This window comes from Mya arenaria, chromosome 11, assembly GCF_026914265.1.
Source record: "Mya arenaria isolate MELC-2E11 chromosome 11, ASM2691426v1".
Classification (NCBI taxonomy): domain Eukaryota; kingdom Metazoa; phylum Mollusca; class Bivalvia; order Myida; family Myidae; genus Mya; species Mya arenaria.
This window is the reverse complement of record NC_069132.1, coordinates 18,016,201-18,088,289: the sequence shown is the minus strand read 5'-3', so window position 1 is coordinate 18,088,289 and position 72,089 is coordinate 18,016,201. Positions and strand designations below refer to the sequence as shown.

At 39.6% G+C, this 72,089-nt stretch overlaps 1 protein-coding gene across 2 annotated transcripts; it reads right to left on the bottom strand.

Moving 5' to 3' along the window:
• Positions 1–19,020: 19,020 nt before the first annotated feature.
• LOC128207637 (uncharacterized) lies at positions 19,021–58,573 on the bottom strand. Of its 2 annotated transcripts, none has more exons than XM_052910680.1 (2): positions 58,419–58,573; positions 19,021–23,308 (listed from the first exon to the last, which is right to left on the bottom strand). In XM_052910680.1, the coding sequence occupies exon 2, from the start codon at positions 22,301–22,303 to the stop codon at positions 21,245–21,247; it is 1,059 nt and encodes a 352-aa protein (XP_052766640.1). In that variant the 5' UTR covers positions 22,304–23,308; positions 58,419–58,573; the 3' UTR covers positions 19,021–21,244. The 2 variants fall into 2 exon arrangements, with proteins under 2 accessions (XP_052766640.1, XP_052766639.1); XM_052910679.1 differs by lacking the exon at positions 58,419–58,573 and adding an exon at positions 25,182–25,339.
• Between the last annotated feature and the right edge of the window lie 13,516 nt (positions 58,574–72,089).

Below are 72,089 nucleotides of genomic sequence, written 5' to 3'. Positions count from 1 at the left end.
ACAAGGTCCCGACACAAGGCCTTCTCCATCTGACAGGGCATCGACACAAGGCCTTCTCTATCGGACAGGGCACCGATACAAGGCCTTATCTATCTGGCAGGGCACCGACACAACACCTTCTCTATCTGACAGGGTACCGACACAAGGTCTTCTGCATCTGACCGGGCACCAACACAAGGTCTTCTGCATCTGACAGAACACCGACACAAGGTATTCTCTTTCTGACAGGGCATCGACACAAGGCCTTCTCTATCTGACAGGGCACCGACACAAGGCCTTCTCTATCTCACAGGGCACCGACACAAGGCCTTCGCCATCTGACAGGGAACTTACACAAGGCCTTCTCCATCTGACAGGGAACTTTCACAAGTCCCTCTAAATCTGACAGGGAACTTACACAAGGCCTTCTCCATCTGACAGGGAACTTACACAAGGCCCTCTAAATCTGACAGGGAACTTACACAAGGCCTTCCCCATCTGACAGAGAACTTACACAATACCTTTTCCATCTGACAGAGCACCGACACAAGGCCTTCTCCATATGACAGGGCATCAACTCAAGGTTTTTTTATCTGGCACCGACTCCAATTTCATGTACTTCATTTTATTTATTTTGTGCAATATATATGATATGTATATGTGTACTGACAGGGAAATTACACAAGGTCTTATTTATCTAGCAGGGCACCGACGCAAGGCCTTCTCCATCTGACAGGGAACTTACACAAGGCCTCCTCCATCTGAGAGGGAATTTACTCGAGGCCTTCTCCAACTGACAGGAAACTTACACAAGGCCTTCTCTATCTGACAGGGAACTTACACATGGCCTTCTCTATCTGACAGGGCACCGAGACAAGGCCTTCTTTATCTGACAGGGAACTTACACAAGGCCTTCTCCATCTGACAGGGAACTTACACAAGGCCCTCTCCATCTGACAGGGCACCCACACATGGCCTTTTCCATCTGACAGGGAACTTACACAAGGCCTTCTATATATGACAGGGCACCGAGACAAGGCCTTCTTTATCTGACAGGGAACTTACACAAGGCCTTCTCTATCGGACAGGGAACTTACACAAGGCCTTCTCCATCTGACAGGGCACCGACACAAGGCCCTCTCCATCTGACAGGGAACTTACACAAGGCCTTCTCTATCTGACAGGGAACTTACACAAGGCCTTCTCCATCTGACAGGGAACTTACACAAGGCCCTCTCTATCTGATAGGGAGCTTACACAAGGCCTTCTCCATCTGACAGGGAACTTACACAAGGCCTTCTCCATCTGACAGGGAACTTACACAAGGCCCTCTCCATCTGAGAGGGAACTTACACAAGGCCTTCTCTATCTGACAGAGAACTTACACAAGGCCCTCTCCATCTGAGAGGGAACTTACACAAGGCCTTCTCTATCTCACAGGGTACCAACACAAGGCCTACACTACCAGACAGGGAACATACACAAGGCCTTCTATATCTGACAGGGCACCGACACATGATCTTCTCTATCTGACATGGAACTGACACTAGGCCTTCTCCATCTGATAGGGAACTTACACATGACCTTCTCCATCTGACAGAAAACTTACACAAGGCCTTCTCTATCTGATAGGGCACCGACACAAGGCCTTCTCTATCTGATAGGGCACCGACACAAGGCCTTCTCTATCTGACAGGGCACCGACACAAGGCCATCTTCATCTGACAGGGCACCGACACAAGGCCTTCTTCATCTGATTGGGAACTTACACAAGGCCTTCTCCATCTGACAGGGAACTTACACGAGGCCTTTTCCATCTGTCAGGGAACTTACACAAGACCTTCTCTATCTGACAGGGAACTTACACAAGACCTTCTCTATCTGACAGGGAACTTTCACAAGGCCTTCTCTATCTGACAGGGAACTTACACAAGACCTTCTCTATCTGACAGGGAACTTACACAAGACCTTTTCTATCTGACAGGGAGCTTACACAAGACCTCTATCTGACAGGGAACTTACACAAGGCCTTCTCTATCTGACAGGGAACTTTCACAAGACCTTCTCTATCTGACAGGGAACTTACACAAGATCTTCTCTATCTAAAAGGGAACTTACACAAGACCTTCTCTATCTGACAGGGAACTTACACAAGACCTTCACTATCTGACAGGGAACTTACACAAGGCCTTCAATATATGGGAATGAACTTACACAAGGAGTTCTCCAGCTGACAGGGCATCCGACTCAATGTGTTTTATATCTGACAGGGCACCGACATCAATTTCATTTCATGTATGTCATTTTATTTGAGTTGTGCAATATATATGAAATGTACATGTGTACTGACAGGGAACTTACACATGGTCTTATATATCTGACAGGACAAAGACACAAGGTCTTCCCCATCTGACAGGGAACCGAGACAAGGTCTTATCTATCTGACAGGATACCGACACAAGGTCCTCCTCATCTGACAGGTAACCGACCCAAGGTCCTATCTATCTGACAGGGTACCGACACTATACGTATCTATCACGTGTTTCCGGTACGGATAGAAAAATCCGACCCGAGGGCACGCGCGTAAGCCGGTAACGAGGCTTGCCGAGTTACCGGCCACGCAGCGTGCCCGAGGGTTGGATTTTTCGATCCGGACCAGAAAAACATGATTGATATGTTTTCTTGCATATCAAAATTCATCAATTAGTAGTAAAAAAACGTTGAAAACGAACTTTTGTACAATTACACCAAAAAGCGCGTGCGACGTTGTTTACTGACGTCATTTTGCGCAGTAATTTTGAATAAATAAAAATAGCGTTTTTTACGATTAATTATTTTCAATATTAATTAAAAGTCTTGCAAACATATATATTTGATTGCTCTATATTGAAATGGCATAATACATTTTCATAAACCATACAATAAATGAAATAAGAAGTGGCACGTTGTTGCGCGTGACTCATCTTACATTGGGTAAGTAAGATGGGGTTTTCCAGCACTGGGCACATGACCGAATACACACGTCCGGTATGCAAGAAAAAACTTTTCTGGCAGGGGCGACTGAGTATATAAATGATAATATCATTTCTTTACAAATAAACCATTAATCCTGTACAGAGCTGGCAGTAAACATACCAAACCAATCACACTGTTAAAGCTTAAGAATAAAGTCATCTTTTAGTTTACTGTAACTTTTTAATGATCTTAATGCTACAATTGTATGTTTATTAAATGTCTTTTTAGACGTAATCGTACAAAATATGGGTAGATGGTCACTTAGACCCACTGGCAATGTACAACATTATAACTCCTTTCATATAATATGCTATAACAAATATAAGGTTTAGTTATCTATAGTAGGCTAATGGCAATGATTTGCTTTAGATTAAAAATGTCTAAAATCTGATGAAAGGCTTTGACTATATCTGATTTCTTTTCATGAAGACAAATATTTAAATCACCAAGAATGTTTCATTCTAGGTCTGTTCTAAGATTGGATAAAACAGACTCAAATATTTCTTTAAAGTCATGTCATTTTGCTTAGGTGATCTATACCACGAACAGAAATAAGTGTAGTCTTTGGTAGGAGTATTTCTGTCCAGATAGCTCCATTGTCCATGAAAGCTAACTGTTCATTTGAGTAGAGACTCACACCGTGTGTCTATTCTGATGTTGGTGTATCCATCAATGCTGATTTCTGTATTTGTAACGGATTCATCGACCCAGGTTTCTGAGAATGCTATGGCTGCAATTATATATAACTATGCAAAATGTTGGACCTCATATATATTTTTATAATGATGACCTGACATTAAAATGAATAAAGTGGACATTTTTGGTTACAACAGTTAAAACATGAACACACATCTCTAAGATACTTGTTGAAGCATTGTTTCACAACGCTCACTATGAGCTGGGACCAATAACAAATATAATCCCAGCTATGATGATAACATTGTTCATTATAATATTGTTGAAATTGCATTTCAATAAATGTACACTTTTGACAAGTAAAACATAATTGGTCACTGCTGTTGACAATATTCAAATATTGATCATCAACGATCTATCTGGAAGATCAGTCAAAACATATATCACAGCTTATGGCCACTCCTTTTGAGCAGATAACACATGAATGTTTCGATTGTCTCCCTTTTACTTGATTACAAGGTCTATTTCAACATTTATCGATGTATTTGAAGTGGGAACTGGTTGAGGATGAACGTTGCCACTCTGTATATGAAGCAGAAGAAACAAATAATTGGTGTTAATTCGAGCATAATGTTTCTTGACCTTTGACCTTGTTGATGCGCAAACACTATTACTGAAGAAAACATGCATCCCGAACATTTATCAGAAACTGAATGCTATAATGCTCTTAAAGATATGAAACTTGATAAAAGCCCAGGGTCTGACGGTTTGACTGCAGAATTTTACAAAATGTTTTGGAATGAAATAAAAACTTATCTAAAAGCCTCACTCAATTTTTCGTTAGACAACGACAATCTTACTCAGCTACAAAAACAAAGCGTCATAACACTTCTTCCAAAAAAAAGACAAGGACACAAGTAACATCAATAACTGGAGACCTATTTCCTTATTAAACATTGACTATAAAATAGCTTCAAAAGCAATTGCTAATAGGATAAAACCCCTGCTAAATAAAATAATCGGTACTGAACAAACAGGATTTTAAAAGGAAGATATATTGGGGAAAATGTTCGTTTTTTACAAGAAGCTATTAATTTTGTAAATGAAAATGATATAAATGGCCTCATATTTTTTCAGACTTTAACAAAGCATTCGACAGCTTAGATCACAAATTTATGTTTGAATGTCTTAGAAAATTTAATTTCAGTGAAAATATAATTAAATGGGTTCGATTATTTTATAAAAATGCAATGGCTTGTGTTACCAACAACGGTTATCTTTCTGACTTTTTCAACATTAAAAAAGGTGTACGCCAAGGATGCCCTTTATCTCCGTACTTATTCCTTATCTGTATAGAAGCGCTTGCTGTTGAAATCAATACAAACAAAAATATTAAAGGTATAAATGTACATAATACAGAACTGAAACAAACCTTATTTGCTGATGATGCCAGTTTCCTTATGGATGGAACACAAAAATCTTTCGAAGAGCTTATGATTAGTCTAAACGATTTTGGAAAAGTTTCAGGGTTAACATTAAATAAAGCTAAATGTGCAGTTTTACGATTAGGTCCACTTAAATACGCTGACATACCGTTTTGTAAAAAATATAATGGGCAAATCACCCAAACATCTGCGCTATGCATTACATTTACCAACGGCACAGTTGAGATGGAAAAAGTGAACTTCACTAATAAGATTTTAGAATTTGAGGCATGTCTTGAAACATGGAAAAAATGGAATATTTCGTTACTTAGCAAAATCACTGTTATCAAAACGTTTGCGTTTCCAAAACTTCTATTCCCACTAACTCTCTTGGAAACACCATCTGAGACATGTTTAAAAATGATACAAAACAAAATGTACAAACTCTTATGGAATGGAAAACCCGATAAAATATCAAGAAATCAAATAATTCAAGAATATGAAAATGGTGGTTTAAAAATGCTCAATATATCTATTTTTGTAAAAGCAATTAAAGCAAGCTGTGTAAAAAGAATTGTTTTAAACAAACAATCTATATGGGTTAAATTATATATGCAAATGACCAAACAGTTTGGAGAAGATCTAATTTTTAAAAGTTGTATGGATCCGAAAAGCACTCAAAATCTTAAATTAAAATTATATGGAACAACAGCAAAATAAAACTCCCAAATAATAAAACATTTTTTTTACAAAGAATGGCATAATAGGGGTCTAAAATATGTCGAACATTTGTATGACTACAGAAAAAAAACTTATTATGACTTTAACGACTTATCGAGACTATACGATCTTGGTACACATGATTTTTTGAAATACCATGCTTTAATCAGCAGTATTCCTGATGACTGGAAAACCCGGTTGAAAAATGAAGGCATATCATATAACACACCAACTTACTCTGTAGATAAAATGGAGGAAAATACAAAAATTAGTAAAATAGTCTACAAGTATCTTATTATACAACTTAAACCTGAAAATAGAACTCGAGAAGAAAACTGGGAATCTCAATTTGATCTTAACTCTATACAATGGAAAAATGTGTACACACAGGCGCTCAAACTGACAATAGATACGAAACTTCGGGAATTCCAATATAAATACATAATGAATATCCTTCCAAACAATGATAAGCTTTACACGTACAATATTGTTGCATCAAGGTTATGTGATTTTTGTGTAATGAACATCGACTCAAACATCCATATGTTTTGGGAATGTCATATTTCGCAGACGTTTTTGGGTGAATTTAGAACATTCATAACAAATTGTTTCAATGAAGTGAGCTTTAGAGAACTATCATATAAAACCAATAGCTTTTGTGATTTAATGCCAAACAAAGAAAAATTTGGTTATCAAATAAATTTTATGATACTTCTAGGAAAATATTTCATTTTTAAATAAAAATGTGAAGGAAAAATACCAACATGTGCCATGTTTGTCCAATATCTCAATAAACGACTAAAAATAGAGAAAACAATAGCAACAATGAAGAATAAAATCAACACCTATAATAGACGATGGCAACAATTAGAACACTTATTATCTTAGTAAAACAGCTCCAGTATATAGTAGTATTGTAAAGCGCATTTGAATGAAATATCCACCAAAGAACTGTACTTTATAAGATCCATTTTTTAAAGCAAGTAGGTTTTTTAAAGTTAGTATGTTTTTTTTTTTTTGTTTTTTTTTTTCATTTTTAAATTTAACATTTATATTAGGAACACTATTCCGAAACATCAAATATACACCACCTCTCCCATTTATTTTTATTTTTTTGTCTACCTTTTTTATTTTGAAAACAAGTCCCAAACGCTAATAGGAGTTTTCAAACAAAGAGTTAGATCAATATTTATTTGTTCACATTGATATTATTTAGTATAACGGTTTGTATTAAATGGTATACATATATAATTATGTCATTTATAAATGTTTGTATGAATGAACATTTGGGCAATAAAAAAAACAGAAACCAAAAAATTTCACTTCACTTGTAAACTTAATACGTACATTGGACAATATAAGAAAATGCCTACTATTTTTATCATCACCAACTTTAACAAAAACTATTTGTCCCTGGTTCGGACATATTTGCCAGTGCTTGGACGCTCATTCTATGAAGTGGAATTACCAGTTTGGTAATATATCAATCACTTAAATGCCCCTTTATACGTTGAACCTTGAATCCACTAAACGCATAGATTGAGCCTGCAATTCTCACGAGGCTTCTTTACCATTGACACATATCAAATTAGTTCATATATGTATGCAAATTGAAAGCAATGCAATGCTTAAACCTAAAGCAGTTAATGTTAATGTTTAAACTGACACACTACAATTCCGTACAGACAGTTTCATATGCAACGCACCGATCTTTGCCCTGTTACGAGTAAACACCAAGCCTCGGGTCGAATCCCGCACGTGACATCGTGCCGACTACGTCCCACTGCGGCGGCGACGGAAGCTCGTCAAGGACGATGTCCCCGACCACAAGGACCTCGATGAAGACGTTTCCGGTGCCGTCGGGGCTGCGTCGGTAGGTGTAGAGGCGGCCATGGAGAAGCTGAAAAAACGGGTTGTTGTGGATTTCCAGCTCCCGGCACGTTTGGCGGCACCACTCCATCCATGGGTCTGAGGCCTGCACCAGCAACAGCCGCACATACTGACTGTTCCCGTAAAAATGAGCACACTCTAAAAATAACGAAGGCATTTCGAAGCGCGATGTGTCTTTCTTGGGTTGTATGTTTTTCAAATAACATTCTTTTTGATTCACTTTTGACTTTTTCTTTTTACCCTTCGCTGGTTTTCCCTTCTGTTGTTTTTTGCTCGAAGGCTTACTCTCCTCCACTTCCGCGGTGTCCCAGGTGTCGTCGCTGTCACGAGTGTCATCAGTCCTTCCAATATACGCCATCATGTCCTTCACCTTGATTCGGAGACGCTGGGTGCCGTACGGGGACCGCCGCGGCAGCTCTTTGTCCGACAGTGCAAACCACGTACCCTTCACATCCAGGCAGCTCGCCAAGGGCGCCTTAGCAGGAAGGTCCGTTTTCCCGCCAAGAATACATCCACTGTTTTGAATGCCCTTCTTTCCGTTTTGCGACGAGCAATGTAAGAAATAATGTATCTCTTCTTTGTCATTTTTGTCAGCGCGTTTCAAAAGTTTGTCCCAGTATTCATCCAGCGTGTCAAGACTCGTCTTTGAATGTCCCCAGTGAGACCTGTCATCGAAATCGGAATAAGCCATTTTAAATGGAATGCAACAAGACACAAAACGGTGTTAAATGCAAAACACAATATCCAATAATTCAAGATCGGGTGGATTGCAAGTCAGTTTGTATCATCCGGTCAAAGTCACTTTGTACATTGCAATTGCAGTTGTGGATTTCACCTGGGAGTAAGATTGTATTATTGGTCCCAGATTTCACACAAACAGGAAGTAAATTTAAAGCGTAAGAACATACAATTAGGTTAACAATAGTACAATGTATTTTAAATTTAAACTGGTAGTTAAGTGTGTCATTTCAGTTATCTGTAGAATTGATTGTTTTATTGGCTTCTGTTATCTATATAACTCATTAACTATATATTTTTGTAAACTATACGCTATGTCAATAACATGATTTTCAGAAAATGAGAAGTATCAAGGCACCAATGCTTTATCAACTTACCAACCACATTGTTCATGCCTATGCCCCATTTAATCATATAAAAATAAGCTCTGACAACCACACATCCATTAAGCATAATCGATGAAAACAACGGTCAAATAAGGTCATTTATACGTTTTATTAAGGAAGTTATTTAGACGTTCGCGCATTCGCACTGGCTTATATAAAATCATTCGCACGATATTTCGCACTGAAAAACTAAGAACGTCTTAAAATACAACATGGCGTTCAAAGTTTGGTTATTACTAGTATATAATATGTTTATATGATATAGTGGAAATAAGATATGTTGATTTGAGTTGGGTTGAACCCCCACACAAAGATGTCTTACCGACATGTAAAATGTTTGATATGTGAATTACTGACATGAAACGAGGTTTGGAAGCATTAACAACAACAACAACAACAACAGTAAATGAACAAAGTGGTAGTATTCCTATGGTTTTACAAACGAAAACTCATTTGGGGAATCATGTTTTATTGAAATACAGGTGCAAAAAAAATCTCGGACATGGTTCCATATTTATGCACGTATTTCTGCCTCCGCGGGTACCCACGTCAAGTGAAAACATAGCTATTATGAACTACCTTTGTCATAGATCTGGAAAATTCCACACTGTCCCAATTATTTCTAAAAAGTGACAAATATCTGTTCCAATATATTAATTGTTTAGACTTTATCAAGGTCTGCTCGCGCCCATTAGCTACAATATGTCTTGAGCCTGCCGTGAGCCACCATGGCGTTATGCCGTAAGTGACATGTGTTAGAAGTGACCGCAATTTCCAGTCAAATCTAAATAAATATGATTAAAGTTCAAGAAAAAGAATGCGTTGCACGGAAATCCGGGTGCAATACCCTAGCTATTTTCATAATCACCAATTGCTACAACTTGGTATGTATTGTAATTCCTTGGATTTTTCAACTTTCAATACTCCAACCTCATAAACGCTGGCTTCAGTTCAATTAGCTCGAACCCGTATATCCTAAATCGGGTCACCTACTAACCCCGTACCAGGTAACGTATACATGACGTCGACAACCTGTTTACATGTTTAAATGTTTGATTTATTCATCGGAATATTCGTCGGAATCGGAAAATAGATGCCATTTTGGTACGATATAAATTTGGTGACCCAATATGAAAAAATAGGGTCACCGCGTGACCAGTCCTCGACCAATGGCGTTGCGTCACTTATGTTGGATGCGTATTATAAACTGTTTTTGAACTATTTTCTTCAGTCTTAGAATAATTTTAATCAGTTTTAATTATTGAAAGTGAATTAAGGTTTACATATTAAACATATTTAAAGTAAAAATAACTTACATAAGTATATCTATATGAATAAAATAAACCACACAAACACGTCAAGTTTATTATATTAAACGTTTCGGCGTAACGCCTTCGTCAGTAGATATAAACAAACAAAATAAAAAGGAAGTTACGTCAACGTCATATACTCGTAACTGCGGCACGTCGTTTAGCGGCAACATAAGTCACGTTCCTAAAGATATTTAATATATATTAATATAAAGAAACATACTAAAACACAATACTGTTATGGTTTATTAAGTGATACAATAGCCGATTACAAGTAGTGCAGTAAAAATCGTAATAGTAGACAAACATAATACATTATGACAACTATTTAGTTTTGTTAAATATGATATAAAAGCTGATTATATATATAGACCGTTGGGAAAGAGTTTATGGATCCAGAATGTTTCCTAACATAGGCCTAAGTGGTCTTGATTATTATGAACAACATCATGGGAAAAAAGTAAAATCTGACAATGAGCAGTCGTTATCTTGTGATCCAAAATGGATTGCAACATTTGATATAGGGTTGATTAAACAATATTTGATATCAAATCTATGTGAGTTCATTCTGCAAGTCACAAATTAATAAGTTTGTCAAACATATTGAATATTCCTTTTTTTACATGTTTAAAGATATATAACATCGCTAGAAGTACAATTAGAATCAAAGTGTAAATCATAGCTTAAACCTGTGACGCTACTATGAAATTGTGAACTAACATTGATAGTGTCACAAAGTGTACATCTACGTCTTAAACATTTATCGGACGAACGCGTTTTAGTATTGAGAGTACTATTTACACTTTCTTTATCAGACAGTTTCAAAAAGTCCCAATCAGACTTATGTATACTCTCACTATATTTGGTAATGATGTATTAAAACATATTAGAACTGGTATGACTGATTCAGCAATTGTTTGTGTACAGCATAACGCATCATCCTGTGTCATATTTCTAACTAGCGTCAATCCATCCGCTACATGACATAATGAGGGTAATTTCTTTCTTCGAAATAACTTTGTAAACTAGTTAAAGACCTACTGAACACATTACCATTTGAGATAATACGTCTGTAACGTTTAGCCTGGCTATAAGGAATGCCATGTTTACGGTGAGAAGAGGAAAATCTAAGTATAAATGCATATTACATGTAGTTGGCTTACGAAACATAAATGTTATAATATCACCAGATTCACCTTTAGATATCTTTACATCTAAAATAATACAGATTGTTTTGATATAAAATGTGTAAACTTTATATGTGGATGAACATTGTTTAAAGCATTTATTTAGCAGTTAAGTTCCTCTAGTGACTGCCCATAGCGGTACCCATAGTTTGCAATAGCTTTCATTGTTAAAGTAAAAACAATAGTTTTCAACTACAACTTTTAACAATTTGCTATTATTGTTTGCACTAATATTTGATTCCAGTATTTTTTCTCAAGAAAATATGAACACGCTTCAATACCGTCTTTATGCGGAATAATCGTGTACCATGGCGAAACATCATAACTCACAAGTATAACTTGTCTATGGCGTTTACACAGTGCCACTAAACCGGGTTTATGTTTAAACGTTTTGCTACTGAGCTTGTTTCTGTAGCTTTTTGCATAAATATTAATAAGATTATTTTTCCAATTTGATATTGTTAACTTTTTAAAAAAATATTTAGTGTTCTAAATGTATGATGGAACTTTGCATAAGAGGATTTAAAACACGCCACAAGTTAGACGCAGCAGCAGATTATGACGCGTTTCTCCGGGATGTCCGGCAGGTTGATAAAGAGCTGTCCCTTTCTTTACCAAAGTCCAAATCCCCCCATGCTTCTAGCCAACAGCAATCTATGCCCCCCAGTTCTCAGCACCCCAACTTTGATAAGAAGCTTTCTGACTTAGAGCAACGGCTCAATTCCCGGATATCTTCTGTCCAGTCTGGTGTTGATAAAAAGTTTTCCACTATTTTACAGCGCCTAGACACTCTCACACTTTCGCCTGATGTTAGTGTACCCCCACCCCAATACATTCCTCCTTTGTTTTCCCCTTCCCAGGCGGCACCTCCCAGACGGCATGGTTACGGCCCTCCGACACCCAATGTATACTCTGGTGGTAACCGTGGTTCTCGCCGTGGTAGAGGTGGTGGTCGCCATTCTTCTTTTGGTCAGTCCCCTAGTCACCCAAACTTTTAGCCGCCCCTGCCAGTGGCCACCCAGGGGTTGGCGCCGTTTTCGGCCAGTCTGTTAGTGTTTCTGATATTGTTGGTGCGTCCAATACATCCAATGTTGTCGTTGATTCAGTTCCTACTATAGGTCTGATAGACAGTGGTTCCATGGTCACTACTATTAGTGATACGTTCTTTAGGTCTTTGCCTAGTAAGCCTCCTTTGAAGGAATTGTCTAATTTGAATATCGACATAAATGTTACTGTTGCCAATGGTAACAAACTTGCCATTTTTGGGTATATTGAAATCACTCTGGCTGTTCCTGATTTGAATTTTGAACTTGATGTTCCAGTACTTGTAGTTCCCGACACTGGCAGTCATCCGGTGATTGTGGGCACCAATATCATTAGACGTTGTAAGTCAGCGTCTGCTGCACCCGCCCGTCCATTGCCTGATTCTTGGCAATCAGCCTTTGATGCCCTAGTCTGTGAACCTATTACAGTAAAGTCTACTAATGAGCATACCGTAGAACTTGGTCCTTATGAGTCTGTTACCCTTAACGGAATTGCCAGAGGTCTTAACCATGATGTTCAGAAGATTGTTACTGAGAACATTTCTCCTGATAGCCCATACCTTGTTAGACCCCATGTTTTGAAGGCCCCTCACCATGGTAATTATGTCAAGGTCCCTGTTAGGTTGTGCAACATGACTGCCAAACCCGTCTTTATCCGGCCAAAGTCAGACATATGTGTTGTAGACGAGGTCAAGGTCGTTGATAATCTTGCTTCTTCACTTCCTTCTTCCTCTTCTTCTAGTCTTGACCCAGTTGACGATCTTGGTGTCAAAATCGACATTGATAACTTGTCACCAGATCAGATTCTGCGGGTTCGCCAAATACTTGGTAATTGGCGTCATATCTTTTCTACCGGCCCTACTGATCTTGGCTGTTCCAATATCGTCAAACATAAGATAGTTCTTACCAATGACACGCCCTTTAAGCAACCATACCGCAAGATTCCACCAGGAATGTATGAGGAGGTACGACAGCATCTTAAAGATATGCTTGACTGCGGTGCGATTCGCGAAAGTGATAGCCCGTACTCCTCTAATGTAGTTCTTGTGCGAAAGAAAGACGGCTCATTGCGTTTTTGTCTGGATTGCCGTATGTTGAATTCCAGGACACGTAAGGACGCCTATATGCTGCCAAGGTTCGATGATACCGTCGACACTTTGGTAGGTTCCAAGTTCTTCTCCAAACTAGACTTACGCTCAGGTTACTGGCAAGTCGAAATGGAAGAAGAAGACAAGCACAAGACCGCATTTTCTGTAGGCAATCTTGGCTTCTTTGAGTGCAACCGAATGCCTTTCGGTCTGACGAATAGTGGCGCTACATTTCAGCGTCTTATGGAGAAATGTATGGGCGATTTAAACCTCAGAGAATGTCTTGTTTTCATTGACGATATCCTTATTTTCTCTGACTCTTTTGAAGAACATTTGTCCCGTCTCGAATCTGTTTTTCAACGTCTCCATTCTCATGGTCTTAAACTAAAAGGCTCAAAATGCGAGTTCTTTAAGTCGTCAGTTACCTACCTTGGCCATGTTATCTCGGCCAATGGTATTTCCACTGACCCGGACAAGACATCTGCAATTTCTGATTGGCCCGTCCCTAAGAATGTCCAGGAGTTGCGTAGTTTTTTAGGGACTGCTGGTTTCTACCGTAGGTTTATACAGGGTTACTCTAAGATAGCCCATCCCCTTAACCAACTCCTCGAAGGGCACGGTTCCACCAAGTCCTCTAAGAAGTCTAGGAAATCTAAAAGAAATTCCCCAGCCCCGTGGTCCTGGTCCGACGCCCAGCAACATTCTTTTGATCTTTTAAAGACTAAACTTACCTGTCCCGTCCTAGCTTTCGCTGACTTCAGTAAACCCTTCATCGTCCATACAGATGCGTGTGGGACCGGTTTAGGCGCAGTTCTTTTACAGGAGCAGGATGGCGAGGAGAAGGTGATCGCTTATGCGAGCCGAGGTCTTCGGGCAGGTGAGCGGAATTACCCCGCTCATAAGCTAGAATTCCTCGCGCTCAAATGGGCTGTCACCGACAAGTTCCACGACTACTTGTTCGGTAACACCTTCACTGTTTTCACGGACAACAATCCATTGACCTATGTTTTGGCGTCTGCTAAGCTTGACGCGACAGGTCACCGCTGGGTGGCGGCCTTGTCTGCGTACAACTTCGATATTGTTTACAGGTCCGGCAAATCTAATAATGACTGTGATGGTTTGAGTCGTAAGCCACAGATGTTTTCTGAAGCTGTCAAAGCTATTTGTCTGGCAGCTACTACTTCTTTTGCTGCTGTTGAGTGTCTTTCTTGCGATAGTGACGCAGTCCTTGGAGATGATATTTTTTCAGATACTGTCCCAGTTAATCCTGTCGATTGGGTGCAGGAGCAGGCCAAGGATGCTGATGTTTCCAGAGTTGTTTCCATCCTGCGGTCCGGTTCTCGGCCGAGGGGGGAGGAGTTGTCTCGAGAAGTCCGTTGTCTACTCCGTGATCTTTCATCTCTTTCTCTTGATAATGGTATACTTTACAGAACCGCTACCGTGGATGGTGAGCAGGTCCGTCAGTTAGTTGTTCCTGCTGCTTACAGATCTGTTGCTTTTCGTGGTATCCACCATGATGTCGGTCATCCTGGCGGCGACAAGACTCTATGGCTCGCCCGCCAACGCTTCTTTTGGCCTGGTATGGAATCCTTTATTAAGGATCATGTTTCTTCCTGTCTATCTTGTGTCTGTAGGAAGACGCCTGTGGTACCGCGCGCAGAACTCGTACCCATCAACACCACACGACCGATGCAGCTTGTATGCATGGATTTCTTGAAGCTCGAGAGGTCCAAGGGTGGGTACGAGGATGTCCTTGTCATAACGGACCACTTCACTCGTTATGCTAAGGCGATTCCGTGTCGCAACCAAAAGGCGACAACCACCGCCAAGGCCCTATATGAGCACTTTATTGTGCATTACAGTTTTCCCGAGCAATTGCATTCTGATCAAGGGCGTAATTTTGAGTCCAAGGTTATTAAGGAGTTATGTACTATTGCGAATGTCCGCAAAACGCGCACTACACCTTTTCACCCTATGGGTAATCCTTCTGCGGAACGTTTCAACCGCACTCTTTTACGTATGCTTGGCACGCTTAACGATGATCTTAAAGCCAACTGGAAAGATTACCTTCCAGCCCTTGTTCAAGCTTACAACGCAACTAAAAGTTCTTCTACAGGTTTCTCCCCACATTTCCTGATGTTCGGCTGGCACCCCCGTTTGTCTGTTGACGCTTTTATGGGCACCAGCCCGGGTAACCTTGCTGACTCTAATTATTCCAGCTACGCCGCAAGGTTACAGAAACGTATGCACTATGCATACAAGGTTGCCAGAGAGGCCGCACAAAAGCGAGCCAGCCAGAACAAGGCCCACTATGACCGTCGTGTTCACGAGAATAAGCTTGTCGTTGGTGATATCGTTTTGGTCAGGAATGTCAACCTCCAGGGAAGGCAGAAGCTCGCCATCCGATGGGAACGTAGCCCCTACGTTATCGTAGACGTTCCGTACGATGGTCAGCCGGTGTACAAGGTTCGCCTGGAGTCCGGCAACGGACCTGTAAGAACATTACACCGGAACATGCTTCTCCCTTTTCAGTCAATTCCCACTGACGAGGAGTCACCTGCACCTCAACCTGTCCCAAAAGCCAGACCGAGGACCAGAGCAGCCCCTTTTGACAATGAGTATGATGGCGACACTAGCTCGGATGAGTCAAGTTCCTCCGCTGTCTATATCATCCTTCAGCGTCGAGGTCTCCGTCGTTTCAGTTCTTCTCAACCGCCCACACGCGTCAATTCTTTAGCCCCGTCCACTCCTGTCCAAACCCCTCATATTGACGCTCTACCTACGCCCAGTCCTGTCCCGTCCTTACGTACTCCTGATCCAGTTATTTCTAGACTTAGTCCGAGTCCTGTTACTCCCATACCCGTACCCAGGCCGCGACGTACTAAACGTCCACCTGATAGGTATGGCGAGTGGGCTTATCAGCAAACAGCTGAATTCTTTGTTTGAGACTAAGTAGATTGAGTAGGCTTATGTATGAGTTGTATTGCTCTCATTATAGCATTTCAGGTAGTTTTCACAACAATATTAGTAGTTTTATTATTATAGCGCAGTGTACTATGGTTTTACCCATTATAATATTCATATTGCGTTACAGGCATTTTCATTGCGAAGCGACTGCTGCCCTTTGTGACATATATGTATTAACAGTTGTATCTGTTTGAGATATACTCTATTGTATTTGCCACATCCTTTGTCTCATGTTTTATATACAGTACTTAAGCCTTTGCTATACATTATGAGATTTTATTCTTCTCGTAATATTATTTGAATACACTATCGTTGACATTTAATATTGATATCTATCATAATTCATTTCCTTGAGATAAAGTTATTTACTCTCTTAACCCGGAAGGTATGTTTCCTGAATGTAGGGTACATTCCAACCAGGAGGGGGAGTATGTAGCAAGGTGCATATTTCAGTATTTTATCAGTTTGTGTGTTTGGTATGGTTCTATATCGTATATTGTTTTGTATTGTTTGTGTATCGTCGTGTTTAGTGTTGTGCTAAGTGGTTATTGTCCTCTGTGCGTTACTGTCCGTCTATGTCCGTCAATGTCCGTCTATGTCCGAGTGCGTCAGAGCGTGAATACTGGTTATGCGAGTTTGTCTAAATTTATAGAGTGATTGATTGGTTCATAATGGCTTTTCCCCTTTTTCCCGCTTCATTGCACACGCCCTTATTTATATATACACATAAATCATTCCGTTCTGAATCATCGTCGACGCAAGTCAAGATTTCAATTGTAACAGTTGTTACTATATTATAACTTATTTACTATTCGCTCTTATCTTTGAGCTGAAATATTCATTCATATTTAATTATTATTTAGACGTGCCTGGTAAGTTTATTGCTCATAGTTCTTAGAATGTTTTATGTATTTAACCGCGAAGTCTCCCTCGATATATTTACCGATCACTGTCCATTGTCTTTGTATTTGGTGTTATTAATAATATGATTATGTTAGCATATACTTTTATATGTTTTATTATATGTTTTAGGTTTCATTCGACAACGTATAAATAAATATTCGAACTCCGAAGTTGAGTGGTTTTGTCTTGGCACACCCACGCTACATATTAATAAGATTATTTTTCCAATTTGATATTGTTAACTTTTTAAAAAAATATTTAGTGTTCTAAATGTATGATGGAACTTTGCATAAGAGGATTTAAAACAAATATACGTATATCTATTTATACATGCTACGTGGTTTTCATGGTGGCATTGATTAGTGTACTGTAAGGGAAGTAACAATGCGTGGCGTTTGTAGCGTTATATCGTTCGAATAACTCCCCCTGGATCACTGGTTGCGAGCCGTTTAAACCCCCGCCCCATTTAACTTGTGTTTCACATCGTTTCAGAGCGGTAACCCCAAGCTTTAGCGATACCACTATTGTTATGCATGTATGGTGTGTCTGTGATGATTGTTTGTTCAGTGTGTGTTGGGTCGCAGCCTTTTCCGTTTACCATAACTTGTGACGCAACCTACAGGGCTTATCCATGTAGTTTGTATTTTTTTAAACAGCCATAAAAGGCAAAATCTTACGTGACTAGAATGTATCTTTAAGATTACCACTGGGATAGATAATTTTAGCGTTACAGGCCAGGAATTAACAGTGGATTATTCCCCTTGGGCTAAGTGAGCATGTCCCTTTTTTTTGGGGGGGGGGGGATTATACGTGGTCTAAAACGATTTGCTCAGAATGTTTATTTTTTATGCATCTTCTTAGTTTTGTTTAAACATTTGACCCTGTGAGTACGGCATCATTTTTACATCAACGACTTTAGAGAACTACGTGTCTGAAACAGGAAGGCGGCTGATAAATATACATGTAATTTGTTATTTTGAATAACCCATTGAATGTTCAACCGTGACTCTGTGCCAGGTCTGGTATTTCCCGGCCTTTCTTGTTATATACCTACATCACTGTTATAGGTGAAACTAAAAGGTTATTATAAGATTAATTAGACAACCAAATGCTACAGATGTGAAATTATAACAATTTACATTTTATTTATTTTCTTTATTTGAACAATACACGAACATGCATATCACAGGTCGGAAGAAATATTGCAGACAGTTACTGTAGACATCAAACATTCATTTCCATTTTACCTTTGAACAGTGTGCCGAAAACAAGAACATATAAAATGGGTATGTATAATATTGAACAATTTTTATACGCAGAGGTTAATTTATAGTTGTAGAAAATTTGGCTAAAATAATCAGCCACTGTTTTTGGTTGATGTCCTGTTCTGCTTTCAAATACAGTGAACGAAATAAACAAATACATGTACACTTATCAAATAAGACAAATTAATTCGAGTGCACAGCGTAAAGCAATCGTAACTCCATATAAATAAAGACGTTTGACGTTGGACCCTGAAAATGTATAACAGATTATATATAAAGATTAATAACCTAACAATTAATACTTCAAAAAGTATAACTGGAAATGATTGTTCAAGTGCATTTTGTGAATATCAACTAGCATGCATCTATACATATATATATATATATATATATATATATATATATATATATATATATATATATATATATATATATATAAACATATACATATATTTAAGAAATAGTACCATGACAGATATATGTTTATATACAACCCTTCATAAGACAGAATGGGTTTTGAAACAAGCATAATGGAACACAAATTAACAACTTCTAATACTGTTGTAAGTAGGAGAATATAATCGTATTCTCTATGGACTCGTTCCAAAAACACACTGCCTAAAACAATCGAAAGGTGCAAACTTAAACTCACAAGTAGGTCAGTAGTGGTATCACAGGCTGACCTATAGAAATTCAAGTACATTTGATTATATAATAGAAATACAAACTTTTGATATCGTTGGAAACCCGACATAAGTGCGTACATGAGGTATCGTTATAATAGTAAGTAAAATATACGAGAACATGAACAAAATGGTTCTTTAAAGTTTAATATAATTTAAAACTTTAAATTAAATGCACTAGAACTAAACGCCGATCGGTAAAGTTAAAACAGAGTATCGTCACTCAATACCATCTTACTTTTATCAACTTGCAATACTATTCAAGGTTTTTGTTTCGGAAAAAATATAGCATTTTTAAATACAATTCCTTCCACACAGAGACTTGTTGAACAAGATATACATCCTAGTGGTTTACTTTCAGAACGCAAACATTGTGCAATATACAGATTTAAAAGATGAAATACAAAATTCTTTGTAAAGATCGTTTTAAATGATATCCTGGCACCTTACCATTAACGAGAAGATCAGATAAGCTGGATTCCGAGGAGGCAAAACATTACAAGCTAAGTAAATCTTTTGCCGAACAATGATATAACTTCGGCAAAATTTCATCGTAAATCGAACTCAAACTTGTCGTTAAAGGAAAGTTATTATTTTCTGAATTTCACAAACTGTTCTGTGATAGATTTTAGTTGTAAAGCATTACGATTGTTGTTTTTTCTTAGTTCTTAAAGTGGATTTTTTTACTCGTTGGTCCAAACCGATTTTGGGCATTTTCAAATGCGCGTTCTCCTTTTAACTTTCGTTATTTTGATCAAGTTTGGAAGAGAACATGCTCGTCATGTCTCTTCTTAATGCAGGATTTACGGGCGGGCTCTATTATGCATTTCACTCTCTTGAACTCACTTTAATATTTCAAACTCAATGAAAACGTCTCAATCTTGATATCTAGCTACAGTATTTTTTTGTTATTGGTCGTGGTTTTACCTTCAATAATATATAGACATCAAGTATGATGAGATAAAGGGTTGGAGTTTTAAATGCATCGAATATAGAGAGTACATACCTAGTTTTCATTCACTTACATGTACTGTTATTCGCTAAACTGTTGTCAAATGTTACATATGGCACACAAAATGTGCATATACTTTTATGCGAAGTTTTCTGCATTTTTTAATATAGAAACGGTCTTTAATCACCGTGAGAGTTGTCTTACAGTAATACACTCTAGATCCTTACACCAATCTAGCAATGTAACGTTTAATTTGTAAATCAATACGGCAATCGAAGACAGCTATATTATCTTCAGTTCTCTGAAATCTGATATCAGCGTAATTAATTTGTTAAGATATGGATTTCACAAATATCTCCCCACTAAAACACTTCTGACGTAATACCCGAAACTGAATGTAATTAAGTGGAGATAAGAACATATTAATGAAATGATCAAAACTGCAGAACCTAACCACCGCATATAATTTTGTTATATGGACGGAAAACTGTAAACATGTTCATATCCATATGTAAACAATAAAGGATAACAATGTCAACATTTACAAATAAACCAATGATCTGCTAGACAGTTCGAGCTTAGCTTGTATCATCGACATGATGTTGATCCTCTTTAGCACCAAATATCGCCCGTAAAGACCTTCCTCAAACGGATAGTTTTATAAACTATTCACTTGTAGTTTCATGTAGACGTCTGCTGACAAAGATCGCCTGTTTCTCTTTTCAACGGTCCTTACCACACACAACAAGTTTCCCAGATAATTCCAGTGTCCATTGAATTGGTAAATGCACCCGTACCGTCTTTTAGCAAGTCAGTTTCTCTTTTCTAAGACACTTGAGATGAATTACGAAGAGGTTCAAGTTTGTGTACATCTTGGCACACATAATTGACACCAAGTATATTGCTAGCTACTAAATGAACATCTGGTATGTTTCCAGTTGTGTCCGTTGTGACTAGGTCCGCTTGGACAAATATTGCAAAATAAATTAATCTGTCTTCAATTTCCTAAAAGAGTTACAGGAAGTTGACAAAACATCGGAATTCATTGTTAAATACATTTACGCCTTAATATGGCCCTCCTTTTGATTGTTATTAATCCACTGCTTAACTTTCCGAGATGGGCTTATCTCAATTGCTCTCGGTGTCGCGTCCATTTCTTCATCATACAAGTCATTTTCACGAGTAATTGCATTTAATGCGTCATCAGTATCACAGCTTTGTTTTGAAGATTGTTTGTGCACATCCGCGTATTTCCGTGAAGTATCCGGCAAATTCCGTGAAGAGTCCGGAATATTCAATGAGGTGTCCGGATCCTTCCGAGAAGTTTCCGGGTGATTCCGTGGTGTATTTTCCCGAGGCTCACTCTCTGAATCTGACGTTCTTCTTGTTCGCCGTTTCTTTTTCTTTTTGTTATTCACCGTAGGATTTGTCCTTAACGGTAAGAGAAGGGCGGCCGTTTGCGACTGTCTTTGATCTGCGTCTCTGCTAGACAGCTGTGCCTTACTGTCCGAATTACTGTGAAATGCGTGTAAAAGAGATTCACTACGACGCAGTGACAGTGCGTTCAATTTGTCTCTATTCTTGTCCCGCCGCGGGCTTTCATCTCTTTCATACCTATCTGATGGGTTCTTGGACGAGAATATACTTGGGAGTTTGGAGACCTTTTCCTCGACATCCGTAGATCCGACATCTGAGCTCTCCTGGTCTGTATTCGAGTGACGCTTGTTGTAGCTGTTAAACTCAACATTAGTGCGGTTCATGTCCAGATGAGAGGGACAGCTAGGCGAGCGGCAGTAGGAGGACCGCAGCTCGCGTGTCATGTTCCGGTGCCGCATGGCACGAGAGCCAGGAAGACTCGCAATACTCGTTGAATTGGCGCGGTCGATGGTCGGAAACTTCACGGGGCTACTGGACAACGATAGGGCGGGAACGCTTCCTCGTGTTGTCAGTACCTTCCGTTCATGTGGAGAAGAGTTACAAAAATCACTAGGGTCCGTTTCACTTCCGATTGAAATGGCACTCTTTCGCGATATTGGCGGAAACAACGACTCTTCCATGGTCTGGTGGTGGGTCAAGGTCGCCCCCGCGAGGTCAGCGCCTATGTACACCGGGGGCATGTTGCAATGCCCCTATGAAACATGTCAAACAGTTTGAAATCAGTCCGATGTTTAAGCTCTAGATCCGTCCGTTTACTATTAAGTGTATTTAACGTTTTCCATCTTACGGAACACGACGTGGGGGACTGGCGTTCCTTGTCGTGGAGAGGTGCCTTTCAGCACTAACGAGTCTCTTGTCGTGGAGAGGTGCCTTTCAGTACTAACGAGTCTCTTGTCGTGGAGAGGTGCCTTTTAGCACTAACGAGTCTCTTGTCGTGGAGAGGTGCCTTTCAGTACTAACGAGTCTCTTGTCGTGGAGAGGTGCCTTTAGCACTAACGAGTCTCTTGTCGTGGAGGGGTGCCTTTTAGCACTAACGAGTCTCTTGTCGCGGAGAGGTGCCTTTCAGTACTAACGAGTCTCTTGTCGTGGAGAGGTGCCTTTCAGTACTAACGAGTCTCTTGTCGCGGAGAGGTGCCTTTTAGCACTAACGAGTGTCTTGTCGTGGAGAGGTGCCTTTCAGCACTAACGAGTCTCTTGTCGTGGAGAGGTGCCTTTCAGCACTAACGAGTCTCTTGTCGTGGAGAGGTGCCTTTCAGCACTAACGAGTCTCTTGTCGTGGAGAGAGGTGCCTTTCAGCACTAACGAGTCTCTTGTCGTGGAGAGGTGCCTTTAGCACTAAGGAGTCTCTTGTCGTGGAGAGGTGCCTTTCAGCACTAACGAGTCTCTTGTCGTGGAGAGAGGTGCCTTTCAGCACTTACGAGGAGAGGTGCCTTCCTTTCAGCACTAATGAGTCTCTTGTCGTGGAGAGGTGCTTTTCAGCAGTCACGAGTCTCTTGTCGTGGAGAGGTGTCTTTCAGTACTAACGAGTCTCTTGTCGTGGAGAGAGGTGCTTTTCAGCAGTCACGAGTCTCTTGTCGTGGAGAGGTGTCTTTCAGTACTAACGAGTCTCTTGTCGTGGAGAGAGGTGCCTTTCAGCACTAATGAGTCTCTTGTCGTGGAGAGGTGCTATTCAACAGAGTTTTTTCCTGAAAATATAAAACAATTTTCTTTGTTATAGAAAGCATCCAATATCTGTATATCAAAATACATTTAACACTCTCTAACAGTTATATATATATATATATATATATATATATATATATATATATATATATATATATATATATATATATATATATATATATATATATATATATATATATATATATATATATATATAGCTAAAGTCTTACCCGGAAGTACCTGAATCTTGTTAGATGCATTGTAAACGCAATAAATAAATCCTCTGATATGAATATTACTGTGATTACTCCTATACTCTCTCATGTTCTACTTATTATAACTGTAGGCTGTTGTACATTGGAAGATGTGTATCGTTATAGCCCACTTTCATAACACCAGTGCATTATCATAATGGCCTTGACCATTAATTTCTCGTCTGAAACAAAACTTCCAAATCCCACAACTACCATTGCCAAGAATTAGTCTCTATTCCATACCGTATGACACGTGAGGCTGCAATAAAATAAAGCAATTATTATCTACTGATTGGTAATAAAGCCGACAGTTTCATTGGTGTACCAAATAAAGAATGTATCAGGATCAATTCGACTGACCCAATACATTCTACAGCCCTGGATGTATGTCAGGCTATACGAGTATTACCTATCAAACGTTATTGCTCGTAAAAACGAGGGATTTTCCGCAACGAAACGAACATAAATTATTTAAAGGGCAAGTTCTGAGAACCTTTAAGCGATTTTTCTCACGCAGATTTAGATTTAATTGAGCATTAATGATCTCTTTTGAAAACAGAAGACAAAAAACCGACATATTTTGTATAATAATACATCATGGCGTGAGTTATAAAATATTAAATGCCAGTGGTAGGTATGTCAGACGTGACGTCAGACATGCTGTCAATGTTCCGAACAAGAGTGCAAGAGGGGGCAAACTTTGGCCGACGATACCCTTTAAAGCCTGGGAAAACTACGGACGCCCTTGAATGGTGCCCATATATGGAGGGCAGACATCGTACATTGTCCCATGTGACGCGTTCGTGTTCAAAGACCAGTAATGAACCTATAAGCGGATTAGCAAGACCTCCTACCAAAGTTTAGGGTCGTAGTTAAACTCAAGTACTGATTTATATATATTTTATATAAAGTCTTACGTAAATATTTTGTTAGTGTTAGAGCTAACCCTAACCTTTCTGTTTACCAACAATAAAAACTCAGAATATCATATAATATTTTAATCGTTTTTGATATTTATTCGTTAAAACTACTTACTGTGAGTTGAAGTATGGTCACATCGAGGGGTGAAAGCGAAAAGGTTCTATCTGCTTCTTTATTTAATGTCACTTAGAACCTTTTCGCATTCACCCCTCGACAGAGATGTCCACATTGAGCAATAGTATTCAACTATTATTGTAAACATTAAGCCCGCCAGAAGAAACACCCCAGCTGAACATCTAGCAACAGACTGGGATCAGACGAAGTGTACAACTGATCGGACCGGGGGTGGGGTTACAATACAATGTTAATCCCTATAATGTTATTATAAAGAATTTCAACATTTTAATCAGATTACGGGATTACTTTAACAGTAATCAGGGCACGCCACTACAGCGTTGAAAATCTTATGTAAGTAAAAGTACATGGAGCGATCAACGGTCAATTTCAATATAATACATTTAATATCTCGAGTGGGTGGGAATTATCCGTCTTGATAATGTAGATCAATTCAAAGTGTTTTTATACTGCCTGAAATCTCTATAATTGTATTTTCAATAACAAACATCGTCACGTACACTGTCAAAACTGTCGGCTCCATACAAGTAAACACACCAGGCTTAGGCTTATCATATTAATATGGACACTGTATTTATGAACTTACTTTCCGTCCGGTACAGGTATATCACTCCCACATCAGGGCACTTTATAAGACTCTATAACATACACAAAACACTACACTAAGTCAACATAATACAATTAATCCTGCCGTTTAAAACAGAACTATTCACAGTGCAAACTGAATCCCAAATGAACTCGTCAATAATACGTCTGGTGGATAGCTCGATTTCCATTCAATGAAAGCCGAGCTCGTCAAGCCGGCTTCATTCATTAAACTACTGGATTGGTTCTGCTATGGTCAAAAACCGATGACGTTACAAATCGTTACCAATCAGACTAAATCGATATTTTTATCAAGGAAAGTGAACACTCACACCCCGAAAAAAAAAGTGTGTGTTTTTTACATGAAATAAAATTTAATGTTTTATGTAAAATGAACTTCTACACGTCAAGAAATATGAAACGAAATGACGTTTATTGAAGTAACCTTCACCGCGGCTGTTCCCACGGGTCATGTAAGACATGTCGTAGAGAATGAAATATGGTGTAAGATTAAGCCAATCTTAACCAAAAAATGTCCATAGGCGATAGATAGTAAGTCATACATTTGATAGGATCGCCGGTAGAGGGTGGACATTTCCAGGGTTGTCCATCTTCGTTTTGCGTATGCTGAATCATACAGTTCTACAGTTTACAGTTTATTTCCAAATACATTTAGACAAAATTGCCCATGCGCATCAAATAATATGTAGACATGCACAACTATAATGGTAGCTTCGATTCGAGATTAACGAATTAATAACATTCATGTTTTACATTTTTGATAATAAGATGTATTTCAATATTCTCATGTAGTTTGACAAAATAATGACATCTTACAGAATTGGAAATACAATTTTGCTATTATTTCGTAAGTCTGTCTAAGGACTTTCAAAACGAAATTTTAAGTTAGTCTGGAACTGGTTATTCGACCCATAAGGACACTACAAGGTATAAAAGTAATATTCCATAGTGTTTACATCACTTGCCATTCTAATGTTTATACTAGTAATCTGTATTAACGAACAATTACTTTTTCAAGGAAAAACTGAACTTGAGGGCAGCGAACACGCTTGGACCAGTTTCAACTTCAACCATCTACCCTATATGCACTGGTAACAGCAATAGTTTAGCAGTTCTTGGGATCCGTTCAGAGAAAATGCCGTCGTGTTGTACGATAATAATTCACTAAATTACTAACTGGATACTTATTCGCTAATATGGTTAACGAATAGTACAAAGTTCCCCCGCAAAGATTGAAGCCATTAATAATGGATGTGACTCGTGGAAGCACTGTTACAGGAGTTCACGAAATTTGCCCATTTCACTCATTTACAAACATTCAATAATCTATCATATAAAAGTCTTAAGCATGTACAATGTGACGCTTGCCAAAATTTCGGTTCACAACATGGTATTAAGTATGATAAAATATTTGCAAGTGATTAGTGCCTAATGATTCATAACTTATATCACCAGAGAATGCTTGATAATACCGCCTGTCATTTATATAAATTGCCTGCAATTCTTCGAGCCATTAATGGTGTATATCGACATTTCAAATCTTTAACATTGATATGCAATATTTCAAAACCGGTCTAAATATAATGGAAATTAGAATTATTACTACCGATATCAATTGAAGATTGCAAAATTACAGACTAATTAAGTTTAATTATGATATTTCAAATTGAGTAGAAAAACGGAAAAAATATCATTAAAGTAAATGATAAGCTACATTGTCGATAGACAAACAAACACAATTATGCACTTTTATATTCGATTTAGTTGTTAAGTAGTAATACATGTCATTTAATCTAAAATAATTTCAATTCTGTTAGAAATGATCAGTTAAAGAAACAAATCTCTTCTGCAATAAGATGAACAGCATCTTGCGTAAGTCTATTTACCAGACTGACCATGTGACCATGGCTGGTCCTGATCAAGGATTATCACTCTGAATCAAGAGTCGCAATGAAGGTCTAAAACACTGAATCAAGAGTCGCAATGAAGGTCTAAAACACTGAATCAAGAGTCACAATGAAGGTCTAAAACTCTGAATCAAGAGTCGCAATGAAGGTCTGAAACTCTAAATCAAGAGTCGCAATGAAAACCTCAAAGTCTGAATCAAGAACCGTAATGAAAGCCTCAAAGTCTGAATCAAGAACCGTAATGAAAGCCTCAAAGTCTGAATCAAGAGTCGCAATGAAGGTCTAAAACTTTGAATCAAGAGTCGTAATGAAGGTCTAAAACTCTGAATCAAGAGTCGCAATGAAAGCCTCAAAGTATGAATCAAGAACGGTAATGAAAGCCTCAAAGTCTGAATCAAGAACGGTAATGAAAGCCTCAAAGTCTGAATCAAGAGTCGCAATGAAGGTCTAAAACTCTGAATCAACAGTCACAATGAAGGCCTAAAACTCTGAATCAAGAACCGTAATGAAAGCCTCAAAGTCTGAATCAAGAGTCGACATGAAGGCCTAAAACTCTGAAATAAAAGTCGCAATGAAGGTCTAAAACTCTGAATCAAGAGTCGAAATGAAGGCCTAAAACTCTGAAATAAAAGTCGCAATGAAGGTCTAAAACTCTGAATCAAGAGTCGCAATAAAAGCCTCAAAGTCTGAATCGAGAGTCGCAAGAAAGCCTCAAAGTCTGAATCGAGAGTCGCAATGAAAGCCTCAAAGTCTGAATCGAGAGTAGGAATGAAGGTCTAAAACTCTGAATCGAGAGTCGCAATGAAAGCCTCAAAGTCTGACCCAAGAACCGTAATGAAAGCCTCAAAGTCTGAATCAAGAGCCGAAATGAAGGTCTATCTCTCTAAATCAAATACCACAATGGTGGCCGTACACTCTGTATCCAGACCCGCAGTGAAGGCCAATCACTCTGAATCAAGTACCACATTGGGTGTCGTACACACTGAATAAAGTACCACAATGGGGACGTACACTCTGAATCAAGTACCACAATGGGGCCGAACACTCTGAATCAAGTACCATAATGGGGGACGAACACTCTGAATCAAGTTCCACAATGGGGAACGAACACTCTGAATCAAGTACCACAATGGGAACGAACACTCTGAATCAAGTACCACAATGGGGACGAACACTCTGAATCAAGTACCACAATGGGAGACGAACACTCTGAATCAAGTACCACAATGGGGACGAACACTCTGAATCAAGTACCACAATGGGGACGAACACTCTGAATCAAGTACCACAGTGAGAGCCAAAAATATAATTTCTTGATTAGTATACACCGGTATGTTGTACTCGAACAAGATGATCCGTATAGGTCTTAGAATGGCTTGTTTCAAAACACAACAGGTACACATTGTTATATAGCATTATTAATGACCAATTTATGGATTGAATGATGAATAATGACTTTGCACAACACATGTATTGTCAAATATAACATTTATTTCCAACATTTTAGCTACTATGGAATGCTTGCTTTGGGAAGTCTTTGGATCAAAACAATAGTTTCTCAGTAATTGTTTACAATTTCTTTTCAAGTCTGCTGAGCCGCAGGTCAATACAACCCCGGAAGTGCAAGTGTAACCCGAACCAGCCTGGCAGATCGGCGTCCGGGATAATTGTACATTAACCGAGTTATACTAAAATACCTCTTACTCATACAAATTGACCTGCGTCAATCTTAAAAAGACTTGGAAAGTGTAAACACAAAATTACGCAGTTATAAATAACACTATCATTAAGAGATCACAAAAACCCCCACACTATTTGTTTTAGCACGATGTCAGTTTGAAGCATATTATACAAAACATATTGTATACATCGCGTCGTAACCGAAACATGTAGAGTATACATCGCGTCGTAACCGAAACATGTAGACTATACATCGCGTCGTAACCGAAACATGTATTGTATACATCGCGTCGTTACCGAAACATGTAGAGTATACATCGCGTCGTAACCGAAACATGTAGAGTATACATCGCGTCGTAACCGAAACATGTAGACTATACATCGCGTCGTAACCGAAACATGTAGAGTATACATCGCGTCGTTACCGAAACATGTAGAGTATACATCGCGTCGTAACCGAAACATGTAGAGTATACATCGCGTCGTAACCGAAACATGTAGAGTATACATCGCGTCGTAACCGAAACATGTAGAGTATACATCGCGTCGTTACCGAAACATGTAGAGTATACATCGCGTCGTTACCGAAACATGTAGAGTATACATCGCGTCGTAACCGAAACATGTAGAGTATACATCGCGTCGTAACCGAAACATGTAGAGTATACATCGCGTCGTAACCGAAACATGTAGAGTATACATCGCGTCGTTACCGAAACATGTAGAGTATACATCGCGTCGTTACCGAAACATGTAGAGTATACATCGCGTCGTAACCGAAACATGTAGAGTATACATCGCGTCGTTACCGAAACATGTAGAGTATACATCGCGTCGTAACCGAAACATGTAGAGTATACATCGCGTCGTAACCGAAACATGTATAGTATACATCGCGTCGTAACCGAAACATGTAGAGTATACATCGCGTCGTTACCGAAACATGTAGAGTATACATCGCGTCGTAACCGAAACATGTATAGTATACATCGCGTCGTAACCGAAACATGTATAGTATACATCGCGTCGTAACCGAAACATGTAGAGTATACATCGCGTCGTTACCGAAACATGTAGAGTATACATCGCGTCGTAACCGAAACATGTAGACTATACATCGCGTCGTAACCGAAACATGTAGACTATACATCGCGTCGTTACCGAAACATGTATAGTATACATCGCGTCGTAACCGAAACATGTATAGTATACATCGCGTCGTAACCGAAACATGTATAGTATACATCGCGTCGTTACCGAAACATGTAGAGTATACATCGCGTCGTAACCGAAACATGTAGAGTATACATCGCGTCGTAACCGAAACATGTAGAGTATACATCGCGTCGTAACCGAAACATGTAGAGTATACATCGCGTCGTAACCGAAACATGTAGAGTATACATCGCGTCGTAACCGAAACATGTAGAGTATACATCGCGTCGTTACCGAAACATGTAGAGTATACATCGCGTCGTTACCGAAACATGTAGAGTATACATCGCGTCGTAACCGAAACATGTAGAGTATACATCGCGTCGTAACCGAAACATGTATAGTATACATCGCGTCGTAACCGAAACATGTAGAGTATACATCGCGTCGTAACCGAAACATGTAGAGTATACATCGCGTCGTAACCGAAACATGTATAGTATACATCGCGTCGTAACCGAAACATGTAGAGTATACATCGCGTCGTTACCGAAACATGTAGAGTATACATCGCGTCGTTACCGAAACATGTAGAGTATACATCGCGTCGTAACCGAAACATGTAGAGTATACATCGCGTCGTAACCGAAACATGTAGAGTATACATCGCGTCGTAACCGAAACATGTAGAGTATACATCGCGTCGTAACCGAAACATGTAGAGTATACATCGCGTCGTTACCGAAACATGTAGGGTATACATCGCGTCGTTACCGAAACATGTAGGGTATACATCGCGTCGTAACCGAAACATGTAGAGTATACATCGCGTCGTAACCGAAACATGTAGAGTATACATCGCGTCGTAACCGAAACATGTAGAGTATACATCGCGTCGTTACCGAAACATGTAGAGTATACATCGCGTCGTAACCGAAACATGTAGAGTATACATCGCGTCGTAACCGAAACATGTAGAGTATACATCGCGTCGTAACCGAAACATGTAGAGTATACATCGCGTCGTAACCGAAACATGTAGAGTATACATCGTGTCGTAACCGAAACATGTAGAGTATACATCGCGTCGTAACCGAAACATGTAGAGTATACATCGCGTCGTTACCGAAACATGTATAGTATACATCGCGTCGTTACCGAAACATGTATAGTATACATCGCGTCGAAACCGAAACATGTAGAGTATACATCGCGTCGTTACCGAAACATGTATAGTATACATCGCGTCGAAACCGAAACATGTATAGTATACATCGCGTCGTTACCGAAACATGTATAGTATACATCGCGTCGTTACCGAAACATGTAGAGTATACATCGCGTCGTTACCGAAACATGTATACTATACATCGCGTCGAAACCGAAACATGTAGAGTATACATCGCGATGTTACCGAAACATGTAGAGTATACATCGCGATGTTACCGAAACATGTAGAGTATACATAGCGTCGTTACCGAAACATGTAGAGTATACATCGCGTCGTTACCGAAACATGTAGGGTATACATCGCGTCGTTACCGAAACATGTAGAGTATACATCGCGTCGTAACCGAAACATGTAGAGTATACATCGCGTCGTTACCGAAACATGTAGAGTATACATCGCGTCGTTACCGAAACATGTAGAGTATACATAGCGTCGTTACCGAAACATGTAGGGTATACATCGCGTCGTTACCGAAACATGTAGAGTATACATCGCGTCGTAACCGAAACATGTATAGTATACATCGCGTCGTAATCGAATAAAGGATTAAAATTCGACATGTTGCATTTTATCGGGATATGGTATGCAATGGCGCAGTTTAAAATGTTGGTGGAGTCCTTCGGACTCCACCCATTTTGAACAGCCCCATTGCATACCATACCCCGATAAAATGCAACATGTCGAATTTTAATACTTATATTTACATTCATTAAAATCTACACTTCTGCTTAAATAAATTGATTATTCAAGAGCATTTTCTCTTTTCTTTCTCTCGTTGTTCTCAACGGTGGGTAAATTAGAACAGCTATCGTAACCTAATTGTATACGACAATGAATGCACAGATAAAATAGTTCCTTACTTATATGTTTATTTTCTATCTTTTCAAGGTCAAGAATATTATGAATACGTATTTTTGCATACAATGTGTGTTTTCGGTCCGTTATCGTGGTGTATTAAAACGCAAAAACCCGGGCGTTATCGGTAGAAAACGGTCATTATTCAGTAAATTCACGTGCCGTTAATGCCCGGTTTTTTGTTTTACATATGCGCTTTCAGGGCCCGCATCATAACAATGAAGGCTGAGCGACCTGGTTTCTGACCGAAAGTTGGTCAACGATGCAAACTTTTGCACAAAAACATATTTTAGAATATATAATGTAGCTGCATACAAATACCAAAACAGGAAATAAACCACAAAAGTCATATAACTTACATATTTTCTGATGAGTTGTCTTTCCTGGCAAGCTGATGTGTTTACCAAATAGTTTTTTTCTGCAGTTGTTTTGACTATTAAAAGCACTAAATTATGTCTAAAACGACTAACTCCTCCGAACATTTAGTTATTTCTGTCGATTTTATTCAGAACATACGACTTATATGGACATTATTCCACTATGTCGTATGCAATGAACAAAGAAATTTCAAATATTTTTTCTCTGATGCTGAAGATGCTGTACATTTTTTCAAGAACATGTTTACAAAATTTTCAGGTTTAAATTAGTTATCAAAACAAATAATGGTTAAAGTAGGACTGAATAGGTAATTAATTGATTACCCAATAGGTATTGTGTGTAAATAATCCCAGTAATCCAGTCACTTTGCGAAAAACAACACTTTCAAAACGAATGAACACTGCAAAAAATGGCGTAGAAACAAATGCAGCTGCCGAGTTATGTTGCGGCCCGAATCGAGCTTAATGTAAAACTTTTTCAATGACATCAGTCATGACGTCATACAAGCACCCGTTATAGAGGTTATTTTGAACTAACTGTTTTTGCATTTTCGTGACATTTAACAGCATTTTTAAACACAAACGTTTCTTCAACTGTTCCATCCATCATGAAATTATCTACATTAAAATCAATCAAATAATCGTTGCTTATTTTGTTTTAACTGCTTTACTGCAGATTACAGTTTTGCATGTTGCCAATAATTGTACTACGATTTCATTAAAAAATAAATAGTTCCGTAGTAAATATGCCCCGCCCCTTGGTATTATTGCGCCCAATGACAGGACAGAAGTATCGAACAAACGCAGGCGATATCGATGGGAAATGCCATTGCACTTTATACAGAAATAAAGTGCAATTGATAAACAACAACCATCGTTAAGGAATGAAGTGTGAATGTAAATATACATGTATAGTATACATCGCGTCGTTACCGAAACATGTAGAGTATACATCGTGTCGTAACCGAATCATGTAGACTATACATCGCGTCGTTACCGAAACATGTAGAGTATACATCGCGTCGTTACCGAAACATGTAGGGTATACATCGCGTCGTTACCGAAACATGTAGAGTATACATCGTGTCGTAACCGAAACATAAAGAGTATACATCGCGTCGTATCGAAACATGTAGAGTATACATCGCGATGTTACCGAAACATGTAGACTATACATCGCGATGTTACCGAAACATGTAGAGTATACATCGCGTACTAACCGAAACATGTATAGTATACATCGCGTCGTTACCGAAACATGTATAGTATACATCGCGTCGTAACCGAAACATGTAGAGTATACATCGCGTCGTAACCGAAACATGTAGAGTATACATCGCGTCGTTACCGAAACATGTAGAGTATACATCGCGTACTAACCGAAACATGTATAGTATACATCGCGTCGTTACCGAAACATGTATAGTATACATCGCGTACTAACCGAAACATGTATAGTATACATCGCGTCGTTACCGAAACATGTATAGTATACATCGCGTCGTAACCGAAACATGTAGAGCATACATCGCGTACTAACCGAAACATGTAGAGCATACATCGCGTACTAACCGAAACATGTATTGTATACATCGCGTCGTTACCGAAACATGTAGAGTATACATCGCGTCGTAACCGAAACATGTAGACTATACATCGCGTCGTTACCGAAACATGTAGAGTATACATCGCGTCGTAACCGAAACATGTAGAGTATACATCGCGTCGTAACCGAAACATGTAGAGTATACATCGCGTCGTTACCGAAACATATAGAGTATACATCGCGTCGTTACCGAAACATGTAGAGTATACATCGTGTCGTAACCGAAACACGTAGAGTATACATAGCGTCGTAACCGAAACATGTAGAGTATACATCGCGTCGTAACCGAAACATGTAGAGTATACATCGCGTCGTTACCGAAACATGTAGAGTATACATCGCGTCGTAACCGAAACATATAGAGTATACATCGCGTCGTAACCGAAACATGTAGAGTATACATCGCGTCGTAACCGAAACATGTAGAGTATACATCGCGTCGTTACCGAAACATGTAGAGTATACATCGCGTCGTTACCGAAACATGTAGAGTATACATCGCGTCGTTACCGAAACATGTAGAGTATACATCGCGTCGTAACCGAAACATGTAGACTATACATCGCGTCGTAACCGAAACATGTAGACTATACATCGCGTCGTAACCGAAACATGTAGAGTATACATCGCGTCGTAACCGAAACATGTAGAGTATACATCGCGTCGTTACCGAAACATGTAGAGTATACATCGCGTCGTAACCGAAACATGTAGAGTATACATCGCGTCGTTACCGAAACATGTAGAGTATACATCGCGTCGTTACCGAAACATGTAGAGTATACATCGCGTCGTAACCGAAACATATAGAGTATACATCGCGTCGTAACCGAAACATGTAGACTATACATCGCGTCGTAACCGAAACATATAGACTATACATCGCGTCGTAACCGAAACATATAGAGTATACATCGCGTCGTAACCGAAACATATAGACTATACATCGCGTCGTAACCGAAACATATAGAGTATACATCGCGTCGTAACCGAAACATGTAGACTATACATCGCGTCGTTACCGAAACATGTAGAGTATACATCGTGTCGTAACCGAATCATGTAGACTATACATCGCGTCGTTACCGAAACATGTAGAGTATACATCGCGTCGTAACCGAAACATGTAGACTATACATCGCGTCGTTACCGAAACATGTAGACTATACATCGCGTCGTTACCGAAACATATAGAGTATACATCGCGTCGTAACCGAAACATGTAGAGTATACATCGCGTCGTTACCGAAACATGTAGAGTATACATCGTGTCGTAACCGAATCATGTAGACTATACATCGCGTCGTTACCGAAACATATAGAGTATACATCGCGTCGTAACCGAAACATGTAGAGTATACATCGCGTCGTTACCGAAACATGTAGAGTATACATCGCGTCGTAACCGAAACATGTATAGTATACATCGCGTCGTTACCGAAACATGTAGAGTATACATCGTGTCGTAACCGAATCATGTAGACTATACATCGCGTCGTTACCGAAACATGTAGAGTATACATCGCGTCGTAACCGAAACATGTAGAGTATACATCGTGTCGTAACCGAATCATGTAGACTATACATCGCGTCGTTACCGAATCATGTAGACTATACATCGCGTCGTTACCGAAACATGTATAGTATACATCGCGTCGTTACCGAAACATGTAGAGTATACATCGCGTCGTAACCGAAACATGTAGAGTATACATCGCGTACTAACCGAAACATGTAGAGTATACATCGCGATGTTACCGAAACATGTAGAGTATACATCGCGTCGTTACCGAAACATGTAGACTATACATCGCGTCGTTACCGAAACATGTAGAGTGTACATCGCGTCGTAACCGAAACATGTAGACTATACATCGCGTCGTTACCGAAACATGTATAGTATACATCGCGTCGTTACCGAAACATGTAGAGTATACATCGTGTCGTTACCGAAACATGTAGAGTATACATCGCGTCGTTACCGAAACATGTAGACTATACATCGCGTCGTTACCGAAACATGTAGAGTGTACATCGCGTCGTAACCGAAACATGTAGACTATACATCGCGTCGTTACCGAAACATGTAGAGTATACATCGCGTCGTAACCGAAACATGTAGAGTATACATCGCGTACTAACCGAAACATGTAGAGTATACATCGCGATGTTACCGAAACATGTAGAGTATACATCGCGTCGTAACCGAAACATGTATAGTATACATCGCGTCGTAACCGAAACACGTAGACTATACATCGCGTCGTAACCGAAACATGTAGAGTATACATCGCGTCGTTACCGAAACATGTAGAGCATACATCGCGTCGTTACCGAAACATGTATAGTATACATCGCGTCGTAACCGAAACACGTAGACTATACATCGCGTCGTTACCGAAACATGTAGAGTATACATCGCGTCGTTACCGAAACATGTATAGTATACATCGCGTCGTAACCGAAACATGTAGAGTATACATCGCGTCGTAACCGAAACATGTAGAGTATACATCGCGTCGTAACCGAAACATGTAGAGTATACATCGCGTCGTAACCGAAACATGTATAGTATACATCGCGTCGTTACCGAAACATGTAGAGTATACATCGCGTCGTAACCGAAACATGTAGAGTATACATCGCGTCGTAACCGAAACATGTAGAGTATACATCGCGTCGTAACCGAAACATATAGAGTATACATCGCGTCGTAACCGAAACATGTAGAGTATACATCGCGTCGTAACCGAAACATGTAGAGTATACATCGCGTCGTTACCGAAACATGTAGAGTATACATCGCGTCGTAACCGAAACATATAGAGTATACATCGCGTCGTAACCGAAACATGTAGAGTATACATCGCGTCTTTACCGAAACATGTAGAGTATACATCGCGTCGTTACCGAAACATGTATAGTATACATCGCGTCGTTACCGAAACATGTATAGTATACATCGCGTCGTAACCGAAACATGTAGACTATACATCGCGTCTTTACCGAAACATGTAGAGTATACATCGCGTCGTTACCGAAACATGTAGAGTATACATCGCGTCGTAACCGAAACACGTAGAGTATACATAGCGTCGTTACCGAAACATATAGAGTATACATCGCGTCGTTACCGAAACATGTAGAGTATACATAGCGTCGTTACCGAAACATATAGAGTATACATCGCGTCGTTACCGAAACATGTAGGGTATACATCGCGTCGTTACCGAAACATGTAGGGTATACATCGCGTCGTTACCGAAACATGTATAGTATACATCGCGTCGTAACCGAAACATATAGAGTATACATCGCGTCGTAACCGAAATATATAGAGTATGCATCGCATCGTTTCCGATGTCAGCAGTTACATGACAAGTAAACAACTTGAAAGGCATAACTTAGTCTTTAAAAAAATAGTTTTGGCTATGTAATGATTGATAGTGGTGTGTGATATGGTCTTGAAAACCAGCACAAGGGGCTTGCTCCTTTGTGTTTACCTGACTGTAACCGGCACAAGGGGCTTCCTTTGTGTTTTACTGACTAACCGACACAAGGGGATTCCTTTGTGTTTTACCGACTGTAACCGGCACAAGGGGCTTCCTTTATGTTTTACCGACTGTAACCGATACAAGGGGCTTCGTTTGTCTTTAACTGACTGTTACCGGCACAAGGGCTTCGTTTGTGTTTTACTGACTGTTGCCGGCACAAGGGCTTTTTTGTGTTCAACTGACTGTAACCGGCACAAGGTGCTTCCTTTGTGTTTGACTGATTGTTACCAACACAAGGGGCATCCTTTGTGTTCTACTGACTGTAACAGGTACAATGATCTTCGTTTGTGTTTTACTGACTGTAAATGGCACAAGAGGCTTCATTTGTGTTTTACTGACTGTAACCGGCATAAGGGGCTTCCTTTGTGTTTTACTGACTGTAACCGGTACAAGAGGCTTCCTTTGTGTTTTACTGACTATAACCAGTACATGGGGGCTTCCTTTGTGTTTTACTGACTGTAACAGGTACAAGGGGATACCTTTGAGTTCAACTAACTGTAACCGGCACAAGGGGCTTCGTGTGTGTTTTACTGACGGTAACCGGCACAAGGTGCTTCCTTTGTGTTTGACTGACTGTAACCAGCACAAGGGGCTTCGTGTGTGTTTTACTGACTGTAACAGGCACAAGGGGATTCCTTTGTGTTCAACTAACTGTAACCGGCACAAGGGGCTTCGTGTGTGTTTTACTGACTGTAACCGGCACAAGGTGCTTCCTTTGTGTTTGACTGACAGTAACCGTCACAAGGGGCTTCCTTAGTGTTCACTGAATACAACCGGCACAAGGTGCTTCCTTTGTGTTTGACTGATTGTAACCAGCACAAGGGGCTTCGTGTGTGCTTTACTGACTGTAACCGGCACAAGGTGCTTCCTTTGTGTTTGACTGACAGTAACCGTCACAAGGGGCTTCGTGTGTGTTTTACTGACTGTAACCGGCACAAGGTGCTTCCTTTGTGTTTTACTGACTGTAACAGGCACAAGGGGCTTCCTTAGTGTTCACTGACTACAACCGATACAAGGGGCTTCGTGTGTGTTTGACTGACAGTAACCGTCACAAGGGGCTTCCTTAGTGTTCACTGACTGCAACCAATACAAGGGGCTTCGTGTGTGTTTTACTTACTGTAACCGGTACAAGGGGCTTCCTTAGTGTTCACTGACTACAACCGATACAAGGGGCTTCGTGTGTGTTTGACTGACAGTAACCGTCACAAGGGGCTTCCTTAGTGTTCACTGACTACAACCGATACAAGGGGCTTCGTGTGTGTTTGACTGACAGTAACCGGTACAAGGGGCTTCCTTAGTGTTCACTGACTGCAACCAATACAAGGGGCCTCGTGTGTGTTTTACTTACTGTAACCGTCACAAGGGGCTTCCTTAGTGTTCACTGACTACAACCGATACAAGGGGCTTCGTGTGTGTTTGACTGACAGTAACCGGTACAAGGGGCTTCCTTAGTGTTCACTGACTGCAACCAATACAAGGGGCTTCGTGTGTGTTTGACTGACAGTAACCGTCACAAGGGGCTTCCTTAGTGTTCACTGACTGCAACCAATACAAGGGGCTTCGTGTGTGTTTTACTTACTGTAACCGGTACAAGGGGCTTCCTTAGTGTTCACTGACTACAACCGATACAAGGGGCTTCGTGTGTGTTTGACTGACAGTAACCGGCACAAGGTGCTTCCTTTGTGTTTGACTGATTGTTACCAACACAAGGGGCATCCTTTGTGTTCTACTGACTGTAACAGGTACAATGATCTTCGTTTGTGTTTTACTGACTGTAAATGGCACAAGAGGCTTCATTTGTGTTTTACTGACTGTAACCGGCATAAGGGGCTTCCTTTGTGTTTTACTGACTGTAACCGGTACAAGAGGCTTCCTTTGTGTTTTACTGACTATAACCAGTACATGGGGGCTTCCTTTGTGTTTTACTGACTGTAACAGGTACAAGGGGATACCTTTGAGTTCAACTAACTGTAACCGGCACAAGGGGCTTCGTGTGTGTTTTACTGACGGTAACCGGCACAAGGTGCTTCCTTTGTGTTTGACTGACTGTAACCAGCACAAGGGGCTTCGTGTGTGTTTTACTGACTGTAACAGGCACAAGGGGATTCCTTTGTGTTCAACTAACTGTAACCGGCACAAGGGGCTTCGTGTGTGTTTTACTGACTGTAACCGGCACAAGGTGCTTCCTTTGTGTTTGACTGACAGTAACCGTCACAAGGGGCTTCCTTAGTGTTCACTGAATACAACCGGCACAAGGTGCTTCCTTTGTGTTTGACTGATTGTAACCAGCACAAGGGGCTTCGTGTGTGCTTTACTGACTGTAACCGGCACAAGGTGCTTCCTTTGTGTTTGACTGACAGTAACCGTCACAAGGGGCTTCGTGTGTGTTTTACTGACTGTAACCGGCACAAGGTGCTTCCTTTGTGTTTTACTGACTGTAACAGGCACAAGGGGCTTCCTTAGTGTTCACTGACTACAACCGATACAAGGGGCTTCGTGTGTGTTTGACTGACAGTAACCGTCACAAGGGGCTTCCTTAGTGTTCACTGACTGCAACCAATACAAGGGGCTTCGTGTGTGTTTTACTTACTGTAACCGGTACAAGGGGCTTCCTTAGTGTTCACTGACTACAACCGATACAAGGGGCTTCGTGTGTGTTTGACTGACAGTAACCGTCACAAGGGGCTTCCTTAGTGTTCACTGACTACAACCGATACAAGGGGCTTCGTGTGTGTTTGACTGACAGTAACCGGTACAAGGGGCTTCCTTAGTGTTCACTGACTGCAACCAATACAAGGGGCCTCGTGTGTGTTTTACTTACTGTAACCGTCACAAGGGGCTTCCTTAGTGTTCACTGACTACAACCGATACAAGGGGCTTCGTGTGTGTTTGACTGACAGTAACCGGTACAAGGGGCTTCCTTAGTGTTCACTGACTGCAACCAATACAAGGGGCTTCGTGTGTGTTTGACTGACAGTAACCGTCACAAGGGGCTTCCTTAGTGTTCACTGACTGCAACCAATACAAGGGGCTTCGTGTGTGTTTTACTTACTGTAACCGGTACAAGGGGCTTCCTTAGTGTTCACTGACTACAACCGATACAAGGGGCTTCGTGTGTGTTTGACTGACAGTAACCGTCACAAGGGGCTTCCTTAGTGTTCACTGACTACAACCGATACAAGGGGCTTCGTGTGTGTTTGACTGACAGTAACCGGTACAAGGGGCTTCCTTAGTGTTCACTGACTGCAACCGATACAAGGGGCCTCGTGTGTGTTTGACTGACAGTAACCGGTACAAGGGGCTTCCTTAGTGTTCACTGACTGCAACCAATACAAGGGGCTTCGTGTGTGTTTTACTTACTGTAACCGGTACAAGGGGCTTCCTTAGTGTTCACTGACTACAACCGATACAAGGGGCTTCGTGTGTGTTTGACTGACAGTAACCGTCACAAGGGGCTTCCTTAGTGTTCACTGACTGCAACCAATACAAGGGGCTTCGTGTGTGTTTCACTGACTGTTAGCGGCACAAAGGGCTTCTTTTGTGTTTTACTGACTGTAACCGGCACAATGGCTTTATTTGTGTTCAACTAACTGTAACCGGTATAAGGGGCTTCCTTTGTGTTCAACTGACTGTAACCGTCATAAAGGGCTTCCTTTGTGTTCAACTGACTGTAACCGTCATAAGGGGCTTCCTTTGTGTGTTCAACTGACTGTAACCATAAGGGGTTTCCTTCATTTTTACTGACTGTAACTGGCACAACGGGCTTCCTTTGAGTTTTTAATTCACTTTGTCCCAGACGCTTTGTTGACCCATCAGCTATCCTTTATTCACTTTGGCGCATTTCCAAAAGGTTCATTAAGACATCTTTCATTGACTAACAAAGCATATTTTTTTGCAGTACATAATTTACACTTGTAAGTACCAAGAGAACATGTCATGGCATAACATGCCACCCTCCCCAACACACGATATGTGACATGCAAATGAGAAGGAACATTTAATTGTTACTGCCTTTTAATGTGATTGTTGTGGAACGAGCTGACCTCCTGCAGAGCATTTAATATGTTTTAATCGTTCAAGTACTCTAAGTGTATGTAATCGTTTCGATCATGTCCAATTTCACTACATGCAGTAAATGACCCGATTCGTCCCAACTTCGTTACCTTAACTCGTACATCACATTACATCTCTCTAATAATGAACGAATCCGTCACAATACTTGAATATAATGTCATGAATACATGATTGACGATTGATATGTTTCATATTTCAAGTTGCCTGTCATAATTCGATTTGTTGGATTAACTTTGAATTGAGCATAGGCAGAAATACAATTAGTAATTTACAATGTACAATGACTGTTTTACTTTCCTATACATTTAATTTACTTTTCACTATTTAGAACGGAGCGAGTCAATATCTAGGGCGTTTTATTTATTCACTTCAATCCTTATAAATGCATGTATTCCTAATCAAAATGATGTAATGCTTTCTACTTGAGCAAATTTATTTAAATTATTTAAGTTTTTAGTGTAGGACGACATTTAAAGAGCAATTTAAAAGTCTCATTTTGGCGTCGAAGCCACTTCATAGTTCATTCTATACCGACGGCAGGTGGGCGTTCAAACACGAGTACATGGCTTAGGGTCACAAAAGCCAAAGCAAAGCCAGAACATTTTATCCTATGAAAAACTTTGAACAAATGGAAGACAAACACGAGCTACTTAAAACTCTGATCCCAACTGCAAACAAACCACCATAGAAGAAACAATCCAAGAACAATTATTACTAGACGAATAATGAAAACTAATAAAATAATATTAATGTTACTAAAAAAACACAGGAAGACAACATTTTCGTTTTTGTTATTGTTTTGTGAATGACAATGGTCTAAATGTTTACATTGTTCCCAAAACTTCTCGCGTAAGTATGACATTACCCCATGAGTGCACGTGTGTCGAGGGGAGAGTGCATCAAGGCAAATGTATACTTGCCCCGATCAAGTGCTTGTCTGGATGCACTTAAACAATGAAACGTTCAAAAAACGGTTCGAAAGAGGATTCAAGACCGTGTCAAATGCATTGACATGCAAACTACTCGCGATAACATGATAATGTTTAAAGAAGACAGACAATCACTCGTCATACTTAGATAAGATCGAACACAGTTACCAAATCAGAACATTCTACACATTTACCAAATCAGAACATTCTACACATTTATAAAATCAGAACATTGTACACAGTAACCAAATCAGAACATTCTAAACATTTACCAAATCAGAACATTGTACACACTTATAAAATCAGAACATTCTACACATTTATCAAATCAGAACATTATACACATTTATTGTACACACATTTTGCATTTCTGAGATAAATATGGGTGAGAATTTTAAAACTTATTTCGTCCAAAACGTTACAAAGAACGAATTAGAGAAGAAGAAGTACAAAAGCCGAAATAAAAGCGGACGAGGACAACAATGTCAATCTAGCAGTGATTGTCAACAAACTTGGCACGAATTCTTGAATTGTTAGCCGTAAAGGGCTGTCGGACGATGAAAGCAAACTGTACATGAAATCACCTTCCACTGGGAAGCAAGGCTGATTAATTATTTTCAGACAAAAAGAACAATGTTTAATGACATATCAGATAAGTCGAAGTGCAGACTTAATGTTCTCTTGATATCGAATAACTGTCGATTTCTTTTGCTGTAAAAATAATTAATCTCATTTCTGACATGCAAGAAAGAAGTTTATCACATTTAAGGAAGGTTTTGTGAATAAAAAAACCCAGTTCGAATAGGACGGATGAATAATCGGGGTTTAATAAATCTAACTCGAATCAATATTGAGGTAAATCAAAAGTACGCGTTTTGTTCAATATGCTCTGTATAATAGCTGTGGTATTTTGACATTTTTGTTTTTAGTTTTATTCAATAAATTACTACGGCCAGGAAGTATGCAGGTACTTGCTACAACTGATCTTAACCAGTTCTTAATTGTAACATTTACCTCTTTTTGAACTATTAATATTTTGAGATGTGTAGGTTTTGTGCCAGATGATTATTGCTGAACTAACATGTATACATATATAGCCATAAATGCCTACTTGACATATGAAGCACTATATTAAGTTTTACATTTGGCAGATACCCCGACACTGACTAGCCCAAATACGAGTACAGTCAATCCGGCAGATCAATTTTACATTTCATTTAATCTTGGCAATTATGCACGCTGGATTGTAATATCTCCACTAATCCGCACTAACCGTGTACTGGCATGGGTAAACTTTTGACCAAGACTGGAAAATGCTGCCCACGGTGTTGACCATGAATGATGTGAGCTCATACAATATTTAAACAGACTGGGCGAGCCGGGGGATGCCCCATACAATGCCATCAATGTTTCAGCGCCATCCATTGTTTGTATTACGGGAACATATTTGATTCAAGGGATTATAACTTTATCGAAAACATCATTGACCTTCAAATAATCCAATTTAATGTAATGATAGTATTGATAAGTTTAGTATTGTTTAAGGAGCATGCACGTCAGTTATTTTACACTTCAAGCAGATATGCAATCATCGGTACAGCTGAGCAAACGATGAAACATGCGAGGCTAGAACTATGTTCAATAAACGAACAGTAAGCTTCATTAATTGTACATAGTAATTGCCTTATAACATATATTTGGACACTGTGGCAGATGCACAATTATACTTGGTCATTATACGAGGTGATTCCAGACCTGTATTTATGCTGGGCCAAAATGTGAATTGACTGAACATCTCTACTCAGTTTGGGTCATACTGTGAGGTGACTGCATAGCTCTACTCAATTTGGGTCATAACGTGAGGTATCTAAACAGCTCTACTCAATTTGGGTCACAATGTGAGGTGACTGCACAACTTTACTCAATTTGGGTCATAATGAGAGGTGACTGCACATCTCTACTCAGTTTGGGTCACAATGTGAGGTGACTGCACAACTCTACTCAGTTTGGGTCATAATGTGAGGTGACTGCACAACTCTACTCAGTTTGGGTCATAATGTGAGGTGACTGCACAACTCTACTCAGTTTGGGTCATAATGCGAGGTAACTAAACAGCTCTACTCAATTTGGGTCATACTGTGAGGTGACTGCACAGCTCTACTCAATTTGGGTCATAACGTGAGGTATCTAAACAGCTCTACTCAATTTGGGTCATACTGTGAGGTGACTGCACAACTCTACTCAGTTTGGGTCATAATGTGAGGTGACTAAACAGCTCTACTCAGTTTGGGTCATAATGTGAGGTGACTAAACAGCTCTACTCAGTTTGGGTCATAATGCGAGGTAACTAAACAGCTCTACTCAATTTGGGTCATAATGTGAGGTGACTGCACAACTCTACTCAGTTTGGGTCATAATGTGAGGTGACTAAACAGCTCTACTCAGTTTGGGTCATAATGTGAGGTGACTGCACAACTCTACCCAGTTTGGGTCATAATGTGAGGTAACTAAACAGCTCTACTCAATTTGGGTCATAATGTGAGGTGACTGCACAACTCTACTCAGTTTGGGTCATAATGCGAGGTAACTAAACAGCTCTACTCAATTTGGGTCATACTGTGAGGTGACTGCACAACTCTACTCAGTTTGGGTCATAATGTGAGGTAACTAAATAGCTCTACTCAGTTTGGGTCATACTGTGAGGTGACTAAACAGCTCTACTCAATTTGGGTCATATTGTGAGGTGACTAAACAGCTCTACTCAGTTTGGGTCATAATGAGAGGTGACTAAACAGCTCTACTCAATTTGGGTCATAATGCGAGGTGACTCAACAACTCCACTAATTTTGGGTCATAATGCGAGGTGATTCAACAATTCTACTCAATTTGGGTCATAATGCGAAATGACTCAACAACTCTACTCCATTTGGGTCATAATGCAAGGTGACTGCACAACTCTGCTAAATTTGGGTCATAATGCAAGGTGACTGCAAACCTCTACTCAGTTCGGGTCTTAATGCAAGGTAACTGCACAACTCTGCTACATTTATGTCATAATGCGAGACGACTGCACATCTCTTCTCAATTTATGTCATAATATGAGATGATTGCACAACTCTACTCAATTAAGGTTATAATACGAGGTGACTCAACAACTCCACTCAATAAGGGTTATAATGCGAGGTGTTGTATGTTAAACGTTCCACAGCGGTAACCCCAAACCAACACCAATGTTGTATGTAAAACTTTACACAGTGGTGGTTACCCCAAACCAACACCAATGTTGTATGTAAAACTTAACACAGTGGTGGTTACCCCAAACCAACACCAATGTTGAATGTAAAACTTTACAGAGTGGTTACCCCAAACCAACACCAATGTTGTATGTAAAACTTTACAGAGTGGTTACCCCAAACCAACACCAATATGTATGTTAAACCTTCCACGGTGGTAACCCCAAACCATCACCAATAATGTATGTTAAACGTTTCACAGCGGTAACCCAAAACCAACAACAATGTTGTATGTAAAACGTTTCACAGCGGTAACCCCAAACCAACAAGAATGTTGTAATTTAAACGTTGTACAGTGGTAACCCCAACCATTGATGGAAAGACTGATTAAATTGAAGTAAACTGAATGTGCAGCATTCTGTAAGGGTTGTATTTTGACCTGTGTTTCCATTTAAAGATGCACTCTTATTAAATAAGAGGTTTCACAACTAATACACTTGTTCTAATTTACCGAAAAGGATGAATAAATATCGAAACTAATGGTTCTAACGTGTCTTTTAAAGAAAGTATCAGAAAACACGGTATTTCTACCCTATGAGACGATAGTTGATTACTTTTATTCTTTTATGACCAACCAGTCATTTAATATTTGTGTGTTTTCATCTATTAAATACACGGGTGACAATCTTATAATCAGTAACTAATATTTTCCACAAATGCATTATTTAGTAAGTAGTTAAAGGTTAATCACTCAGAATTTATGTTTTTTAAACATGTGTATGATTTTAAACACGAGTGTCACTTCAAACACGATCCTTTCTTTTTGGCGACTGTTTGTATTCCTATACTTCATATCAATGAATTTCAGCAAACATTTACACATGGTCATCATCAAGGTATTTGATTTTTTTTCAATTTGTACTTGACATGATACTCTTGAATACACTATTTGCCAATGCCTTATACAGTGTATGTTTTTAATTGCGTATTGGGGCGGACGGATATTTTTCAAGTGTAAGCAATTGACTAAATTAAATTTCTTTAAGGACTTAATATTTAATTATGAGAGTTTATATCAAAAACCAAATTGGGAGGAGATGAACTCATGTCAAAATTTGAATGGAGTATCATAAAACCTAATTAGAGAAATAGAAAGCATTCTGTAAAATCGCAATGATTTATTTAGAAGGCGGATCGAGCGAAGGGAATGGGAGCAAGTGGGGAACCAAATTATGACGTCATGTCTGGTAACATGACGTTACACAAAGTTTAAGTTGTCTGCAAAGATTAAGCGTGGTACTTTAATATTATATGCCGACTGGCGATTTTATTGGCTGTAAGTTATATTCTAAATAATATCAATTGTTGTAAATGGATTAACTTTACGTTCAATTAAAGAAATTCTGTTAAATTCCAAGTGTATGTCAATAATAATACACATGTTTTACTGTGTGAATAATTATACTACTTCAAATATAGGTACAACAGTTTGCTTTGATATATTAGTTAGTCGAATTACTGTTTAATATGTATACATACATACGAAAACAATATGAGTGTTATTCTTTCAAAACTTAATAACAAATACTGGATATGATTTCGCAACGTTTCGTTTAGGCAAATTCATAATAATTTCCAGGAAAGTTAATTAATCAATAACTTCGAATAGGTAGGTGAATAAGTTAAATCATTCTTCGTAAACAACGGTAAGCAGATTGCAAATCTATATTATACAGCGTTTGTGCAAGTGTCCATCAAGGGCGAACCGCTTAAAACAATCAGTTCTGGTCAGTGAAAGAGTGAATAATTGATGATGACCATTTACACAATGGCCGCTGAAAGAATGGAATAAGCACACCCACGGGACTCGTGACACGTGTGGAGATATCAGCAGTAAACATTTAAATATTTATATCAGATATATTGCTCTAATAGAAACACTTCATCAGCATTGTCTTGTCTACAATGACCCAAACAAACTTAGAATTAATAGCAGTGCCTGCAGATACGGTATAGCTCGACTGTATTTCAAAGAAGAAAATCGAGGAATTGTCATAGCCTTTGGTATCGTTGGCGTTGACGTCGTTGAAAGACAAATACTCGAACATTGGCCATAAATGAAAAACCTAAACCAAAATAATGAAATGAAACTAAAATACCAGGGAAAATACACAAATGCATAGTCAGGCCTTCAGCTATGGCTCTTGTACTTAAGTTGTGCACCGTTTGCGACTTAATTACAACAGTGAGCGGTTGCGTCCACTCCGCATGTGCTCTTGTTTTTATTCCCCCCAACAACGAAGGGAATCATCGTGAACACTATGCGACAATACGTTGTGTGTGGTGTTTGTGTCCTCTCCATTTATTAAGTGATATATCAATCACTATCAATAGATAGGCGCAGTTTTACAGCTGTGACAGGAGCAATGGATTGATCCATTTGCAGGTGGTACAAGTAATAGTTACTGCCATTACCGTACATCTATATGGTCGAGTCAAGTCAATATTTGTTAATCGTCTGATATCATATATCACTCCTCGAGTGTGTAGTTACTGTGTTGTATTCCTCGAACAACATCATATTGTCAAGGACGTTCCCGTGCAATAGGAAGCATGTGGATAAATTCCAACGTTATTCACTTATATGCACGCTAATTATTGAACATGTCCGTTGACAATATGGAACAATTCAGTACAGTATTTACACCAACAATCCTCGTGATGGAAATCAAACACGGTAATCGAGGGTAGTAACTACTTCTTGAACGGTGTGTGTATACCACCTGATAAATTGCGTCATAAATGCTACGTCGGAAGGAAATATTTTGCTTCGAATGAAAACTTTAAACAAAGATAACTTTCCTATTTCTTCACCATTTTCAAAGAAACATAGCGCAGTCTACGCCGCTTACAGAGCCCCCCCCACCCCTTCGGTCTTTTACCAGTTCGATTGAGAGTGTAGTTTCTTAAAACACTTCGACAAGCCTTTTCACGCTACGGCCGTGTGACGGAGCACTGTCAAAACATTATTTTGGAAATTGGTTTGTCGAAGTGTTTGATGAAACTAATCACCTTATCAAACTTCGGTAATAAAACGAAGGCGTGGCTCTTTGAGCGTCTTAAACTGCCATTCTTTCATTTAAAATGATGTAGTAAAAGAAAAGATATCTTTGATTTAAGTCTCAGATATCTCAGTGCTGCATCTATTGTTAACAATATTGTCAGTTAAGTTAATTCTAGGTTAAAATTTTTATACAGACAAAATCCTTTTTTAGATATGAATCTAAGAAGAATGTTATGTAACTCTTTAATACAATGTCATTTTGACTATGCATCGACATCTTGGTACAGTGGCATATCAAAACAATTCAAGAACAGATTACAGGTCACTCAGAACAAAGTTGTCAGATTTATTTATGGCTATGATTGTAGAACTTCCCTGAAAGCCTCGGCTTTCAGTGATATTGGATGGCTTAATATAGAAAATAGGATAAAGCAACTACGACTAAACCATGTACATAAAATCTTTAATAGCAAATGCCCATCATACTTACATGAACAATTTACTTAACACAGTGCTGGAAATTTTAAAGTGCCACAGGCTGACAGTTTTATATTAAATACTTTCTTTTATCAAGCAATCCAGGACTGGAACAGTCTTCCAATAAAGTTAAAATAATTGAAAAATAAGAATACTTTTAAAAAGGAAGTGAAATCACATCTCATTGTTGGTATGAAATGTGCAGAAATGGAAGGTTTCCTATTTTATTAATTGTTATTCATTTAATCTTGCATATCAGTTCTAAGATTTTTGTTATATTATGCTAACGTGTCATATGGTTTTAACAGTCGGTTGCATTATAACTGTAAAAGAAGTTCGATCTCAAACATTTAATCATTCTTTAACTGGTCAAGAGTACATGCATGTTATTTTTGTATAAGAAAACCTACTTTAAACAGCTTACAACTGAGATCTTGGCAAATAATTATATTTGTCATAAGGATCCCATTGGAAATAAGTTTAATAACTTTAATGGGTTATCCTGTGTTATATATTTGTCACATTGAATTAAATCTTTATTAACGCACGTATGTATCCAAAGCATTCTAATGATGTTGTGCTTTAGTATCGATATCATCACTAATACTTTGTTAATCAGTCTGTGTTATAACTTTATGAGATATTTAGTTTGTTACTTTGACATATATATTACACGAATGAATGTATGTATGTATGTATGTATGTATGTATGTATGTATGTATGTATGTATGTATGTATGTATGTATGTATGTATGTATGTATGTATGTATGTATGTATGTATGTATGTATGTATGTATGTATGTATGTATGTATGTATGTATGTATGTATGTATGTATGTATGTATGTATGTATGTATGTATGTATGTATGTATGTATGTATGTATGTATGTATGTATGTATGTATGTATGTATGTATGTATGTATGTATGTATGTATGTATGTATGTATGTATGTATGTATGTATGTATGTATGTATGTATGTATGTATGTATGTATGTATGTATGTATGTATGTATGTATGTATGTATGTATGTATGTATGTATGTATGTATGTATGTATGTATGTATGTATGTATGTATGTATGTATGTATGTATGTATGTATGTATGTATGTATGTATGTATGTATGTATGTATGTATGTATGTATGTATGTATGTATGTATGTATGTATGTATGTATGTATGTATGTATGTATGTATGTATGTATGTATGTATGTATGTATGTATGTATGTATGTATGCTCACATGCGCATATGCTTAAGAAAATAATAATGATAAAAAATGGCAATACATGTATGACTCATGCTCATAACAAGACACTGTGGCCCATTGTTGCTTCATTGTCTCCCTTGTAAAACAGTAGTAGAAATAATATCTACTTTTCGTTATACTAGTAACTTGATTTTTAGCATTTTTGGATGGAAATGAACGGAACTTAAAGCATCAATTTTTATCGTGATTAAATGTCAGCAAATTAATTGAAACCTACCTGGTAATTGTTCTGAAAAAAGGACAGCTGGAGAACAAAGGGTATCTGTGAAAGCTAAGCAAGGCAATTAACAGTGTTTTAAAACAGAGAACACGTCTATAATTGAGTCGATTCCGATAACCCCTGTGTTTTTTACCAATTAAATTCAATTTTCTTCGCTAATGAATAAGAAGCTCACCTAAAACTGTAATTAAAGAACATTAATTTGTAAGTTGATATCAAGTAGTTCTCATAGAGGTGATACTCGTTGAGGCACACTTTTAAATGAAATGCATTAGATGATTTTACCGGTAATCTTAAAGTATCCCATTATCTTTCCGCTTTTTACCAATGAATAATTGACAAGTGGGTATCGATCATCAGTGTATGTAAACTAGATGGACAGTATATTGAATGATGCCTCACTCAAATCAGCGGCATCAAAGCATGATAATTTTATGAATATCACATTACGCCTGGTTTAAATGGTGTTATAATTGCACTATCAGGAATGGACGCGAATATCGTATATACTGACGATGTGATCTTTTAGGCTTGTCGACAGATTTTATGAGTTATAACTGCACTTTCAGGTATGGAAGAGAATATAGTGACGATGTGATAATGTCATGTAGTCTTGTCGAATTGGTATATACGACATACGCTTCCATACGACATGGTCACATCAATATATACAACATATACTTACAGACTTCATGATCACACCATCAGTGTATTCGACATACGCTTCTACACTGCTAGCTCACACCATCAGTGTATACGACATACGCTTCCATACTACTTGACCACACTATAAGTATATACGACATAAAACTCCAGACTTTATGATCACACCATCAGTGTATACCACATACGCTTCCATACTACTTGCTCACACTATCAGTACATACGACAAACACCTCCAGACTTCATGATCACAACACTAGTGTATACCACATACGCCTCCATACTACTTGCTAACACTATCAATACATACAACATACAACTTCAGACTTCATGATCACACCATCAGTGTATACGATACACGCTTCCATATAACATGACCATACTATCAGTATATACGACATTCAACTCCAGACTTCATGATCACACCATCAGTGTATACGATATACGCTTCAATACTCCTTGACCACACTATCAGTATATACGCCCCTCAGACTTCATGATCACACCATCAGTGTTTACGACATACGCTTCTACACTGCTAGCTCACACCATCAGTGTATACGACATACGCTTCCATACTACTAGTTCACACCATCAGTGTATACGACATACACTTCCAAACTACTAGCGCACACCATCAGTGTATACGAGATACGCTTCCATACTACTAGCTCACACCATCAGTGTATACGACAAACTCTTCCAAACTACTAGCTCACACCATCAGTGTATACGACATACTCTTCCGAACGACTGGCGCACACCATCAGTGTATACGATATACGCTTCCAAACTACTGTCGCACACCATCAGTGTATACGATATACGCTTCCAAACTACTAGCTCACACCATCAGTGTATACGACATACTCTTCCAAACTACTGGCGCACACCATCAGTGTATACGATATACGCTTCCAAACTACTGGCGCACACCATCAGTGTATACGACATACGCTTCCATACTACTAGCTCACACCATCAGTGTATACGACATACTCTTCCAAACTGCTCACACCATCAGTGTATACGATATACGCTTCCAAACTACTAGCTCACACCATCAGTGTATACGACATACGCTTCCATACTACTGGCTCACACCATCAGTGTATACGACATACTCTTCCAAACTACTGGCGCACACCATCAGTGTATACGACATACTCTTCCAAACTACTGGCGCACACCATCAGTGTATACGATATACGCTTCCAAACTACTGGCGCACACCATCAGTGTATACGACATACGCTTCCATACTACTGGCTCACACCATCAGTGTATACGACATACTCTTCCAAACTACTGGCGCACACTATCAGTGTATACGACATACGCTTCCATACTACTAGCTCACACCATCAGTGTATACGACATACTCTTCCAAACTACTAGCTCACACCATCAGTGTATACGATATACGCTTCCAAACTACTGTCGCACACCATCAGTGTATACGATATACGCTTCCAAACTACTAGCTCACACCATCAGTGTATACGACATACTCTTCCAAACTACTGTCGCACACCATCAGTGTATACGATATACTCTTCCAAACTACTGGCGCACACCATCAGTGTATACGACATACTCTTCCAAACTACTGGCGCACACCATCAGTGTATACGACATACTCTTCCAAACTACTGGCGCACACCATCATTGTATACGACATACTCTTCAAACTACTGGCGCACACCATCAGTGTATACGACATACTCTTCCAAACTACTGGCGCACACCATCAGTGTATACGACATACTCTTCCAAACTACTGGCGCACACCATCAGTGTATACGACATACTCTTCCAAACTACTGGCGCACACCATCAGTGTATACGACATACTCTTCCAAACTACTGGCGCACACCATCAGTGTATACGACATACTCTTCCAAACTACTGGCGCACACCATCAGTGTATACGACATACTCTTCCAAACTACTGGCGCACACCATCAGTGTATACGATATAGGCTTCCAAACTACTAGTGCCCACCATCAGTGTATACGACATACTCTTCCAAACTACTGGCGTACACCATCAGTGTATACGATATACTCTTCTAAACTACTAGCGCACACCATCAGTGTATACGACATACTCTTCCAAACTACTGTCGCACACCATCAGTGTATACGATATACGCTTCCATACTACTAGCGCACACCATCAGTGTATACGACATACGCTTCCATACTACTAGCTCACACCATCAATGTATACGATATACGCTTGCATACTACTTGCTCACACCATCAGTGAATACGACATACGCGTCCATACTACTTGCTCAGACCATCATTATTAACAATATACGCTTAAATACTACATGATAACATCATCAATGTAAACGATATACGCTTCCATGATCTTGACTGACTTGTACTGCAAAAAGGTCGAAACAAATATGTTTGTAAAATTTTCAAATGATTAAATGAAATGTTGAACAATGCTTCACAATACGAAAATGATTTCTATTTTTGTTACAAAGCAAAATGTTACTACTTAATAATAAATATGAAAGGGACATTTTAGCACAGTTCATGACAACGCTGTACTTTCAAAATATCTACATGTATATAAGGTATATTTGCTCAATGTCTTTATTCCATTAGTCTATGTATTTAGAAGGGTGGATATCCTCTTCAATTGTCTGTCTTATGAAGCCGTTCAATGAAAGGGTATACACGAATAGTCTAATCCAACATATCACTGCTATTGTCATGATACAGTGTAAGGCATGCAATTATAGCGTTATCTCTGATTGATGATAAATTTCAAACGCCTTCTTGAGCGAACCTCCGCGAAGTTCGTATATCAAAACAATTTCACACTGTCACGTTAGTGATGATTTATAACAACTGATTGACTAAATGTCTTCGAAAATCAATGCAATGGACACAGAAATAGTATTAAAAAATATAACACAATTTGATTAATTATTAAAAGATAATTATTTAATTAAAATTGACGCTGACACACGTTTGTGAGGACCTACAATAGTTTCAATACAGTCTTTGAAATTGTTTTTATTTGTTCGATTTTCTTTAAGGGATATTGTTACGTTAATCCTGAAGTATTTCCATATCGTCTGTTCTAGGCAAACACCAGAAGGGCTTGTATTGAGTAGAAACTATTTCCAGTAACAGGCTTCTGCAATTCTCAGATAATCCTAGCATTTGAGACGAACACTTTGTGTTTAATGTGTCCGTGATGTCTTGTTTATGTTTGTTGAGCTACATTAGACGTTTCACATGTATATTGAAATTCGCATTGCCAGTCAGCAGTCCAAATGTTTTGTTTAAAAGCAAAAGGATCAAACACCACAATTCAAACAGCTTCACAAACGAAACAAGATAATGCGCATCAACAGATCACATCGATTAAGTCTGGGCCCCGTAAAGGTCTTCTTTTTCCTGTCCGGTACCCCGTTAATGTCTTATTTGTCCTGTCTGGTGACCTTTTAAAGTCTTGTTTCTCCTGTCTGTGCCCTGTTCAGATTATTTCTCCTGTCTGGTGACCTGTTAAGGTCTTGTTTTTCCTAGCTGGTGCCCTGTTCAGGCCCCAATATCACGAAAATACTTCAGTCAAATCTCAATCTCACCTCATTTTACCACATAAAAGCATAGTATTGTTCAAAATCTTGCATGTTTTTATACTTTTTGAAAACGTATTTTCTCATAGAATGTACAATTGAAAGAATTTTTACAACATTTCAAAGAAAACTTATTCTGGAGCAAAAATTATACTTGAGTAATTGTTAAAAGGCAATGAATCGTACTCAAGTACATTTTTGGCTGTATAATATTTTTCCATTAGAATCTAGACCAAAGGTTTCAATCAACATATTCAATGATAGAATGCGGGATAAAAAATGTTTTAAAACATATATTTTTTCAATAAATTTTAATGTTATATAGTAAATTGAGTTTTATATTTGACTTTAGTTTTTTCGTGATATTTGGGCCTGGTCTTGTTTCTCCTGTCTGGTGCACTGTTCAGGTCTTATTTTTCCTGTCTGGTGACCTGTTAATGTCTTGATCAGGTCTTGTTTGTTCTGTTTGGTGCCCTGTTCAAGTATTGTTTTTTCTGTCTGGTGCCCTGTTCAGGTCTTATTTCTCCTGTCTGGTGACCTGTTAAGGTCTTATTTCTCCTGTCTGGTGCCCTGTTCGGGTATTGTTTCTCCTGTCTGGTGACCTGATCAGGTCTTGTTTGTTCTGTTTGGTGCCCTGTTTAAGTATTGTTTTTCCTGTCTGGTTCCCTGTTTTGTTTTTGGTTTTGTTTGTCTCGTCTGGTGACCTGTTTAGGTCTTATTTCTCCTAGCTGATGCCCTGTTAATGTCTTGTTTCCTTTCTGGTGCCCTGTGAAGGTATTGTTTATCCTGTCCTGTGCCCTTTGAAGGTATTGTTTATCCTGTCCTGTGCCCTTTGAATGTCTTGTTTGTTCTGTCAAGTACCCTATTAAGGTCTTTTTGTCCTATGCGGTACCTTGTTAAGTTCTTTTTTACACTTTAAGATTCCCTTTTAAGGTCTTGTTAGTCCTGTCGTGTACCCTGTCAAGGTCTTTTTGTCCAGTCCAGTAACCTGTGAAGGTCTTGTTTGTCCTATCCTGTACTCTGTTAAGGTCTTGTTTGTCCTATCCTGTACTCTGTTAATGTCTTGGTTGTTCTATCCTGTACTCTGTTAATATTTTGTTTGTCCTATCCTGTACTCTGTTAATGTCTTGGTTGTTCTATCCTGTACTCTGTTAATATTTTGTTTGTCCTATCCTGTACTCTGTTAATGTCTGGTGTGTCCTATCCTGTACGCTGTTAATGTCTTGTTTATCCTGCACCCTGTTAATGTATTGTTTGTCCTATCCTGTACTCTGTTAATGTCTTGTTTGTCCTATCCTGTACTCTGTTAATGTCTTGTTTATCCTGTACTCTGTTAATGTATTGTTTGCCCTATCCTGTACTCCGTTAATGTCTTGTTTATCCTGTACCCTGTTAATGTCTTGTTTGTCCTATCCTGTACTCTGTTAACGTATTGTTTGTCCTGTAACCTGTTAATGTCTTGTTTGCCCTATCCTGTACTCTGTTAATGTCTTGTTTGTCCTATCCTGTACTCTGTTAATGTCTTGTTTGTCCAGTCCTGTACTCTGTTAATGTCTTGTTTGTCCTATCCTGTACCCTGTTAATGTCTTGTTTGCCCTATCCTGTACCCTGTTAATGTCTTGTTTATCCTGTACTCTGTTAATGTCTTGTTTGCCCTATCCTGTACTCTGTTAATGTCTTGTTTGTCCTATCCTGTACTCTGTTAATGTCTTGTTTGTCCAGTCCTGTACTCTGTTAATGTCTTGTTTGTCCTATCCTGTACCCTGTTAATGTCTTGTTTGCCCTATCCTGTACCCTGTTAATGTCTTGTTTATCCTCTCCTGTACTCTGTTAATGTATTGTTTGCCCTATCCTGATCCCTGTTAATGTCTTGTTTGCCCTATCCTGTACCCTGTTAATGTCTTGTTTGCCCTATCCTGTACCCTGTTAATGTATTGTTTGCCCTATCCTGATCCCTGTTAATGTCTTGTTTGCCCTATCCTGTACTCTGTTAATGTATTGTTTGTCCTGTACCCTGTTAATATCTTGTTTGCCCTATCCTGTACTCTGTTAATGTCTTGTTTGCCCTATCCTGTACTCTGTTAATGTCTTGTTTGTCCTATCCTGTACCCTGTTAATGTCTTGTTTGCCCTATCCTGTACTCTGTTAATGTCTTGTTTGCCCTATCCTGTACTCTGTTAATGTCTTGTTTATCCTCTCCTGTACTCTGTTAATGTCTTGTTTGTCCTATCCTGTACCCTGTTAGTGTCTTGTTTGCCCTATCCTGTACTCTGTTAATGTCTTGTTTGCCCTATCCTGTACTCTGTTAATGTCTTGTTTATCCTCTCCTGTACTCTGTTAATGTCTTGTTTGTCCTATCCTGTACCCTGTTAATGTCTTGTTTGCCCTATCCTGTACTCTGTTAATGTCTTGTTTGCCCTATCCTGTACTCTGTTAATGTCTTGTTTATCCTCTCCTGTACTCTGTTAATGTCTTGTTTGTCCTATCCTGTACTCTGTTAATGTCTTGTTTGCCCTATCCTGTACCCTGTTAATGTCTTGTTTGCCCTATCCTGTACTCTGTTAATGTCTTGTTTGCCCTATCCTGTACTCTGTTAATGTCTTGTTTATCCTCTCCTGTACTCTGTTAATGTCTTGTTTGTCCTATCCTGTACTCTGTTAATGTCTTGTTTGCCCTATCCTGTACCCTGTTAATGTCTTGTTTATCCTCTCCTGTACTCTGTTAATGTCGTGAATGTCCTTCACTTGTGTGAATTTAAAACTGACGTCGTAAAACTGGACATTGGTAGATCCGAGGTCGGTTGTGTGGCATTGTTGGAATGAATTAATTTGGTAAGGAGGATGAAAGTGCTGTTGACTGTTTTCCTACCTGGGACTTTGAGATTTTCTTAAAATTATCTTAAAATGCATATTATCAATAGCGATGCAAAACCTCTTACTAAACTCAAAGTGCCAAACACGTGCCCATATGTCAAACTATGCATTAAGAAGGATTTCAAATGTCATTGAAGAAATATTTTTTGACATAGACAACATTAAAGAAATGGTTGGAAAAAGGCATATAAGAAACATAATCTCGGATTTGGATGCACACAAGCAATATCTAAGGTGGATGAAATAGACTAAAGTTTAGTACATTTGGTACAGCATTCATAATGAGTTTTGAAGGTATGATTAATCATTTTTACATGGTTTGTTGGATTTTAATAATAATAATAATAATAATAATAATATTAATAATAATAATAATAATAATAATAATAATCAGAAGAAGAAGAAGGTTCAAATTTATGGAACAAAGATACTCTTACCTGATTTAGGGTGTTTTATGTGCCAATGTCCAAAAAACTATTGCCATCTGTATCGCTATAGTCGATCAGAAGTTGTTTTAATAGATAATACCACAAGCAGATTTTGCCACTTTCATCAAGAGCTTAACAAACGTTGAAATCGGATAACTCGTCACTTGCGGGCAATAGCGCCGTGTAATTCACATAAACCTTTATCTGACAGATTATTTTTCTGCAGACAATATGTGAATGACCCGAGTCGACCTTTAAAAATTCGATAGGTCGAAATTAAAATATATATGGAAAATCTTTAGCAGACGACAATGGAATTGTCAGATATTTTTTACATAGGTTCCCCACCTGGGCGCGCGTCCCATAATAAGTCATATTTACTTATCACGTAGTTTAAATATACATTTGGATATCGATAATTCGTTTGCCCGCCTTGTTTAGATTTACAACTGGATAACGACTAATGGAAACAAATTGATAAACTCACGGAACGTACAAACAACCAGTCAGCAGTGCTAGTGTATAAGCGGACAGAGAGAGACATCATAGTCAAAACCATGGGATGGCATAACAATTAAGGTCTTTGCACAGTGCAAAAACTAGTTTGAAGGTCTAAAGCATAAAATAAATCAGTTTATAATTAGTTTTGAGGTCCACTATCTAGCAAAAATAATACATATATCCTTTGCAACATGTGCAGGAATAATATTTTATAATGTTTTTAATCAAAAAGCACTTACATTTTTATGGAAATATCTTTATTCAAAATTATTTTGTGTCCAAATATTCAGAAACTCCCCCTCAACAAAATGTTGCGGCTTTGTGGTGATCGCAGGTATTTTTGAACCAATATGTGAAAAAAACTTCGTTCATAAATTTGCTCAGCACTTTAAAACCCGACGATATGTTGCGAAGGATATTTGTTCTATTCCTGAAAAAAGGTTCCTCAAAACTTAGTTTAACATGAACTCTACGCTTTCTGAGACATAAGCATTATGAACTAGAATATTACAATGGAAACTACAGGGACAAGCCAAGTAACCAACAATATATAGTCTTGTTTAGTCTAGGATCAAAAGCCAAATTAAAATTCACAAAAAATGGATACTATTCCGTCTAAAAAATAGAACATCGTTGTTTAATCCAAGGGATTACTTTGACCAGCTCCGATTCGCGAAATGTAAACTGGACAAATACGACACACCTACCACAAACGTAAGGCGTACTCTTTATGCTTTGATTGAATTGTTTGAGTGACTACTTTCATCGTTGCCTTTGTCGCCATGATTGTTGAGTATGTCACAGGGTGAGAAATATGTGCAGCCTAGGAACTAGGCTCCGAGACCGCTGGCAGGGCTGAGTCGCTTACACACATTCTCAACACCAATATAGATAACGATACCGTGTCATACCGAGCCCGGAATCCTTCGATGACCAGGTGAGTGCTCTACCGACTAAACTATCGGGCGGCTTACAACTCTCAACACCTATATAAGTAAAGATACCGTAACGTGTAATGATTTTTTTTTATTAATAAACAATAATATTGGATCTGTCAATGTTCACTGATCGTGCAAAGGGTGTAAGAACAACAATGACGTTATATCAATACAAGTAGTTGGGTATTGTCTGTCTTGAAGCGCTGTGTTTATTGTTTAGTGTTTGTGTAGGCTTAGTCTCGTGCATTAAAAGGATATTGATTACATGTTAGGCTACTGTGTTTGTCTTTGTGGTGTCATTGTTTCATAAAGTTGTTCATATACATGGTGGTACAGTGTGGACAGGAGGTTAACGCACAAAGACAAGTTTAACCCATCCCTTAACAAGGCAGCACACCAAACCGATGAATGATTGCATCGATGTATGGTGTTAGATGATGTCCTGTTTTTACCATCACATGATACAAAGTGAAATCGCACAATCAAATGGTGCCAGCGATGGTTGTTCAATCATATGGTGCCAAAGTTGGTCGTACAATCATGGAAACAAAGGTGGTCGTACAATCAAATGGTGTCAAAGGTGGTCGTACAATCATATGGAAACAAAGCATTCGGAGCTCCTCGGCCATTTTTTTCAAAAACAACCTCGGATGTATCTGGACGGTTTACATACTTAAAAAGTGGTACGTTTAAGTCCGCTGCAAATAGATCGCGTAGTAATCTTATTTAGTAGTTAAAATTTATGACTTAACTCTTGGGAATCGTAATTATGTTTGCAATAATACACTTCACTGGCAATCAATTTAAACTGAGAGCAATGAATACAACTCTTAAACACTACATTTAATGAATGCTTTTATTCAAAAAAATACGGACTACTTCAACAGATGTACCGGCATACATCCGAGGTTGTTTTTGAAAAATGGCCGAGGAGTTCCGAATGGGAAACAAAGGTGGTCGTACAATCATATTGTGCCAACTGTGGTCGTACAATCTTATGGTGCCAAAGGTAGTCGTACAATCATATGATGCCAAAGGTGGTCGTACAATCAAATGTTGCAAAGGATGGTCGTACAAGCATGTGGTTCCATAGGTGGCCTCCAATCCTATGGTCCAAAGTTTGTCGTAAAATCATATACTACCAAAGGTGGCCGTACAATCACTTGGTGCCAAAGGTGGTCGTAAAATCATATGGAAACAAAGGTGGTCGTACAATCATATTGTGCCAAATGTGGTCGTACAATCTTATGGTGCCAAAGGTAGTCGTACAATCATATTATCCCAAAGGTGGCCAAACAATCATATGGTGCCAAAGGTGGTCGAACTATGACATGTTGTCAAATGTGGTTGTACAATCAAATGTTACCAAAGATGGCCGAACAATGATATGGTACCAAATGATACCAACGGTGGCCGTACAATCACTTGGTGCCAAAGGTGGTCGTACAACCACATGTTGCCAACGGTGAACGTACAATCATATGGTACCAAAGGTGGTCGTACAACCACATGTTGCCAATGATGGACGAACAATCATATGGTACCAAAGGTGGTCGTAAAAATCACATATTGCCAATGGTGGTCGTACATTACATGGTACCAACGGTGGCCGTACAATCATAAAGTACCAAAGGTGGTCGCACAATCACATTTTGCCAAAGATGGTCGTACAATCACATGGTACCAAAGGTGGCCGTAAAATCATATGGTACCAAAGGTGGTCGCACAATCACATGCTGCCAAAGATGGTCGTACAATCACATGGTACCAAAGGTGGCCGTAAAATGAAATGGTACTAAAGGTGGTCGCACAATCATATGATGCAAAAGATGGTCGTACAATCAAATGGTCCCAAGGGTGGTCGTACAATTAAATGGTGCCAGTGGTGGTCGTACAATCGTATGGTGTCAACGATGGTTGTACAATCAAATGGTGCCAAAGGTGAACGTACAGTCAAATGGTGCCTAAGGTGGTCATACAATCAAATGGTGCCAAAAGTGGTCGTACAATCATATGATGCAAAAGATGGTCGTACAATCAAATGGTGCCAAAGGTGGTGGAACAATCGTATTGTACCAAAAATGGTGGTGCATTTACATGGTGCTGCAGATTGTCGTTCAATATATCTAGTTGTTTTTAAAATATCTCAGAAATCAACACGAACCTCAAGCGGGGACTTCTCAATATTTAAACGTTTAATTTCATTTTTTTATTAAAAACAAAACGAACGATTTCATTTCAGCAGGTACTTGTAATGTTCCGACGCAGTCTTTGATGTAACAACTATCAAGAGACCGTACTTGAACAATGTTTTTATTATGTGGAATTGTCTCGAGCTTAAGCTCTTGATTTATGATTAAGTTTTTAACAGCATTTAAAGGGTTTAAATGCTTTTATTATATGGTTTGCAGCACAATAAATCATTACTTCGATTGCCAATTTTCAATGTAGTCTGGAGTTTGTGAAATTTAAATGCCATATACAGTTAACATGAATAATAACATTTTCAATATTTGATTGTATGCTTTGAGTCCAGCAAAGAAGTACAATACAATTGCTTGCAGATATGGGAACAAAACAAGAATTCAATATGTATGTGCCGTTTAGAATGCATGCCTTGAAAACTGTTTTCTTTCCTTTAGAAATACGCTTCTATGAATTGAGTAGACACTAATTAAGGATGATATTACATATCTATCAACTATCTCGGATATAAAAATATGGCTGTGTTTGCATTCTATATTGATATTTAGACTCCCTTCCTTCCAGACATTAATCTACCTGACAACCACTTGCAAGCACATTATTAAAGAAACCCACACTCGTTTTGCAATATAGTACATCCTTAGATATTCTTGACAGAGATAACCATTAACAAGATGGTAGTTTGTTACCGCGATCGTAACACGAACAGGCAAAAAAAGACATACATGTACGCCTTCCACACAGGTCTAGAATAATTGCACGTGCATGTTACCGTACCGAGGCCCAGATCTATGGCAAGTACATGCTACCGTACACAGGTCTTGTATTATGGCATGTACATGCTACCGTACACAGGTCTAGTATTATGGCAAGTACATGCTACCGTACACAGGTCTTGTATTATGGCACGTACATGCTACCGTACACAGGTCTAGTATTATGGCAAGTACATGCTACCGTACACAGGTCTTGTATTATGGCACGTTCATGCTACCGTACACAAGTCTAGTATTATGGCAAGTACATGCTACCGTACACAGGTTTTGTATTATGGCATGTACATGCTACCGTACACAGGTCTAGTATTATGGCAAGTACATGCTACCGTACACAGGTCTTGTATTATGACATGTACATGCTACCGTACACAGGTCTAGTATTATGGCAAGTACATGCTACCGTACACAGGTCTTGTATTATGGCACGTACATGCTTCCGTACACAGGTCTAGTATTATGGCAAGTACATGCTACCGTACACAGGTCTTGTATTATGGCACGTACATGCTTCCGTACACAGGTCTTGTATTATGGCACGTACATGCTACCGTACACAGGTCTAGTATTATGGCACGTACATGGTGCCGTACACAGGTCTAGTATTATGGCACGTACATGCTACCGTACACAGGTCTAGTATAATGGCAAGTACATGCTACGGTACACAGGTCTTGTATTATGGCACGTACATGCTTCCGTACACAGGTCTAGTATTATGGCAAGTACATGCTACCGTACACAGGTCTTGTATTATGGCACGTACATGCTTCCGTACACAGGTCTAGTATTATGGCAAGTACATGCTACCGTACACAGGTCTTGTATTATGGCACGTACATGCTGCCGTACACAGGTCTAGTATTATGGCACGTACATGGTGCCGTACACAGGTCTAGTATTATGGCACGAACATGCTCCCATACACAGGCCTAGTATTATGGCACGCATATCCTACCGTACCCGGATCTAGTATTATGGCAAGTACATGCTACCGCACCCAGGTCTAGTATTATGGCACGTACATGCTACCGTCAACAGATCTGGTATTATGGCACGTATATGCTGCCGTACCGAGGTCTAGTATTATGGCACGTACATGCTACCGCACCCAGGTCTAGTATTATGGCACGTACATGCTACCGTCCACAGGTCTGGTATTATGGCACGTACATGCTACCGTCCACAGGTCTGGTATTATGGCAAGTATATGCTACCGTCCACAGGTCTAGTATTATGGCACGTCCATGCTACTGTACCCAGGTCTAGTATTATGGCACGTTAATGCTACCGTACCCAGGTCTAGTATTATGGCACGTACATGCTACCGTCCACAGGTCTGGTATTATGGCACGTACATGCTACCGTCCACAGGTCTGGTGTTATGGCAAGTATATGCTACCGGACCAAGGTCTAGTATAATGACACGTACATGCTACAGTTCCGAGGTCTATTATTATGGCACGTACATGCTACCGTACCGAGTTATGGTGTTATGGCACGTCCATGCTATTTTACCCAGGTCTAGTAGTATGGTACGTCCATGCTACTGTACCCAGGTCTGGTTTTATGGCACGTCCATGCTATTTTACCCAGGTCTAGTAGTATGGTACGTCCATGCTACTGTACCCAGGTCTGGTTTTATGGCACGTTAATGCTACCGTTTAAAGGTATAAAATAAGTGCACGTATATGCTAACGTACCGAGGATAGATCTAAGCAACGTCTATATGCTACCGTACCGAGGTCTATTATTATGGCACGTTCGTGCTACCGTACCCAGGTCTGGTTTTATGGCACGTTAATGCTTCCGTTCAAAGGTATAAAATAAGTGCACGTATATGCTACCGTACCGAGGTCTAGATCTAAGCAACGTCTATGCTACCGTACCGAGGTCTATTGTTATGGCACGTTCGTGCTACAGTACCCAGATCTGGTTTTATGGCACGTTAATGCTTCCGTTCAAAGGTATAAAATAAGTGCACGTATATGCTAACGTACCGAGGATAGATCTAAGCAACGTCTATATACTACCGTACCGAGGTCTATTCTTATGGCACGTTCGTGCTACAGTACCCAGATCTGGTTTTATGGCACGTTAATGCTTCCGTTCAAATGTATAAAATAAGTACACGTATATGCTAACGTACCGAGGTCTAGATCTAAGCAATGTCTATGCTACCGTAACCAGGTCCAATATTAGGACACGTTCATGCTGTCAAAACCATATCTAGTATTATTGCACATTGATGTCGCAGTTCCCATGTCTTATTCTATGACACCACGTACATGCCGCCATAACCATGACTAAATTTATTTCCCGTTCATCCTCCACAACTATGTCTAGAATTATGGCAATCACCTCTTACCTTAACAATGTTAAGTATTATGGCACACACTTGCTGACATAACCATGTAAAGTATAATGACACGGACATGCTGCCACAACCAGAGCTAGTATAATGACACATATGTGCTGTCATTAGCATCTCCACCACGTACATGATACCAAAACAATGTAAAGTATTACTCCACGTACATGTGGCCTTTACCATGTCTTGTATAATGGCACGTTCATGCTACTATAACAATGTATAGTATTACTGCACGAACATGCTGCCGACACCACGTCAATATAGCAAGTACATGTTGCAGTAGCCAGTTCTAGTATTATGACATCGCGTACATGTCGCAGTACCCAGGTTTAGTATTATGACATCACGTCCATGTCGTAGTACCCAGGTGTAGTATAACGACACCACGTCCATGTCGCAGTACGCAGGTCCAGTATTATGACACCACGTACATGTCGCAGTACCCAGGTCCAGTATTATGACACCATGTCCATGTCGCAGTACTCCGGTGTGGTATTATGACCCCCACGTCCATGTCGCAGTACCCAGGTCCAGTATTATGACACCACGTACATGTCATAGTACCCAGGTGTGGTATTATGACCCCCACGTCCATGCCGCAGTACCCAGGACCAGTATTATGGAACCATGTTTATGTCGCAGTACCCAGGTCTAGTATTATGACACCACGTACAAGTCGCAATACCCAGGTATATTACTATGACATCACGTACATATCGCAATACCCAGGTTTAGTATTATGACACCTCTTCCATATCGATGTACCAAGGTATAGTATTATGACACCACGTACATATCAGTGTACCCAGTTCTAGTATTATGACACTGCGTAGTTGTCGTAGTACCCAGGTCTAGTATTATGACACCAGCTACATGTCGCAGTACCCTGGTCTAGCTTAATGACACCACGTACATGTCTCAGTATCCAGGCCTAATATCATGACACTGCGTCCATGTCGCAGTACTCAAGTTTAGTATTATGACACCGCCCATGTCCTTGTACCCAGGTATACTATATGATACCACGTCCTTGTCCGAGTGCCCAGGTGTAGTATTATGACACAACGTACATATAGCAGTACCCAGGACTAGTATTATGACACAAAGTACATGTCGCAGTAACCAGGTACAGTATTATGACACCACGTACATGTTGCAGTACCCAGGTCTAGTTTTATGACAGCACGTCCATATAGCTGTACTCAAAGGTCTAGAAGTATGAAACCACGTCCATGTCGTTTTACCCAGTTTTAGTATCATGACACGACGTCCATGCCCTAGTACCTAGCTACAGTATTATGATACCAAGTACATGACGCATTACCCGATTCTAGTATTATGATTCCGTGTACTTGTCGTAGTACCCAGGTCTAGTGTAATAACAACATGTTCATGTCCGAGCAGTACCCAGGTCAAGTATTATGACACCATGTTTTTGGCACAGTGCCCAGGTCTAGTATTATGACACTACGTCCATGACGCAGTACCCAGGTCTAGTATTATGACACCACGTCAATATTGCAGTACCCAGGTCAAGTATTATGACACTACGTACTTGTCGCAGTTCCAAGGTACAATTTTATGACACCACGTCAATGTCGAAGTACTCAGGTCTAGTATTATGACACCACGTTCATGTCGAAGTACTCAGGTCTAGTATTATGACACCACATACATGTCGTAGTACCCAGGTACAGTATTATGACACTACGTTCATGTCACAGTACCCAGGTCTGGTATTATGATACCACGTACATGTCGTTATACCCAATCTAGTATTATGACACCACGTTCATGTCGCAGTACCCAGGGACAGTATTAAAACACTATGTACATGTCACAGTTCCGGTGTGGTATTATGACACCACGTACATGTCGTAGTACCGAGGTGTTGAATTATGACATCACGTCCATGTCGTATTACACAGGTCCAGTCTTATGACACCACGTACATGTCGCAGTACCCAGGTATAGTATTATGACACAAAGTACATGTCGCAGTGTCGAGGCCTAGTATTATGACACCACGTCCATGTTGCATTACCCAGTTCTAGTATTGTTACACCGACTACGTGTCACAGTACCCAGTTCTAGTATTATGACACTGCGTAGTTGTCGTAGTACCCAGGTCTAGTATTATGACACCAGCTACATGTCGCAGTACCCTGGTCTAGTATAATGACACCACGTACATGTCGCAGTATCCAGGTCTAGTATCATGACACTGCGTCCATGTCGCAGTACTCAAGTTTAGTATTATGACACCACCTATGTCCTTGTACCAAAGTCTACTATATGACACCACGTCCTTGTCCAAGTGCCCAGATGTAGTATTATGACACAACGTACATATAGCAGTACCCAGGACTAGTATTATGACACAAAGTACATGTCGCAGTTCCTAGGTACAGTATTATGACACCACGTACATGTTGCAATACCCAGATCTAGTATTATGACACCGCGTCCATGTTTCTGCACTCAAGTTTATTATTATGACACCCCGTCATTTTCTGAGTGCCCAGGTCTAGCATTATGAATCCGCGCCCGTGTCGCAGTACCCCGGTTTAATATTATGACACAACGTCAATATAACAGTACATATGTCTAGTATTATGACGCCACGTACATGTCGCAGTACCCAGGTCTAGTATTATGACACCACGTCCATATAGCTGTACTCAAAGGTCTAGAAGTATAAAACCACATCCATGTCGATTTACCCAGTTTTTGTATCATGACACCGCGTCTATGTCCTAGTACCTAGCTACAGTATTATGACACCAAGTACATGTCGCATTACCCGATTCTAGTATTATGACTCCGTGTACTTGTCGTAGTACCCAGGTCTAGTATAATGACAACATGTTCATGTCCGAGCGGTACCATGGTCAAGTATTATGACACCATGTTTTTGTCGCAGTGCCCAGGTCTAGTATTATGACACTACGTCCATGACGCAGTACCCAGGTCTAGTATTATGACACCACGTCAATATCGCAGTACCCTGGTCAAGTATTATGACACCACGTACTTGTCGCAGTACTCAAATTTAGAATTATGACACCACGTCCATGTCGCAGTTCCAAGGTACAATTTTATGACACCACGTACATATCGAAGTACCCAGGTCTAGTATTATGGCACCACGTCCATGTCGCAGCACCCGGGTCTAGTATTATGACCCCACGTACATGTCGTAGACCCTAGGTCTAGTAGTATGGCACTACAGTAGTCCATACAGCAGTACCAAGGTCTAGGTTGTATGAAACTGCATCTGTATTGCAGAACCCAGGTCTAGGAATTTTACTCCACGTCCATGTCATAGTACCCGGATCTAGCATTTTGACACCACGTTCATGTCGCAGTACACAGGTCTAGTATTATGACAAAACGTACATGTCGTAGTACCCAGGTCTAGTAGTATGACACTGCGTACATGACGCAGTACCCAGGTCTAGTATTATGACACTACGTCCATATAGCAGTACCCAGGTGTGGTGTCCTTGTCCTAGGTCCCAGGTCTAGTATTATGACACCACATCCATATAACAGTACCCAAGTCTAGTATTATGACACCACGTCCATGTCGCAGTACTCCGGGGTGGTATTATGACACCACGTACATGTCGTAGTACCCAGGTGTTGTATTATGACACCAGCTACATTTCGTATTACCCAGGTCCAGTATTATGACACTGCGTCCATGTTGCATTACCCAGTTCTAGTATTGTAACACCGCCTACGTGTCGTAGAACCGAGGTCTAGTATTATGACACCACGTACATGTCACAGGAAACAAGTTTAGTATTATGACACTACGTCCATGTCGCAGTATCCAGGACTAGTATCATGACACCGAGACCATGTCGTAGTACCCAGGTCTAATATTATGAAACCACGTACATGTCTCAGTATCCAGGCCTAGTATCATGACACTGCGTCCATGTCGCAGTACTCAAGTTTAGTATTATGACACCGCCTATGTCCTTGTACCCAGGTCTACTATATGACACCACGTCCTTGTCCAAGTGCCCAGATGTAGTATTATGACACAACGTACATCTAGCAGTACCCAGGACTAGTATTATGACACAAAGTACATGTCGCAGTACTCAGGTACAGTATTATGACACCACGTACATGTTGCAATACCCAGATCTAGTATTATGACACCGCGTCCATGTTTCTGTACTCAAGTTTATTATTATGACACCGCGTCATTTTCTGAGTGCCCAGGTCTAGCATTATGAATCCGCGCCCGTGTCGCAGTACCCCGGTTTAATATTATGACACAACGTCAATATAACAGTACATATGTCTAGTATTATGACGACACGTACATGTCGCAGTACCCAGGTCTAGTATTATGACACCACGTCCATATAGCTGTACTCAAAGGTCTAGAAGTATAAAACCACGTCCATGTCGATTTACCCAGTTTTAGTATCATGACACGACGTCCATGTCCTAGTACCTAGCTACAGTATTATGACACCAAGTACATGTCGCATTACCCGATTCTAGTATTATGACTCCGTGTACTTGTCGTAGTACCCAGGTCTAGTATAATGACAACATGCTCATGTCCGAGCGGTACCCAGGTCAAATATTATGACACCATGTTTTGGTCGCAGTGCCCATGTCTAGTATTATGACACTACGTCCATGACGCAGTACCCAGGTCTAGTATTATGACACCACGTCAATATCGCAGTACCCAGGTCAAGTATTATGACACCACGTACTTGTCGCAGTACTCAAATTTAGAATTATGACACCACGTCCATGTCGCAGTTCCAAGGTACAATTTTATGACACCACGTACATATCGAAGTACCCAGGTCTAGTATTATGACACCACGTCAATGTCGTAGACACTAGGTCTAGTAGTATGGCACTACAGTAGTCCATACAGCAGTACCAAGGTCTAGGTTGTATGAAACTGCATCTGTATTGCAGAACCCAGGTCTAGGAATTTTACTCCACGTCCATGTCATAGTACCCGGGTCTAGCATTTTGACACCACGTTCATGTCGCAGTACACAGGTCTAGTATTATGACACAACGTACATGTCGTAGTACCCAGGTCTAGTAGTATAACACTGCGTACATGGCGCAGTACCCAGGTCTAGTATTATGACACTACGTCCATATAGCAGTACCCAGGTGTGGTGTCCTTGTCATAGTGCCCAGGTCTAGTATTATGACACCACATCCATATAACAGTACCCAAGTCTAGTATTATGACACCACGTCCATGTCGCAGTACTCCGGTGTGGTATCATGACACCGAGACCATGTCACAGTACCCAGGTCTAATATTATGAAACCACGTACATGTAGCAAGGCCCAGGTCTAGTATTATGATACCACGTACATGTAGCAGTATCCCGGTCTATTATGATACCTCGTACTTATCGCAGTACTTAAGTTTAGAATTATGACACCAAGTCCATGTCGCAGTACTCAAGTTTAGTATAATAAAACCGCGTCCATGTCCGAGTACCCAGGTACAATATAATGACACCGCGTCCATGTCCTTGTACCCAGGTCTAGTATTATGACACCACGTACATGTAGCAGTATCCCGGTCTATTATGATACCTCGTACTTATCGCAGTACTTAAGTTTAGAATTATGACACCAAGTCCATGTCGCAGTACTCAAGTTTAGTATAATGAAAGCGCGTCCATGTCCGAGTACCCAGGTACAGTATAATGACACCGCGTCCATGTTCTTGTACCCAGGTCTAGTATTATGACACCACGTCCTATGTCTAGTATTATGACAAACGTACATATATCAGTACCACGGACTAGTATTATGACACCATGTACATGTCGCAGTACCCAGGTACAGTATTTTGACACCACATACATGTTGCAGTACCCAGGTCTAGTTTTATGACACCGCGTCCATGTCGCAGTACTCAGGTTTATTATTATCACACCGCGTCCTTGTCCGAGTGCCTCTAGCATTATGACACCGCGCCCGTGACGCAGTACCCAGGTTTAGTATTATGACACCACGTAGTAGGGCTCAGGTCTAATATTATGACATCACGTCCATGAAGCAGTATCCCGGTCTAGTATTATGACACAACGTACTTGTCGCAGTACTAAATTTTAGAATTATGTGACACCAAGTACCCAGATACAGTATTAAAACACCACGTACATGTCGCAGTACCGAGGTCTAGTATTATGACCTCACGTCCATATCTCAGTACCCAGGTTTATTATTACGACACCACGTCCATGTCGCAGTACCCAGGTCTAGTATTATGACACCGCGTCCATATCCTAGTGCCCAGGTCAAGTATTTTGACACCACGTCCATGTCGCAGTACCCAGGTATAGTAAATTGACACCACGTACATGTCGCAGTACCCCGGTATAGTAAATTGACACCACGTCCATGTCGCAGTACCCAGGTCTAGTAAATTGACACCACGTACATGTCGCAGTACCCCGGTATAGTAAATTGACACCACGTACATGTCGCAGTACCACGGTATAGTAAATTGACACCACGTCCATGTCGCAGTACCCAGGTCTAGTAAATTGACACCACGTACATGTCGCAGTACCCCGGTATAGTAAATTGACACCACGTCCATGTCGCAGTACCCCGGTATAGTAAATTGACACCACGTACATGTCGCAGTACCCAGGTATAGTAAATTGACACCACGTACATGTCGCAGTACCCCGGTATAGTAAATTGACACGAGGTACATGTCGCAGTACCCCGGTATAGTAAATTGACACCACGTACATGTCGCAGTACCCCGGTATAGTAAATTGACACCACGTCCATGTCGCAGTACCCCGGTATAGTAAATTGACACCACGTCCATGTCGCAGTACCCAGGTCTAGTAAA

Bases quoted from the DNA above. Each gene is read 5' to 3' on its own strand.
- LOC128207637 (XM_052910680.1), bottom strand. From the start codon at position 22,303: ATGCCCCCGGTGTACATAGGCGCTGACCTCGCGGGGGCGACCTTGACC.